This window comes from Lactuca sativa, chromosome 8, assembly GCF_002870075.4.
Source record: "Lactuca sativa cultivar Salinas chromosome 8, Lsat_Salinas_v11, whole genome shotgun sequence".
NCBI lineage: Eukaryota > Viridiplantae > Streptophyta > Magnoliopsida > Asterales > Asteraceae > Lactuca > Lactuca sativa.
In genome coordinates this window covers 113,622,736-113,694,824 of record NC_056630.2, presented here as the reverse complement: position 1 = coordinate 113,694,824, position 72,089 = coordinate 113,622,736, and the positions used below count along the sequence as shown (strand labels likewise).

At 33.7% G+C, this 72,089-nt stretch overlaps 4 protein-coding genes and 1 pseudogene across 4 annotated transcripts; 3 read left to right on the top strand and 2 right to left on the bottom strand.

Annotated features, from left to right (window-relative positions):
* Positions 1-14,292: 14,292 nt before the first annotated feature.
* LOC111903676 (protein INVOLVED IN DE NOVO 2) lies at positions 14,293-17,376 on the top strand. The gene is made up of 7 exons (XM_023899430.3): positions 14,293-14,753; positions 15,468-15,919; positions 15,995-16,068; positions 16,166-16,234; positions 16,355-16,495; positions 16,599-16,811; positions 16,917-17,376. Exons 2-7 carry the CDS (start codon positions 15,487-15,489, stop codon positions 17,148-17,150), a joined length of 1,164 nt encoding a protein of 387 aa, XP_023755198.1. The 5' UTR covers positions 14,293-14,753; positions 15,468-15,486; the 3' UTR covers positions 17,151-17,376.
* A 14,349-nt stretch (positions 17,377-31,725) lies between these two features.
* LOC111903666 (factor of DNA methylation 4) lies at positions 31,726-35,707 on the top strand. The gene is made up of 7 exons (XM_023899421.3): positions 31,726-32,024; positions 33,002-34,041; positions 34,109-34,269; positions 34,386-34,454; positions 34,535-34,819; positions 34,929-35,138; positions 35,235-35,707. Exons 2-7 carry the CDS (start codon positions 33,006-33,008, stop codon positions 35,466-35,468), a joined length of 1,995 nt encoding a protein of 664 aa, XP_023755189.1. The 5' UTR covers positions 31,726-32,024; positions 33,002-33,005; the 3' UTR covers positions 35,469-35,707.
* Positions 35,708-39,596: 3,889 nt separating this feature from the next.
* Positions 39,597-43,351, top strand: LOC111903695 (protein INVOLVED IN DE NOVO 2). Its single transcript, XM_023899443.3, has 7 exons — positions 39,597-39,868; positions 40,825-41,758; positions 41,832-41,992; positions 42,070-42,138; positions 42,203-42,487; positions 42,595-42,813; positions 42,874-43,351. Exons 2-7 carry the CDS (start codon positions 40,834-40,836, stop codon positions 43,105-43,107), a joined length of 1,893 nt encoding a protein of 630 aa, XP_023755211.2. The 5' UTR covers positions 39,597-39,868; positions 40,825-40,833; the 3' UTR covers positions 43,108-43,351.
* A 4,179-nt stretch (positions 43,352-47,530) lies between these two features.
* LOC111903657 (expansin-A4) lies at positions 47,531-50,195 on the bottom strand. The gene is made up of 3 exons (XM_023899412.3): positions 49,981-50,195; positions 49,566-49,884; positions 47,531-48,276 (listed from the first exon to the last, which is right to left on the bottom strand). The coding sequence occupies exons 1-3, from the start codon at positions 50,132-50,134 to the stop codon at positions 47,967-47,969; spliced, it is 783 nt and encodes a 260-aa protein (XP_023755180.1). The 5' UTR covers positions 50,135-50,195; the 3' UTR covers positions 47,531-47,966.
* A 9,925-nt stretch (positions 50,196-60,120) lies between these two features.
* On the bottom strand, positions 60,121-63,502 carry LOC128127817 (MLO-like protein 14; annotated as a pseudogene).
* Positions 63,503-72,089: the final 8,587 nt, after the last annotated feature.

Here is a 72,089-nt window from a genome sequence, read left to right as displayed (position 1 = left end):
TGCTTTGATTTGCGAAAAAACCTTCAGTTGTGGACTTTTGATTATCTTTTTCAATCATTTTATTAAAATCAGGATGAACTTTCTCAGCATTTCCAGTAGTGACAAAAATTTGATTTGGGGAAATTTTGTTATCAGTACATACAAAATTTGGATATACCACAGTGTTGGTTTCCAAATAATGTGCGCCTTTATCATTTAAAATTTTATCAAATTCTTTTGTATCTTCAAACACTTGATCAACAACAATCCTTTGAGGTGTTTCAGTTGAAACTTTCTTTTCTTCTTTATTTACATCTGTGTCATCAGATTTCCAACTTTCAACTTCCACATTATCAAACATACAATGTTGCGAAGTCGAAGGTTTATCAATTTCATCATCTACTATTGAATCAACTATTATTTCTTTACCTTTGATCTTAGATGTGATATTAATGATTGACAATTGAGAACAATCAATCTCTTCTTCCTCTTCTATCTCACTGATTTCACTCACATTATCAGAATTTTCATCAATATCAGCATAATTCAATTGTGAGGCAAGCTTTGAATTTTCAGTTTTCTTTATGATTTTCACTTGTTCACTCGTTGTCAAACTTTCATTGACAATGTTAACCAATTCATCAGCATTCAGAAATTCATCAATTTTGACAATACCATATGCATATCTATCATCAGGTATTTTGTCAAATTGAGCAATTGTGCTTTCGCAATCATAAGAAACAACATCAACTTTTTCACGTTCATACTCAAGAAAAGGTAAAAGTTTTCTATGTTTTTCTTTGCTAATATCAGAAGAGTGATGTAAAGCTGTTAATTTTGCATACAAGCATTTTGCAGAATTACAATAGATGTTTCTCTGTGCTAGTAATAACCTAACATCATTAGTAAGATTATTCCTATCACAGTCTATATTTTTGACTTGCAATTCTAACTTTTCAACTCTGCTCTTTTTTATTTCTAACTCTCTTCGTGTCTCACTAAGTTGCACATTTAATTTCTTAGCTTCATTACTAGCAGACACAATAACAGAATCAAAATAAGCCACAGTATCATCAAATGAAACAATTTCAGCATCATAAGCAGATAAAGGAATATTAAAAGATTCAAGAATTGTACGTACCTTGGTTGTCATGGGTGATTTGTCAGTGGATTTTGACACAAAGCATCTCCCTGAAATGTTCTCTTCGCAATCCTCAAAGCTTGTGAACATTGCTCCATGTGTGGGATGTCTCATTTCTTCATCATCAGATCCTGAAGACCAGATCTGATAAGTCCCACTCTCTTCTTCAGTCGTTTCTCCCTTCGCAACCAATGACACTCATTTTGTCTTTGCACGTAACTCTTCAATCTTCTCAGAATAGTATGCTTCATCTTTGACTTTTTCTTTCTTCTCTTCTCTCTTTTGCAACATGCAGTCAGCTGCGAAGTGATTCGCACCATTGCAATAATGACAATAGATTCCTGAATCACCTTTCAACTTTTTCTCTTCATTCGCATTTTTTGGTTTTTCCTCAATTTTCTCCATCTTCTTCTTTTCATCCCCTCTAGTCCTTGTGGTAACATTCTTCGCATCATTCATCTTTCCTTTTGGATTAAAAGGCTTTTTGAAAAACTTTTTAACTCTGTTGTTTGAATAGAATGTCACAGCTTCATCATCGGAATTCATAAAAAATCCTTCATCATCTGATCCATCTTTTTCATCATTTTCTGATACCTTTGAAACTAGAGCCAAAGGACCACCAATAACGAGTTTTGATTCTTCATACATTTCTGAGACCTCAGATTCATGTGTTTTGAGTTGATTGTAGAGATCATTCAATTTGGTTGTATCAAAACTTTGTTGATTCTTAATCATCATGCTCACACTTCGCCACTCCTTGCGAAGTCCCATAATGAAAGTTAAATTGAATTCCATGATAGATCTAGTGATACCGTACCTATTGCAGCGAAACACAAGCTCGTTCAGACGATCATAGTAACTTTCGAGAGTTTCTGCATCCTTTTGTCTGAATTCCTTCAGTTCAATCAGACATTGTTTCACAGAATTGATCTTCGTCTTTTCGCTACCTTGATACTTCTCCTTTAGAGTATTCCAGATGTCTTTTGCTGTTTTACAACTCCGAATGTAATTGTAAACCACAGGAGGAAGAGCACCTCTTAGTTCCCTCATGCATCTCTTAGTTCCACATGCTCTGATACCAATTGTTGTGAATTGTTATCGAGAATTAAGATGCGAAACAATAGATTTGAATGATGAATGATAAAGAACACACGAAGTAAATATTAATCAGATCTCGTTTTATTAAGACTGATTACAGAATAAGCTGAAGAGAGTTTTTGTGTTTCGATCTTCAACATCAGGAGATCCAGTGGATGGACCAATTTGTTGAACATTTGCAGGAGCTTGAACCGTTCCATCTATACAATTCCAAAGTTCTTCATCAATTCCATTTAAGTAATCTTCCATTCTATCAGCCCACTGATCATAGTATTCTGGAATCAACATCGGAATTTTGGTTGAAGAACCAAGCAAATGAGAGAAAGAAGTCATCGTGTTCATGTTGAAGTTCGCCATTGATGAACAAACAAAAATTTCAGAAAACTTGAAAACTTGATGAATTTCAGAAATCGATCAAACGAATTGATCAAGAATCGCTAATCGAATACTCGACTTAACAATTCAAATGCAGAATCAATTCAAATCTGAAGATCAAAAGTGATTTTCAAAACCAAAATTGCGCGGAAAATTTTGAGTAAATTTTGTAACTCAAAAAGCAAATGATTCTTATACGAAAATAGATCTAAGCAGTTTGAATCCTGCTCTGATACCAATTGTTGTGAATTGTTATCGAGAATTAAGATGCGAAACAATAGATTTGAATGATGAATGATAAAGAACACACGAAGTAAATATTAATCAGATCTCGTTTTATTAAGACTGATTACAGAATAAGTTGAAGAGAGTTTTTGTGTTTTGATCTTCATTTCTCTACTTCAAGCCTAAGTCCCTATTTATAGGGAACTTACAAAAAGTATAATAAGTCTAATACACTGAAACTTCGCATGCTACACTTCGCATTTAAAATTGACTTAGTAAAATACATACAAAATGCGAATCATTACAAGACACTATTCGACTTTTACAACTTAACACCTACAGAGGAGAGAGGTAGGAATTCGTCTCTAGATGCTCTAGGGATCAAGTACACGAATTCTAAGGCCTTAGGGGTCTTTATATAGGGTTGGGATTAGGGTTTCAGTCCTTATCCTTATCTAGTTACTTGCCCATCAAGCAACCATAAGATAAGTCTTAGAAAATCCCTATCTCTTGGACCTTGGACGATTTTAAGGATATCCTTCTTCTTGAATTCGTCCATCCTTTAACAAGGATAACCATTGCCCTATTTTGCAACTATCACATAATTACAATTCAGCCCCTCTAGTTTAATTAATTACACTTGATCACAAAATTAATTCCTAATTAATTATTGACCAATATTAATTAAACAAATATGATTTCTCCTTTAATATATTATTCTTATAACATATTAATAAATCATAATAACCTCTCTCTCTATTTATTTCTCCAATCAAGTTGCTTTGGTGAAGGCAACCCAAAAGGACCATGCACCATCGGGTCAAGTACATACCAAAATAGTTATGGACTTAGACACTAATCCAACAGTAACATCCATGTTCCAGAATAGTTCAGTTAAGGATTTAAGGGGATCAAATGTAAGGTTTTTGGGAAAAACCTTGTGTTGTGATGTGGTGAATGGAGTACCATGACGTGGCATGCCAATTTCAGGAAACACGCATCTAATGTCCGCCACGACGTAACAGTTGTTGCAGCCCAAGCCCATGATTCTTAGGGTTTCTTTCATATTTAAGCATCTAATCTCAAGGATTAGGGCATCCTCTTCAGCCTCCAAACCTTTAACATGAAACCCTAGCTTCCATGCATGTTTAAGAGCCTATTTTCTTGATTTAGAGCTTATTCTTTGGATTTTGGTGAAGCTTGAGGAAAAAGGAAGTTCACGTTGTCGCAAGGAAGCAAGAAGTTGGTTTAGATCCATCATTTTCTTATGATTTCTTAGCTATTTGAGGTATAAAGTTCATACCTTGGCATTTCATTTTCTAGATTCAAGTTTGGGATCATTTTGGGTAGTTTTGGTCCCTTCCGTGGATGCTCTTGGAGTTTGAGGAACTCCAAAGCTTGTTATGGTCCTCTTATGGTCTCTAATTTTCTGATGATTGAGAAAAGAGACATGTTTGGAGTCATGTTGTGTCCATGCACAAGTTTGGGCCACATTAAGTACTTATTGGAATTAGAATTATAGTCTTGCCTTGTGGTGGAGTCCTAATGGATAAAGTTGGAAATATTATCCATTAATTCATTAAAATGGACCAGGTCTGAAGTTTTGGGTTTAGATATTTAAGGATTACACACTTAATTAAGAGTACAACATTCTACTAGGAACCGTGATGTGGCCAAGGGATTTCTACGATGTCTCAGGGTCTTGCATGTCGATTGTTTTGTCTTGACATACCCATGACGTAAATAAGAGGTATCCACGTCGTGGAGCATTAACTTAGTGACCGTTGATTTTTGTTGACCATTGACTGTTGACTTTTGACCAGTTCAATTTTAGGTCAAACTTGAAGGAATTGGGTTATTGATTAAGGATTTATCTATATTTGGTGCTAGTCGGTTCGCATGAGTGATCAGTTCAAGGAGTGAAAGTGTTGTTTTGTTTCCTTGGGTCTTCGATTCAGGTGAATTTCCTCACTATACCATATGTTACAGTGTATATCCTTGTGTGTTAGGATATAGGAGTAGTGGTATGTTTGTTAGAGTACCAGTATGTCAGTAATCATCAAGTAGAGTTCCTAAAGGGCTATATGTAGTCACGTAGGATAGGGTGAGAACTCTTGATCTAGGCTTTGTTGCATGTTCCTTATTTAGTTGTGGTTCTAAAGTGGGATCACCTGTTCGAATGTCTATCTCATATCTGGTTACATATAGTTATGCATTCCTTGGAGATATGATGGTTGTGGTGTAGTCTATTGTATGGTACCTTATATACGGTAGGGTGCTGTTAGACATGTAGACTAGTGTAGATGGTTGTTAGTGTTTATGTGTTTGTTTGATTGCTTGTTTGATCTATATGTCGACATATTGTGTGGTGGGTTGAGCTGGTCCTGCTGTGTGCGGTAGGCCAAGAAACGCAGGTGGGCCATCGACGTGCTTGTTGGATTAAATTGTCTAAACTAGTAACTAAATTGGTATATTCTTGTAATTAGAAGCAAATTCCTTTTTGGGTTGCCCTCATAACTAGAACTTGATTATGATGGCATTTATAGTATGAGGATGATTATTAGATTATTATATGGTTAATAATCTAATTTGAAATTATAAGGAAATGATTTGTTAATATATTAACTAGAAATAAATATTTGATTTGTTAATTTATTATGTGATTAATAATTTAATACGAGATCAATAGTTAAACAACTGATTTGTTAATTTATAAGGTTGATAAATTAATAAAAATCAATTAGAATTAATTAATTATTAAATAGAATTAATCTGGAATTAATTGGAATAAATTAAAGGTGTAAGGGGTGAATTGTAATTGTTCAATAGTTTAACAAAAGAAGCAATTTTAGAACCATCCAAGGGGTGGACAGTTTTAGGAGCCTCCTTGGGGTTTCTAGAAGCCTCTTGGACGCATATAAGGAAAAGATTTGGATTGGGATTAAATCCATTCAAATCTTGTTTTGTCCTAAGTTATCTAAACTATTTTATGACCTTAATTTCATTAAGGCACTTCCTATAAGCCTTATGAACAAAATTTTCCTCTCCTCTCTCCTCAATTGTCTTCTAGCTCTATGGTTTGGGTGTGAGCCATTAGATGAATCATATTTATGGTGTTAGCTTTCTAAGCTCTTCAAATGAATGATTGAAGTGATTTGCTTACTACAACAAACCAAAGATATGTAACCCCAATTCTTGTGTTTTTTATTATACTAGGTTTTCAATTAGGGTTCATATTAGTTTTTATTGTTCACAATATGTTGCATTCAAAGTGTATGACATAGAACCTTTAGGTTGCATGTGCTATTAATTATTAAGTGAAATTCTATAAGCACATAGTTCTTGTAACCTATAAAACCTCTCAATGGTATCAAAGCCTTGGTGTGTCTAACATTGGTTGTACATGAAACGAACCGAACAAAACAAAAATTTTCAAAAAATACATCTCACGACATGAGATTAGTCTGAAACTAAAATTCAGGATTTTGCTGCCTAATCTAATTTGTATGGTAAATTTTGGTAATTATCTAGTTTTAAATCTGTCAAAATCCAATTTTTGAAATCCTTAGATAATTAAAATAAAAACCCTAAATATTAGGAGATAATCATGAAAATATAATATTTAATTATGAGATTAATTAAATGAATTATCCTTATGGATTTATGTAACACCCCAAAGTTTGGAAAGCCAAGAAAAGAAAGAAAGCCTCAAGTTTAATGGGGAGACTCGGCGAGTTCATGGAGGGACTCGGCGAGTCCGAGCGGGATCCGGGTTGAGGTGTAAGCGACCGACTCGGCGAGTCGGCCAAGGAGACTCGACGAGTTGGGTCTGAACGAGGAAAACCCTAAATCCGGGACTTGGAGCCTATTTAAGCGTCTCATTCTCTTTCCTAGGGTTGACTTGGTTGACTGTCATGGGTCAGTTATACTAAGTGTTGCATTGATATTGATAGCTCGGGAAGCTAGTAGAGCCGGAGTTCAGTGAGTGGTCAGGCAGCAGCTAGTGGGATCATCAGCAGAGTTCAGCAGTGCGAGGTGAGTCTCCTCACTGTTTGTATGGGTCTAAGGCACCAATGCCGGCCCATTTAGAATATGCATGAAAGACCAGGGGGTGGCTCCTGGCACACAATATGCTATTACGTATAATAGGAAGACCCGGGGGTTAGCCCTAGGCAATATGCATGAAAGACCAGGGAGTGGCTCCTGGCGCATTGTATGCTATTATGTATGAAAGACCAGGAGGTGGCTCCTGGCGCTTGTATGCTATTATATATGAAAGACCAGGAGGTGGCTTCTGGCACACTGTATGCTGTTTAGCTGAGTAGAGTAGTATGTAAGGTTGTCTTTGTGATACTTGCATGAAAGACCAGGGGTGGCCCTTGGCACCTGTCTGTAAGACCCAGGGAGTGGACCAGGCATGACCAGGAAGACCACGCGTGGCCCGTGGCATAATGGCAAGACTATGTTTGGCACATAGCACCTTATTTGATTATGGATAAGTCGGTTATGTATAGCTCTTGGCAATGAATGGTTTGTATGGTATGTGGTATATGGGGAACTCACTAAGCTTCGTGCTTACGGCTTTCAGTTTTGGTTTAAGGTACTTCCGGTAGCGGATGATGGAGCTCGGGATGATCGCATGGCACACACCATAGATTAGTCAGCCTGGGAATGTTTTACTCTGATAATGAACGTGTGTTTTGAAAACTAATACTCTGTTTATGTTTTGAAATGATGATTTTACTTTAAGTGATACTTTATTAAATGAAGTTTTTAGTCTGAAATTTTGGGACGTTACAATTTAATAACAAATTTAATTACAAGATTAATTAAAAGATAATTATAAATCCATGATAGGTTTGAATGATTAATTCATTAATTGATTAACATAATTAATTTTAAATGTCTAAATGGTTAATTAAATAATCGATTAATTTAGATAATTAATTTTAAACCTAGTATTTTGAAAAGTTTTAAAATACACCTATACTATATATGATTAAAAGTTTAATATATTATATGTATAAGACAAGTCAGTTAAATCGTTAGTGAGTCTCATTCACGAAGTCATACTATAAAGGGGGTATAAGGAAACAACCTTGTAACGTCCCAAAAATTTATAGTAAAATTTCCATTTTTAAAAAAATAAAGCATACAAAATAGTTGTTCCAAAATCGATTAAAGCAAGTATATTATTTAAACATTAGAGTAATGATCATAGAATTGCCAATGCGGAAAACTCTGTAAGGGACGCTGTGCAATTACGCTGAGCCGTTCCCTTTCGAACCAGAAGTAATTGAAACCGTAAACATAAAACCGTAAGCACAAAGCTTAGTGAGTTCCCCAAAATACCACATACAATACATACAATGGGTCATGCCCATCATCGAGCCCCGCCCGGTATACATACAAACACATACAAGACATGCAAGAGTCACAAAGACAACTAACATACTATAACATAATCCAGTGGGCCAACATTGGTGCCTTCGACCCGTAAGTATAAAGACAGGTAGCATACTATAACAAACTCATCAGGCCCTGCCCGATATACATACAAACACATACAATACATGCAAGAGTCACAAAGACAACTAGCATAACAAATCCTAATGGGATGGAATTGGTACCTTCAACCCATGGGTACAGTGAGGAGACTCACCTAAATCATAAAGTTGATCTCAGCTAACCGTTCTCCTGCCAAAAGATGGGTGCTCGACACCTCTTATCAATCCATACAAGACAAACCCTAAGTCAACCTTATAAAATATAATTTTGACCAAAAGTCAAACTAAGCCAATAGTCAATGGTCAAAGTCAAATTCAACATCCCTTAATGTCAACTATCCATCCTCACGTTGTGACCAGCCCTTGGTCACGTTGGAGAGCTCACTCGGTCCGATTCCAACTTATCATGACTCAATCTAGCCAACTCAGTCAAGGAATGACACATGAGCTGACCTCACGATGTAGGCTGCCTTTCCTCACGTCATGAACCCTAAGAAACTCATCAAAAATGGGATCAACCACTCCTCACATCATGAGACCTTATGTCTCACGTCGTGAGAACAATTTGTGGCCAAAAATCCAACTTTTAAGTCCTTAATCCATTGAGCCTTGCACTCCAACTTTCTAAAGGTCTTATAACTTCTTAATACACTAGAAAGTAGATGATTTTAAGACATATATTCCCAATACATGTCTAGATCTCATTTAGGTCAAAAGTTGAATAAAAGACATCCAACTTTCATGAAAGGTTCCAAAACCCAACCATTCACTAGATCTGAACTCCATAACACTCTTAAAGCCATTATTATTGAATTAGGTGTCTAAGCACATAACTATAATTGATATGTACTTATGATGTGGGCTCATGGGTAATCTAATCCGTTAAGTTGTGGAGTCATTACATGTTGTTATTATATTTGTGCTATTTGTTATGTATTGGTATTTTGGGGGAACTCACTAAGCTTTGGGCTTATAGTTTTGGATTGTGTTTCAGGTATTTCAGAGGATCGCGACAAGGCGAAGGCGTGATCGTGCACCTCCTCATGTTTTTGTTTCATGAGTTTGGGATTTCTCTGATATGAAACTTATTTTGTAAACAAATTGTAATCAATGTTGGTTTTGGGTTGTTTTAAAAAGTTTAAAATTTTCAAGAATTTTATGAATGTTACATCTACCAAACATGCCAAGTTACACTTATAGTCCATGGACTATAAGGAAGTTGTCATTTAGTTCATGACTCCACAAATCTTAACAAACAAATCATATACATACAACACATAACATTCATCCTTAAACTTATAAATTTTTGGTTCCAAGAACAACAATAGGGTATATAGCATTAAAGTTAACACAAACTCAACACGATTATTAGACTAATATACCACGAAGCTTCAATTAATTTGATGGTGGTCTTTAGAATGGAAACAAATCTAAAACGGTAACGATATAAAAAAAGTAAAAGAGAAAAAAAAACATATATCTGAAACTTGATTAAAATAAAAAAAAAGAAGATAAAAAATAAAATTTTATTACAAGATAAACTCAATTCAATACCTAACAAACTTTTAGCAAAATAAGACATATCAAGATTTTTATGTTAGGATAATCAATGTTTTGCAAGATCTAGAGAATATAAACATAAACCCAATGAAAGAGAAATTATCATAGAATATCGATAAGTGTTTTCGTATTAAAAGTAACATTGAAAATCGAGAAGAATTCATGTAGAAAGATGTAACTCTAACTATAAATTTAGTGTTTTTTTTTCTCCCCTCCTCAATAAACCACCATACTGCATATTGTAATGATGGCGTGTTAATGCAGTGGTGCGGTAAACACAGCACCGAGGTGGTCGGAGTCAGTGGCGAGTTTATGTATTTCTATGACAGGTCACTTGACCCACTTTTTTTATTTTGTATAACAAGTTATATGAAACTAAAAATTATGACCTACCTAAGAAAATTGCAAATGAACCACCTTAATATTTTTGGCAACAAAAAAGTGTATAAACAGATTTTTGAAGTCTATAATTTATATTTTAATAACCCAATATCTTTTAATATATAATACAATATTCATAGCCTAATACAATTTACAATAAAAAATAAAAAAATTGATTCACAAATCAATCATTTTACAGCACGTTAACCTTCGATTTTCAATTCTTCATAATCATCTATCCAATTTACAACTGACGGTAAATATATTCTATTATGTTAACTTTCTGAAAATTGATTAAACTATGTGAAAATTCTAATTCCAATTCCAATATTTCATGAGCATCAAAAAGTCAGACAAAGACCACTATTGTAATTGGTGAATTCAATATTCATAATTTAGTTGTAGATTTAACTGAAACAACTCTTGTTTTTTTTCCTTGCTTGTTAATATTTATTCCATACACATCAAAAGCAAAAACTATTGAATGTTTGGTAATACTTAATTATTTTTTCATTTTTTTATTGTTCCATAAGTGCACAATATGTTTTCTTTATTGTTTCAAAATTTTAGTGTGAATTGATTATTTAATTGTTGTTTGTGAATTGTTGGTTATTTTAGAAATCAAAATCAATAATGTCTTTAAAAATAATTTGATTTTTTTTGTTTATTCGATTCGACCTGAGAACCCACAAGTAGTATTTTTTTCCTATCGATTTCATTAAAATAGTGAATCATATTGTTTTACGTTATAGACTCACCACTGGTCGAAATACGGTATGCATGACACATCAGAGAGTTTTGCCGCACCATTTTTTGTTTGTGGTTTTCACTGATTTTTACGGTTTTGTCACTCACCTATTTCAATCGCTTTTCTTTCTTGACCATACTACCCTCTGTATTTCCTTTTCTTTACCCGTTGCTTAACGCATTTTTTTCTGTTTTTAATTAAGGAAAACAAATAAAGACTATTTTGTCTAGGACCTACTATTCCCAAAAGAAAAAAAATTATGATTTGAGATTCAAAGTTTACGTCAATAAAGATATGAATGGCTCGACAAAACCAAATATATTGAGCAATTTAATTGAGTTGGTTTAATATGAAGTAATCTATTGGTTTGAAATTCTTTATTAAGGTTATATGATTTAAAATATCAAACTGATTCTATGATTTATGCTTTTATTAATTTTATATAATTATATTTTACTAAATTACATTTTACTCAATTGAAAAAAGAAAAATAAAAATGTGGTAAAGTGTGGTATTATACTCATCAGTTTTGTGGAATGAAGAGAAAATGATGTGAGGGCAATAATGTGGTAAGGTTTTTTTTTTTGAAAGAGCAATAATGTGGTAAGGTTGGTATGACACCTACCGGTTTTAAGGGGGAAATGTCACGGTAGCACAATTAACTGTTGTCATTTATCCGATTTGGTCACTAAATTATTATTTTTTGCGCAACAAATCATTAAACTTACTAGTTACCTTTCGTTAATTTTTAATGGATCCCCGGTTAATGACCGACTTTAAGAGATGTTTATTTGGCTTTGTACCACTACAGACACATCACCTTCTTTTTTTACATTTTTACATTTTTTATAATTAGAGCAGGCCCTACCCTCGTAATCCTAACATTCTTCTTTTTCTCTTGAATGAGACCGTACATAGGAGTCGGGACAACACCACTTTCATATTTCCTTTCATTCATTATTCTCATCTAGCCGGTGGTACACGAACAGAGACATCTTTCTCGTTACTGACACTGACAGTATCAAAGTTGTTTCTCTCTTCACTATTCTTTAGCACCGCATTGTTACCTTTCACAAAAACCCTTGTACGCATCGATTTCAGCTCCGATTCAACAACAATATGTGTTGGACGATTTAACTCCGACATCATCTACGTCAAAAGTGTAAGCCAAAACCTGATTTCGCTCAAAGTTAGTGTTGATGACCTAATTTGAATGTAGGAGACCTATGTTAAGATTTAAAGAACTCTTTTTTTTTCAGAAATGATTTTGAACATTTTCATAGTAGAAGGTGGTTGGGTAGAGGATCATTCAGTTGGAACCTAAATCGATGTATCCCTTGATTTTAATAGATGATATATCTGGAGAAAAAAAGATTGTAAAATATATAATTTATATGTTGCATATCTTGAATTTTAAATAAAAATATTCCTAAAAAATTAGCTCTTTTGTTCTTATATTTACATACTTACTAATGAATTGTCCGTTATGTGTTCTTATACTTGCATATTTACCAATGAATTGTCCGTTATAACTTATAACAAAATAGATGAGTGAGGGTGGGGGGTATAGGTACGGGTACCGGTAGGGGTGGATTGTTTTAAAAAAAAAAGTTATATTTAATTTAAAAAAGATAAAAAAAAGGTGGATGATTGATGATGTAGCTCACTGCCATATAAGCTTCCTCGACAAGTCATATTTTCACACAGGTTCACTAACTCATAACCGTTTAAAATTAATGAAAATGACATAATTTATAGGTAACTTGTAAATTTAATGATCTGTTGCGCAAAAAAAAAGTTTATTGACCGGATAAATGACAATAGCTGATTGTGGGGAAATGACTTAAAAAGATAAGATATTTTTCGTTTTGTACACACTTAGTCACTAATTTTATTTGTCTACATTTTGCAAACTTCTTTTTTTTTTTTTTTTTTTGTCTATATCTTGCCATTATGATGGGGTTAGTGTGGTTTTAGCTAGTTTTCAATGTTCTTTACAACTCTAGTGAGACTTCAGTCATTCTCTCCGGCAAATACAAGTTTTCTTGTGAGTTCCAACAAACTCTAATCATATTCTCCAACGATTTTTAGTCATCTTCTCCAAGCCTTCACTCTGCAGAGAACTTCAACAATGTTCATGCCATATTGTTCCATCCACCTTATACCAATTCTACAACACCGTAACCACCCATACCCCCCTTTTGAATATATTCAACCACCAGAAACATCACCATCTTCGAACACCAAACACACCACTGAGACCACCTCCTGCCATCCCATCTACTCCCTGCACCACCGGTTGCCTCACCACACCACCTACAACCACCCTTATGTCGTCATCATCACCACCTGCTACAACCACCATAGAAGTTACCACTTCCAGAGGGATACCCACGAAATGGGGCAAGAATTCAAGGTTTTCAGTTGAAATTTTGCTAGGAGTTTGAAGGTCCATAAGTCATATCTCGATTTGTGGATTTGAAATTGTTGGAAAACTCATGATGGGTGGAGGCTTGTTGGAGAAAATGATCGGAGATGACAAAGTCGTCGGAAACCTTCAATGGCATGTTGCAATGGTATTTTATATAAAAAAAATCAATAACTAAGTACATATGAAACAAAAAAAATATCTTACTTTTTTAAATCATTTTCTGTTTCATTATGTTACAACGACATTTTTTACTTAATTAAAACATAATTATAAGATTTTGGATAAAAGCTAGACAAATACATATCTATCATAATAAATGAAGATCATTTTGTCAAATGTCATATTTTCATTAAATTTGCCACATATGATTTTGTAAATCTTTTGATTAAATTTAAATTCACATGTCATTTTGTGGTTTTTTTGAATTAAATCAATTAACATGCCACATAATACTAAATTTATATATATATATAATATTAAATACATTTAATGTAATAATAAATGCAAAGAATCTTAAAAGATATATAAGATATATTAAAATACATTGATATATTTTTTTTAATCAATCCGTGTAATACACAGGTTTTACACCTAGTTAAATAATATATATATGGGCGATGGGCCTAACAACTATTTGTACGCTAAAAATAAAATTCCCCGCATCGACGTTTAAATTGTCCCTGAAATTCGGGAAAAGAATATTAAGATATTTTAAAAGTTATATATTTATTGTTAGTTATATAGGTCTTATGTATATATCTATATAATTTTAATAAGTATAGTGATTTGAAAGTATTAGTAAAGGTATTTTAAGAGTTATAAATTGTGACAAACAATATTAAAATTTAATAATATATTTTAAATATATAAAAGATGATAAATGTATAAGATAAAAATTGAAGCCTTGTAGGCATACGACCATTGCCTCATTTGTACAAACGACAAAGGAAGCCACAAAACGGGAAACCACCCCATTTCTGCAAAAAAACTTAATGGAGTGCTTCTTTCTTTCTTTCTCGTTAGGAAGAATTAGAAAGCAAAATTTCCCATTACTCCTCCGTTACCAGTGATAATTATATTCATCCCCCTTTTCAAATCCCTTCAAAACCATAGAATCACGCATCAACAATCTCTGCCTACAAATCTCCTGCTCACCAAGATCTGCTTTACATTTTCTTCAAAAACTTTGCAGCTCTGTTTGATCGATAACTTCTGCATTATCACTGCACAAAAACCAAACGATCCCAACTTAGGGTTTTGGTTTATACTTTTTGAATCCTACTACTTCAAACCTCTCGAAACTCTCAGGTATACTATGATATCACTCTAGTCATCGTGTTTTGTTTTGTTTTGTTTTGTTTGTGTTAACTTGTGTGCGATACATTTCTACAATTATACTCCTGCTATTCATGGAGCTGAGTTATTAAAATTTATATGTTTGTGCTTCTTATTGCTTTTAGAGGTAGATGTTTCTATGTTTTTTAGCGTCCATTACAATGTGATCGGTTTTGTTGTAATTTTGCAAGTTGATTTGATTTTCATTAAAGCTTACTCACAACAAAACAACTTCTTGTGTTGTGTATACCTATCGGTAATATTAGTTTATTCGGTTGATCTTGTTGAGTTTTTGTGCCATATTTTTATTAAGGATTATACACTATTTCAGCTTACTCTTGTGACAGTATACCATTTTTTAAAGATATTGTAGTTTACTGCCCTCATTTATGCAGGAGAACCGACTCCAACTGTATCTGCATACTTGTTCTTCTTTCTCATAATATGACAGTTTTTTTTTCTTTTCTTTAAAGGGTTGTCTACTTGTTTTCTGTTGAAAATTATTGCTTTCTTGTTTCATAAATTTACTTAATAAGCTTTCTGCCATTGTTGTTGTTAATCTCATGTTTTGTCTATCAAATGAGTTTGAATATCTGTATAGGTGAAGCTCTTGGTAGAGGCTTTTTTCCTTTAAGAAGTGATGTTATGCGACTTAATCTGTTGTGTTTCATATTTTGTACTTTGTAGTAATACAGACAGGTGTACCATGAATCAGACAAGAGGAGAGCCGATGAATAGTAGTCCTGCATTTGATGAATATAAGTGCAGGTATTACAAGGAGTTGACCCTCGGTCTGTTCAAAGTGAAGGTTTCAGAAAAGGTGTATAAATGTCCATATTGCCCCCAGAGTAGAGAATACAGTTATGATGACCTCTGTAGGCATGCAACTCGAATAGCAAGAGAGTCAAAAAGTGCTGGTTTAAAAGAAAAGGGGAAGCATATGGGACTTTTGGAGTTTCTAGAGAGGGATATCAAGCCTTCTGAATCAACCTGTAAAAGAAGCAGAGATCCTCAATTAGGGTTGGAAACTCTCTTACAAGAATTGAGCAAAAGAAGTCAAGAACTTATAAGCAGGACAGATTCTGATATGGCTTTTGTTATTCAACAGAATGAAATCATCATTGACAACTTTAACAGAGGTATTTAATTTCTGTAGTGTCTCATGAAGTCACGATTATATGCTTGCAAATTGCTAACTTTGCTTGTATAATTAGATCTTACAAACTTGCTAGAGAATGCGAACAAGAAAGTCAAAAAGATTATCACTGAGCATGAGCAGATCAAAATGGTATTAACTATTAAGATATTGTTCATATAATCATATATGGTTACTTAATTTACGAAGTGTTCATTACTTCATCATGACAGAAGTTTCTTCTTTACAGAATGAATCGGAAACTTTGGAGCAACAGAAATCAGATGATACGATGAAGAAGTTGGTAGAAGATCAAAAGGTTGATTCCGATTCTTGTATTAAATCTTATGTGCTACAAATTACAATAGTATACACACATCTTCGGATAATGTTTATGGTTTCTTACTTTTAATATATATAAGTTATGAACACATCACAGAGAGAACTAGAAAAGCTTCACCAGCAAATCATGGAGCTTCAGAATAAATCCGAGTCCTTTGAAGAAGAAGTGAAAGAAAAAGATAAGAAAATTGAGAGCTTAGAAGACGAATTACAAAATATTCGCCAACAATTAGTTTCTGTAACCTTCTTTCTTTCCTTTCTCCGAGTGTTAATTAATAATTATGCGTCTATAAATATGTGGTGAATAATTACCTTTTTATACCCCTCTTACAACAAAATAGGGTTTGGAAGATAATCGCGTTCGTGGATTTTGTTCTACGATTAGTGTGAAAAGAATTGGTGAGCTTGATGCAAAGCCTTTGATTGCTTCTGCTAAACGACGATGTTTAAGTGAAGAGGATACAGCCAGGTTTATATCTTTATGGGAAGATCATCTCAGGGATCCAAATTGGCATCCATTCAAGGTCATCGCCATTGGAGAAGGGGAATCCAAGGTATGAATTTAAGTACTTCACTAACAAAAAAAAGGTGTAATGATATGATTGCGAAGGTGTAAAGTTTTTAAAAACAGTAACCATATTATTTATTTTGACAAATAGGAAATGATAGATGAAGAAGATGAGAAGATTGACATGTTAAAGGCTGAATGTGATGAGGATGTATATGATGCGGTTGTTACAGCCCTAAAAGAGCTGAATGAGTACAATCCAAGTGGCAGATATCCATTGGCTGAGCTTTGGAACAATAAAGAAGAAAGAAGAGCAACACTGAAAGAAGGTGTTGAGTTTATTCTCAAACGATGGAGAACATACAAACACAAGAATCGAGGTTGAAGAGGAGCACATTTCAAAACCAGTAAGCTTAATGTCTTGATATGGAAGATAAAATCATATTTCAACAAAAAAGTTTGTCATAACAATATATATGTCATATATTATCAGCTACATAACTTTTATATTATGTATTTGAATGATATTGGTAAGATTTTTGGAATGTAATGTTAATAGGACGAATTAAACCCGATATATTAAGTTAAGTTGGAAGTGATTTCTATGATAACATAGATCAAGTGTTTTATTTTCGGATAATCAAAGTTTTGCATGATCTAAAGATGGAGAGGAAAACAATGAACCCGAAGAAACGTATTATTTAATGTTCACTTCAAAGATGTTTTCATCAAAAACATAGAATATCCATAATTATTTTAATAATAAAAGTATCATTGAAAATCTAGAAGAATTCTTGTAGAAAGATATATAATTGTAACTATAAATTTGTTAGTGTTTTTTTCTTCCCTCCTCAAGAACATTTAATTAAAACATAATACATTCTTGTTATTACGTTTGGTAATTTACCATAGATTTTAAAAATTATTAAATTAAAGTCCATCCCATTTTCAACCAACACTTTATAGGATTTTGATTCCTTTAAATTCTTGTTGAATTCTAATTCCCTCCAAAAGAATATGCATAGCTCCAAAAGCTATTTTTACCAGAACCATTTCAACCATTTTATTATTATTATTATTATTAAAAGTTTTTCTCATTCATCTGTCTACACAGTCAATTCTACCAACAACTTTTTTTTTTTTTTTTTTTTTTTTTTTTTTTTTTTTTTTTTTATATTCATCAGCAATCCAACCATATTTATAATAGTAGTTTTTTTCTATTTAATTTAAGTAATAGTTTTTTTTTTCTATTTAATTTAATTACTTAAATTTCTATAGAATATGATCTCTATAAAAAAAATTATGCATAGCTGTTTTAATAATAATAAAAATGTTAAGATACTAAAAATTTCGATTTTCACAAAATTTTAAAATTGTTTCTTTAGAACAAATATACACTTCCAGAAACCTCCTGATCACTGCAATTCTTGCTCATTATACAAACTACAAAAGAATCTCAGGAAAAGAGAAACCACCCATTTATGCAAAAAAAACTCAATCGAGTACTTTCTTGTTAGGAAGAAAGCAACATATACGATTACTCCTTTACATGCATCCCTTTTCAAATCTCTTAAAAAAAACTCATAGAATCACGCATCAACAATCTCCGCTCTCTAAATCGGTTTACAATTTCTTCAAAAAGTTTGCTCTGTTTGATCGATATCTTCTGCATTACCACTCCACAATCCCAAACGATTCCATCCTAGGGTTTTGGTTTATAGTTCTGAATCCTACAACTTCAAACTTCTCGAAACTCTCAGGTATACTATAACACTACTCCAATCATCGCGTTGTGTTTTTGTTAACCTGCGTGACAATACTCCATATTGTTCGTGGAGTGGAGTTATTGAAAATTTTATGTTTGCGTTTATTACTTTTAGACGTAGATGTAAGATATTTCTATGTTTTTTTTTCTTTAAAGGGATATTAAAGCTTATTGCTTTGTAATTTCATAAATTTATTTTAAGTGCTTGATGTCATTGTTGTGGACAAAATTGCAAAAATGGTCCCGATGGTATGCATTTTTTTGGGTTTTAGTCCAAACCTCGACTTTTTTGAATTGATGGTTCTTTTGGGTTGGTTTACATGCAGTTTTGGTCCCTGTCCAAACTAAAAAGACTATTATACCCTTAATGAATTTAGTTTTTATTTTACTTTCTATTTTTAAAATTATTATTATTATTAAATATAAAAATAGGTCCACCTCTCTCTCGTTCTTGGATACCACCAACAAGGGAAGAAGAATTGTTGGCTGCCACTACCTCTGGAATTCCCTTCCTCCTTCATTTTCTTTCCCGTCGATCAAATAGCCCAAACACCCTCCGTTCACTTCGTGTGCTACTCACCTCTATAGCCGACAACAAAGGGGAAAGCAGTTGAGAGGAGCAACGGAGCAACCATATTGCCATCACCTTCGACGCTTCAATCATCTTTGAGCCTGTCACCGCCTTCAGCTCCTGCGCTTCTTCTGTCTCAGAAGGATGGTGCGAAGGTGGGGAATCAAAAAGGGGTTGCCGCCTCCGATGTTTGCTATGAGGAAACACCCACTTCGGTGGTGGGTTCAGGCCAGGGAACGAAGAAGAAATAGAGGATGAAAGGGGGAAATGCAGCAACAATCGCAACAGTCTTCAGGGGGAGTTCAGTGACTACGATCGACAAGTAAAAGGGTGAAGCAACAAGGGGTTGTTGCCTCGAACCAGTCTTTGTTTTTCGATCTCCAAGACGAGTCATACATTTCATAACAGGAAACGAAGGAGAAGACAGGCGAAGTAGAAGAGGCAACTGCCTCCTATTCTTCTTCTTGATAGCAACAACAACTGAATGAAAAAAAGGGTGTTTGGAGCTGGTTTATCTCATCAAAGCTTTGGGTGTGAAGAAGGAGAAATAGGTTCGAGATTTGGGTTGTTGATTTAGGTTCTTATTTTGGTTTATAACTTCTATTTTCATCAGAAAATAGTGGTTTCAAAGGAGAGAGAGTGAGAGAGAGACAGAGAGAGAGGGAGGGAGAGAGATGTGGGCCCCAAATTAGGTAATTATTTTATGTTTCATTTAAATTAAATAGAAAAAGCATAAAAAAAATATATCATAAGGGCATAATAGTCTTTTCAGTTTACTGAGAGACCAAAAACGCAAAGAAACCAGCCCAAAAAGACCACCAATCCAAAAAAGTCGAAGTTTAGACTAAAACCTCCAAAAAATGCATACCACAGGGACCATTTTTGCAATTTTGACTTGTTAATCTCATATTTTGTCTATCAAATGAGTTTGAATATTTGTTTAGGTGAAGCTCTTAGTAGTGGCTTTTCCTTTAAGAAGTGATGTCATGCAGCTTAATTTGTTGTTTTTGATATTTTGTAATACAGACAGGTGTAGCATGAGTTAGACAAGAGGAGAGCTGATGAATAATAGTCCTGTATTTGATGAATATAAGTGCAGGTATTACAAGGAGTTGACCCTCGGTCTGGTCAAAGTGAAGGTTTCAGAAAAGGTGTGTAAATGTCCATATTGCCCCCAGAGTAGAGAATACAATTATGATGACCTCTGTAGGCACGCAACTCGAATAGCAAGAGAATCAAGAAGTGCTGGTTTAAAAGAAAAGGGGAAGCATATGGGACTTTTGGAGTGTCTAGAGAGGGATATAAGGCCTTCTGAATCAACCTGTTAAAGAATCAGAGATCTTCATATGGACTTGGAAACTCTCTTAGAAGAAATGAGCAAAAGAAATCAAGAACTTATAAGCAGGACAAATTCTGATATAGCTTTTGTTATTCAACATAATGAAATGATCATTGACAACTTTAACAGAGGTATTTAATTTCTTAAGTGTCACATGAAGTCATGATTGAATCATTGGTCCTTTATTTTTCATATGGACTGCTTCAGACAATATCTTTTTTTTTTGAATGGCAAACTAACTAATCTACTCCTAAATAATCACCTATGTCTCCACCGAGACTTGAACCGTTGACCTCTCAAATGAGATGATCACTCCATACCGCTAGGCCATTGGCCCTTTGGTTCAGACAATATCTAGTTTGATATACATATGCTTGCAAATTGCTAACTTTGCTTCTTTAATTATATCTTAGAATCTTGCAAGAGAAGGCAAACAAGAAAATCAAAAAGATTATGACTGAGCATGAACATAACAAAATGGTACTAAGATCAAGATATTGTTCATATGATTTATTTGTTAAGTGTTGAGCATGACAAGATTTCAATGTTGAAGGGTGAATGTAATGAGGAAGTGTATGATGCAGTTGTGTCAGCTTTAAAAGAGATGAATGAGTACAATCCAAGTGGCAGATATTCATTGGTTGAGCTTTTGAACAAAAAGGACAACAGAACGACGACAATGAAAGAAGGAGTGGAATTTATGTTGAGGCAATGGAGAGTATACAAACAGAAGAATCGAGGTTGAAGGTTAATCATATTTCAACAAAAAGTGTGTCGTAAATGATCTATATATATGTCATATATCATCAATAGAGCTTTAGAGATGTTAACATGTATCGTCCAATTGGTCATTCATGTTAATCTAACTGAGATTGATCAAAAAATGATATAACCAATAGACTCATATGTAGTTTTTACCTAAAACGTATTCAATTGACTTTAGGTTATTTCTTTTTAAGAATATATCAAATGTTCCATTGGTTTTAAGGTTAAATGAGATATATATAACAAATTATTTCATTTATCAGTCTATTTAATAATAATGATGATAATAATTATTATAATAATAATAATAATAATTTTTTGAATAATAATTAATTTTTATTTATTTGTCTATTATATAAATATGTTTTTTTAACTAATGGTTATAATTGATTTTTCAAATTACGATGTCTGAATAATAACTTGTTTTTTTGGTTTCATAATATTTAATAAGAATAAATAAAAATAAATCAGATGTGATTTATTATTCATTTCATTTTAAAGGAAGTTAAGGATGGTATATTTCTATTTTAAAAGAAATACATATGTGAATATAATAATACACAATGTGTAAGATAAATTTAATATGCTAAAATAATTTAAACTATATTTATTTCCTTGGAGAGAATTACAAGAATGGTCATGTATATGCCAGATGCTCTAAGTTCAACTTCTCCTTATGTTGGTGTTTGTTTTTGGAAACAATCCATTCTACTAACATTATTGGTAAAAGGCTATTAAATCAGTGTAAATTAATGTAAACTAACCAAAGGATTACACTTATAATGGGATGTGGTGGAGGTGGGGATGGGGGGCTAGATAGGGGTGGGGTGAATTGGGTGTGGGTGTTAGGGTAGGGATGTGGATGGAGTAGGGTTGAAGGTGTGGGGATGGGGTGCGGTGAGATGAGTGGATGGATATATTATCGATTGATGTATGAGAGATAATCATGATATGTTTTGATAATCATCACTAAGATAAAGAGGAAGTAAGTGGATATTTTTATTTTTATAATAAAACATAATAAATGAAATATAAAATCATTCCCTTTAGGCAAAGAATGACAAATTCCCTGACATAAAATTTGATAAATCTAGATCATTCAAATTCTTTTAATTTTGTCGGTTAAATACAATTTTTACTAGAATTTACATTACAATTCCTCAAATTCCTTTGAAATCCGTGAACCAAACACGTTTAAAGTTTCTAAAATCATTTGTGACATCTTAATTTTTTTATTTGCTTTGATCTCTTTCGTCTTCAGGGGCGGATCCAAGGGGATCCTGGGGTAAAAACTACCCCTAATTTTTTTTTCGGTAGTGTAATTTTTGTTTACGTATCCCTAAAAAAAATCAGTATATTATATATACACATCCCTCTACTTATAAACACAAACAACTAGTTGGTTTGCTGGCTAAAACGTTGACTTATTGAAGCAAAGGTCTCAAGATCAATTCTCACTTCTTACATATCCTTTGTTTGTTTTTGTTTTATTTGCCCAGCTATTTTATCCCACATTGCTAAACACATGTAAATTCAGCTATTTTTTTCTATTATATAAACCTGTTATGCTCATGTTTTATTTGACATCTACTTCGAGCCCCACATCGATTCAAATATCAAAATATATTTCAACTTCATGTTTATATAACAAGACTTGAGGTTTGCTAAGGATTCGATTAAGATTTGGGTTTAAAACCGAAACCTAACTGGGGAAACCCAAGTACCCCGGAAAAAAATTAGGTTACCCTAAAAAATTTGTGATACTCCTTTACTTTAATTTGTCTTATCGGATATAATTTAAAAATTCCATATTTTAATTTGTCTTATCAGATATAAAAATATATGATTCGAGTATTAAAACATACGAAAAAACAACAATATAAATATTCCCCACTTCAATAAATATTGAATTTTGTTAACAATTTTGTTGCTTACTGTTATATTTGCCAGGAAAAGGATATTCTTCTAAATTAAAGTTGTTGATGGTTTATTTAAACTCTACAATGTCACACCCCGGCCGTCGGCGGAAACACCGGGCAGTGTAACGTCATTTCTCATATCATAGTTATCAACCTCCCGAAAACACATGCATTTAAAATACGTCAACATAAAGTTGGTGATTCCACAAGTTTTGACTCCATATAAAAATAATACATTTTCCAAGTTCAAAAAATATAGTTTTGAAAGTATCCATTTAACTCTCCGATGTTTAATATATATATCCTAGGTATAAAAGTTTACTTACCAAATAAGTATATACCTATAAGTCTCGTATACTATGACTATAAGTGTTTGTAATTCCATACAAACAAAAGTTGCTATGTATAAATCTTATTTCATTTCTATACGAGTAAAACCACTATGTATAAATCTATTTCAATTATATACGAGTAAAACCCGCTACGTATAAATCTATTTCAATTCTATATGAGGAAAACCGCTATGTATAAATCTATTTTAATTCTATACGAGTATGTGTGTTAGGTATAATTATCTACTTAATATACAAGTAGTATACCTACCGGTTTCTTGTACCTATAGTATAAGTGTTTGGGAAACTTATACTTAACATTAATACTTATATAACGACAAAGTATAATGTTTCTAACAATTTGCTACCATGAGTCCGTAACTGCGACTATATGACTAGTTTCAAACCTCTGCTTGATGCTACAAGTTTTTCATCTTAAGATAAGTTCCACATGCTTCATCAACGTCGAAACAATAAACAACTAAAAGGACAGTTCGTCACTCGCTCAAGTTTGGTTGTAGCTAGCAACCACGAGTGGGGTTGTCAACTCGTATCTTATTCATACACGACTTCCTTGCTCACAAGAGATTAGAGGTTACAGGTCAGAGGATTTTCCCTAAGATTTCCAATCTTAGTTGATGAATACAATAACTCATGTAGACTTTTCGAGTTCCGTTAGTTCTAGTAGTAAAATCATATTTGTGTCTAAAACCCTAAGTTATTAGACTATGCATTAAACATTACTCCTAATATTCATAATACTTAGGCAGTATAATAACTATAACGAGAATTAAAAACCAGGTTTTATCTTGACATAAAACCCACAATAGCAACATACTAAACAAGTATATATAGAACACCTGAATATACCTTCAGGGTTATATTAATAACATAATAGGTTTTATCTTGACATAAAACCAACAATAGCAACATACTTAGTAATTAGTATATAGAACTTCCGAGTATAACTCTAGAACTATATCGCACACAACATATATATAGATCCCAAGTATAACTCAAGATCTACATTAGTATACTTCTATAACAATACCATGCTAACAAGTTTACGATACTTGTATATTTTAGAAATATTATATACAAAACAACTATATCCCGGTTAATATAACTATCTATGTCGATACGAGTATACTATCATATAGACATAATATTAACATATATATAATATTTAGCATGCGTTTTCACCCGAAAATATTGAAAAGTGGGTTCGTGAAACTCACTTTACTAGCGTGCTTTGACAGTATCTAACTGAAAACGTTTAGCGGTTCGCGATCACCGGGCTCAGGATGCAAGATGGCTTCAGCAAAGGACAAAGGAGAGAAAAGAAATGGTGTAAGGAGAGAGGAGGCCGAACTTGCTATTTATAGGCTGTCCAAGACAAGTTCACGTCGTGAACTTGAGGTTCACATCGTGAATTTGAGCTGAGTCATGTCGTAGACTTGCCATTTGTGTCCTAGCTTCGGAAGGTGTCACGATTCTAGTTTCACGTCGTGTCTTTGATGTTCACGTCGTGAGGACTGAACACCTCATTCCCGTAGACTTCGCACGTTTTTTCTAGCTCCGAAATGTGTCATGGACTACTTTCACGTCGTGAATTTAAGGTTCACGTCGTGAATCCAGACAGCTAGGGTTTTCTGCCACGTGTCATGCTCTAAGACAGTTGCGTCTTCGGAAGGTCATAACTTTTGCATACGAACTCCGTTTTTTACGTTCTTTATATGCACGCGTAGGTAATTCTGAGTACTACAACTTTCTTTTAGACTCCAATGGCTACTTCTAAGTCTATTTTAAATTCATCTTATTATAGAGATTTATAGTGTTCGGTTTATCATAACTTCTTCATGCGCAGTCAGATTTAGACGTTTTCTATATTTTTGGAATAGTATGGACGTATACTTTGAGTTGTATCATAAATTATGTATGAAAGTTCATACTTTAACATGAATTACATAGTAAGTTTATCACATTACTAGTTTAACAAAATCACATTACATGATTGATATAATCACATGTGATTATTTTTGACCTATTTTGATTGGTGTTACATACAATGACAGAAGAACAGCTTAATGAATTAGTTATGATAATAATTGAGATCAACCATCTGGTTAAAATTCCTTGTTAAGACGTAATTAAATTTTTTTGACTCACCGATTGTTAGAAGAATAATAATTCTTAAGTAAATATAAGATTTTTTGATACTTATTTTGAGTGAAACGTTTCTTATTGTTATCTTATAAAATAAAATAAAAGGTATGCCAATATAATTTATTAATTTTAGAGCCTAAATTTAATGAATTGCATATCACCAATAAATGCTAATGGATTATACCTAATATTTAAATCAAAACATAGAAGCTTCATTGTAATATACGCATGGAATGCCAATAGTTTTTTTTGTAGATGGCTTGTTGGCTGCTTGTGTCTATATATATATATATATATATATATATATATATATATATATATATATATATATATATATATATATATATATATATATATATATATATATATATATATATATATATATATATATATATATATATATATATATATTTTTCACAATGTTTACACGAGTAATTTTTTATATATAATTAGATTATGACCCGTGTAAAACGCAGAGGAACATATAAAAGTATAAAAAGTTGACATAAGTGTTAAAAAAGGTAATATAAATAGAATTAGCTTTATTGGTAAGATTGAAAAAAACAATAAAATGTCCGAATATCTATAATCGATGAAGGACCTCTTTGTAAACAACATTTTTTATTTTATTAGTTGGACGACCTTGTCACATATGAGTACATTCAATACTATATCTTTTTAATTTATACTATTCGTAGGTTAAGGAATCAATGTCAGCTGACTTTTTTCTTTCTTGTTGATGTATCAATTAATTCAATACAAATTGGTGCTACATTTGGAACTTTTAGTGCTATTAGTCGATTTGTTAATGATCTTCTAGTAAGTTCATGTTTTTTTTTTTTTTTTTTTTTTTTTTTTTTTTTTTTAATTACAACTTTTTATATTTTCTTCGAGTTAACGTTTTATTGATTTGTAATAATAATAATAGTATGATTAGTTTAGGAGGGTCCTCAAACACTTGTGGGAATTACATTTGACTCATTGCAACAAGTTATTATTATTATTATTATTATTATTATTATTATTATTATTATTATTATTATTATTATTTTAAAAATTAACCTTTCAAAAAGAATTATTCCTTCAAGCTCTTTTGCATTTTTTACTGCAACCGTTGATTTTCTTAGTTTCAGACATATATGATGTTTACACTCCTCTCCCCTCTGATATTATTGTTCAACTTTTTAAGGTGATGAAGTTACCAAAGACTGGTGTTGACGATCATTGAACATTAGCAAATAATATAAATGATTTTTCAAGAATCCTGTAAGTAAATCTATTTCTAACTCAAGTTACCACAACACCCTTGAGTTTGTCTGTCCTGTGTTTATCATAACATTTATTAAGGGTATTAGTATCAGTTTATATATATCTTCAAATATAAGTCAATTTTGATGAAGGGGCAAAATACTCATTTTTCTTGAGTTGGCAAAAAACTTTAACCTAGAGAACACAAGTGCGACCTATATGAAAATTGTCAAATGACCTCTAGAATCTGAAATGTTATAAGTTGGCTTTGTAGTTGAATTATCTGCCATTTTTCATTTTCATTTAAGTTCTTTTTGGGATTAAATAAAAGGAAAAACAACATAATTTTGTTGTATGAAAAAAATTCGGAGTACAAGGCTACAATTGGTATAAAACCCTAAAATGATAGCTCATGACATTGGCCTAACTCATCTAATTTTGTATCATACACTAAAAGAACAAATAAAAGAATAAAAAGTTGTTGCAATGAAAACTTTGTTTTGTGTACTAATAAGTTGGCATAAAACTCAACAGTTCTTAAATATAGGATGAATCTACTCTTCAAAAATGAAATTGGAAACTATAATAAGTAACCAGTAATGTAGATGTGCAACCCGTAATCAAATACAACCGTCCGAGTATACTTGAATGACTAATTTTCTTATGGAGAGCATGATAAAATCACTGATGAGATATTCCTTTAGTGACAAGTTAAAAATCTTTTTGAATGTCGAATTCCAATGAGGTGACTTCAGATTGAGATGTCAAGAAGTTAGAATAATTCGTATATATGTGCAGTCCATAATCAATACTCCTATAATGCAAAAGTTAAAAGATTTTACAAAAAAATGAAAATAAAACGCCATAAAAAAGAAGTGTAAAAGGGTCATTTACCAAACTTTAGATGGCTACAAAAAAAGAAACGCTCTTTGTTCATACTTACTTCACACAGACATCATTTTAATTATACAAATGTCAATTTACCTATAAGGAAATTAAAAATAAATAAATAAGCCAAACCTGAGATCCTTTTTGACAACATATGCATTCGAATTAACTATATTGGATCTTGGAAAGCAAATGTATTGGTTAATGCAAATGAAGGATATGAAATTGATTTTCCAACATCCATTTCTGGATAACATCCACTTTCATATCCCTTTTACACATACCTCAGCTCTCATCATGTGCGATTCTTGCTTCAATTAAAAAATACAAAGTTATACAACCATATAAATCAGATAAGAATTGCATTTTTAGAAAGCATGCATATTATGGAATAAGGTTAGAACACGTTTGGTCTTCAAATGTAAGAATCTTAAGAATGACATAACTACAAAGATTCCCAAGTATAGGTCCCAAAATTGGTTTTTTATTCCAGTGAAGGGGATTGTATCCCATTACCTCGATGATATATTATCTAAGAAAGTAAGACAGAAGGCTAAATGGAACTTGGTGGGAAAATGCCATTCTTTCGTTGGTTGTACTGAAAAATATATAAATTTTATAAATTCTTGGAAGTGGATATATTCTGTTTTGATAATCAACCTTTTATACATAAAAATCCCACATCTTCCCGATGATAAATTTTGATAGTGCACGGTCATTACAATTTTTTTTGTCTCAATAGCTTAAGCATCTAATAACAACTTAAGGATATGAATATAAAATAAAGAACTGCATACAATACATACCTAATAACCTCAAATGCTCCAGAGCTTCAAATATTCTTCTCACACTTCTTCTCTTAACTTTTACATATTGACGACATGTCTCCAATGGGTTGAAGCGCTTCAAAACTTATGAAATTGTTCATAATCTGTAATGATAACAGAATACTTTTCAATCTTAATCCAAATATAAATTCTATTCGAGTACCTAAAAAACTACGTTATGGTGTTCCTGTTTTACAGTATTAGGAAAATAAATAAGAAAACTCATACATTTTTTGCAACTTTTTCATAAATTGCATGAAAAGATCTATCAACATTTTTCTGGTCAATGATTTAATCTCCCTCATCATACCAAAATCATAGTATATTAATGATTCATGATTCATCCAACCCAATTGCAAGGTTTCTAGGATGAGGATCATCATGAAAGAAACCGGTTGGTATCTACATAAAATAAGAAAAGTATATTAAAAATTCAATAAAAAATAAAAATATTTTTTAATTTTTTTTAATGAGCGTGTTCATTTGAGTGTTGGGCGTCTTATTTTGGGAGTTTTTCTATTTTGTAAGCCCCAAAATACTCTTTTTTATTCCAAAAGAAAAGTTCCATTTTATTTTACAGGCAAAATTATAAAATTATTTGACCACGTCTATTTTTTATGATCATACAGATAAATGTTGACCACTTTTTTATATTATTTTACCAACTACTCAATCAATCTGAACTCTGGAACTAATAACTCACCTGATATCTTTTGACGACAACTTCTTTGTCTATTCTATCGTTTTCTACAATTAAAAGCAAATACAAAAAAAAAGATATATTTAACTATCATATTACTTGTTCCATCACTAACAAAAAAAATCTAGCAAAAAACATATTTGAAGATTAAATTGCTACCTGATGCAAATCGGCTTCTTTTTTTATTCCCCTTTTTGTTTATCTTTATCCGCCGATACCATAAAAATGGTATTCGCAAGATGGTGTTAGATGTTCTTGAGGTACTGAGTGAATGCAAAGCAAGAGGTTAGAGTGGTGTAGAAAACAAACCTATGAATAATTCAAAAAGTCGAACGCATTAACTGTGTGTGTATGTTGTCTTTCTAGTTTCTGCAACAGATAGAAAGAGGGAGGCGGAGAAGGAGCGACGATTCCCTTAATTCCTGAAAGCAAGTGTAGAAATTAGGTTTTTTTCATCAAAATTGAGAAATAAACACCAGAAATCGAAACATAAAAAATCAATTATAAGTCATTGTGCGGAGAAACAAATAACTGACTGGAAGAAGGAGAACCCTAAGGTGAAACGCAAGAAATATGAAGAAAGGGAAAGAGACGAAATAGATGAGTGCTTGCGGTTGTGATCATAAGATGAAAGGGATTTGAGGTTACATAAGGAGGAATCAAAGAGATAAGATTATGAATTGTTTGCGCATAGAGACATAGGAAGATAAATTGTATCTGGATTCGAGGTTGTAGAAGGGAGAATCGATTGAATCGTTGTGAAAGAAGACGAACGTATCATTGAAATTAGTGGGAGAATCTTTCTTATGTATCTTCCAGCATCATTGATCTTCATATTTTCTTCCATGCAATAAATTAAAAAGAAAATAATGCTTGTGTTAGTGATTTTCAAACCAGAACGACAGAAACGACTAATGAGGGGTGGGGTTGACCAAATAATGATGTCATTAATAAATTTTCTAATTTTAAAAATAATTTTATTTTTGGTGAGATTTAATTGTCATTAATAGATTTCCTAATTTTAAAAGTAATTTTATTTAGAAAATAATGCTTGTAGATGGCTTGTTGTCTCCTTGTGTCTATATATATATATATATATATATATATATATATATATATATATATATATATATATATATATATATATATATATATATATATATTCACAATGTTTATACGAGTAATCTTATATATATATGGGAAAATGACTTAAAAAGGTAATGAAGTTTCAAAAATGTACAAAAAAGACCTTTGTTTCTTTTTTAGTACACAAAATACCATTAAAATATATTTTTTATACACAAAATACCAATAAAGTATACATGTGTTCAAATAAAGTTTTGTGGGTAACCTGTTACTGCAGGTAACAGAAAAATGTCTTTAAAAGGTAACAAAGTTTCAAATTTGTTCAAAAAATACTATTATTTTTTTAGTATAAAAAATACCATTGAAATTTCCAAAATGTTAAAAAAAAAACCATTGTTGTTTTTTCAGAGCACCTTTTTGGTAACTTCGTTGTTTCCGAATTATATAGAACATAGTCATCGGAGATTAGCCACCGTCGTACCAGTTCACACTAGTTGTGTACTATCTTTCATCCTATCACTCAATCAGTTTGTATCTAAATCCATATTTAGGAATTCTCATGACATAACGTCACACTCGTTTCTCCTTTGTTTCTCTCTTGTGCCGCAACACTAATGAACAGCTAACATTGATGTATAATATGTGCATCTATATAACGTATATATCTTTTAGGTTTGAGTCATATAATGCGATCGGGAAGGAAGAATGTTTAACTAATGTTATTACCCACTTACTTCTCTTGTTACCACAGGAATGAAAAAGATTTGCACAATTGTTGCGAACTGATATGACGGTTCATAATCCCCGGTAATTGTGTTCTATATAATCCGACAACAATACAGTTAACAAAAAGTGTGATATTTTTTAAACATTTTGCAACTTCGTTACACTTTTAAGTCATTTTCTCATTTACCTGAAGTACCTAGTTACCACAATGTTTTAGTTGAACATATGTGTACTTCGTTGGTATTCTGTGTACAAATAGTAACATTAATGATATTTTTTGTACTAAAAAAACAACAATGATATTTTTTGAACACTTGGAAACTGGGTAACCTACAATAGCCGATAAAATGGTATTTTGTGTACTAAAAAAAACAATGGTCTTTTTTGTATATTTTTGAGACTTCGTTACCTTTTTAAATCATTTTCCTGTATATATAATATGTGCACATCATTAACCATTTACACAAAAGTTACATATACAAATTATATATGTAACATATAAATTATTTAGAAATAACAAATTTTGTATCTTATTCCATTAACGTACTTTTTGGGGGCGCATAAAACAAAAAGTGTAAGTCGTACTCGTTTCTTTTTCTAGTTATGGGAAAAACGCAACAGAAAGACAGAAACCAATCCCACTTCCCATTTCCCAGTGATGCTTCTTTGAAATCCATATGTATACTACTATACTCCCTCGTTCTCTTTCAAATTCCTTCAAAATTCCGCAATCACGTATGCCTATAAAAAACTCTGCCTATTTTGATCTCCTCTCACGAAAACCTGCTTTTGCCATTTCTTCAACAGGTTTGCTCGGTTGATCGTTAACTTCCGCATTCTTACTATAAAAAACCCAAACGATTCTAACTTAGGGTTTTGGTTTGCTTTTCTGAATCCTTCTACTTCAAACTTTGTCGAATATCTCAGGTATACTACTCCAATCATCGTGTTGTGTTTGTGTTAATTTCTCTGCTATACAGTATCGTATACTTTATGTCGTTCATGGAGCCGAGTTGATTATAATTTATACGTTTATGCTTCCGATTACTTTTATAGGTGGATATTGTCGATGATTTGTAGTCTCAGATTAAAATGTGATCAGTTTTTAATAATCTTTGTACTTCTTTTTTATTTTTTTATAAAGCTTAATCGCAGCAAAGCAGCGTGTGGGGTAGATTAATAGATGAAATTAATTCCTTTTATGATATGTTCGTTTTAAGGATCATACACTGTTTCACCTCACTATCATAATGAAGTCATTTATATGCCAACCTCTGTTTTTCTCTTTATGCTTATTCTTCCCTCCCTGCAAATTGAGGGTAAGTGATTGTAAACTTACATTGGTAATTTGTTGGCTATTTCCCCTTGTTATTTTGCTAAAACAACTGATTTTTTTAAAGATAATGTAGCTAATGCCTTTATATCCTTGTTGGTTCTTGTTTTGTTTGTGTTGACTTGTATATCACACATTACCCTGCTAAATAGGTTGATTAACTTCTTATATCGAGATCCTACAAGTAGATGAGTGTATCATTGTTAGTAGAACTAACTGTATTTGCATACATTTTGTCATTGATTTGAACTTCTTTTGACCTTAAAGGGTTACCTACTTGTTTTCTATTGAGTTTTATTGCTTTAGAATTGATCCATTCATTTATAGCAAAGGCAATTAATTTATGGTCAGTTACATATTGTCATTGTCTCTGTTAATCTCTTGCTGTTTTTGTAAAGCATTAGCTTGCTATCTTATACATGATGTTTTTCTGGTGATGTTTATAATTTTATATAATGTCAGTCAAAAATGAATTTGAATATCTATTGAGGATTTGAGGTTCACATCTTGGCAGAGGATTTCCTTTTAGAATAGTGTTTATAATTGTTTTGTTTGGTATTTTTCCATATAGGTGTATGATGACTCAACGAAGAGGAAAGTTAAGCCATAATGATCCTGCATTCCGTGAATACATATACACCTCTTACAAGGACCTCAAAGAAGGAAAAGTCAAAGTCAAATTTTCAGAAAAGATTTTTAAATGTCCTTATTGTCGTGAGAGTAGAGAATACACTTACAGTGAGGACCTCTGTAGGCATGCATCACGGATCGCAAGTGAATCAAGAAGTGCTACTTATAAAGAAAAGGCCAAGCATATGGGATTGATGGAGTTTCTAGAGAGAGATTTTGATACTAAAATCAAGACTCCAGAATCAACTAGTGCAAATTTGAAAGAAAAGGGGAATCATAAGGGACTGGATGAGTTTCTAGAGAAAGACTTTGATGCTAAAGCCAATGATTCAAAATCAATGAGTAAAAGGAAAAATTTTGATTTAGAGGAGAAGAATGACATGTCAAGGGAAGAGGCAATTGTTTGGCCATGGATGTGTGTGGTTGCTAACATCCCTGTTCAGTATAAAAATGGTAGATATACAGGTGATAGTGGTAAAAAGCTAAAAGATGAGTGGATAAATCAAGGATACAAACCTACAAAAGTTCATCCTCTATGGAACAGGAGGGGTCACTCTGGATTTGCTGTGGTTGAATTTGCAAAAGAAATGGATGGATTTGGTTATGCTACATTGTTTGTGAAGGATTTTGAGGTGGAGAAACATGGAAGGAAAGATTGGTATGATAACAACAAGTGCAAAGATGATAAGCTCTATGCTTGGATTGCAAGAGATGAAGATTATAACTCCAATGGTCTTGTTGGTGATTATCTGAGAAAGCATGGTGACCTAAAGGCTGCTGTTTCTCAAGTTGAAAAAGAAGATGAAGTAAAAGATTGTAAGCTTCGTATGGGATTGAATAAAAGGTTGGAAGAGACAGAGAAACAAAGTGAAGAAATCAAGAGTGAAATAAGTAGGACAGATGATTATATGGCTTCTGTTAGGAAGCAGAATGAAATGTTGATGAAGGACTTAAATATGATGGCTGAAGAATACAATAAAGGTATAGTGTTTGTATAAAAAAGCTATGATGAATCTTTTTCTTGATTCCTGATTGTGTTCTTGATTAGCACATGAGATGATGGGAAAGAAGGCGAATGAGCTGCTTAAAAAGATTTCCATTGAGCATGAAGAGAGCAAATTACAGCTTGAAGAACATGAAAAGGAACTGAGAGCACGTGAAGCTAGAAACGAAAGTGAGCAAAAGAAGCTTGATAATGAGAAGAAAATGGTACTCACTACATATCATATGTTTTTTTTTTTTTTTTTTTTTTTTTTTTTTTTTTTTTTTTCTGTTAATCTTTTCTATTTCTTTTACATGATCTGTCTCGTGTTTACATTTTGCAGAATGAATTGGCGATTTTGGAGCAGAAGAAAGCAGATGAGAGAATGTTGAAATTGGGGGATGATCATAAGGTTTATTAGAAAGTAATTTTAATCTTAAAATCGATAAGTGTTTGAGGATGATCATATGTTTTTGTGGTTTGTTTATGTAGAGAGAAAAAGAGAAACTTCACCAGAAGATTATTGATCTTCAAAAGAAGCTTGATGATAAGCAACGGTTGGAGCTGGAGATCAAACAGTTGAAAGGAGCCATGGAAGTAATGAAGCACATGAGTGATGAGGATGCTGAAGCAAAGAAGAAATTGGAGTCCACTGAAAAAGATCTGAAAGAAAAAGAAGAGGAATATGAGGGTTTGGAAGAGCTTAATCAAGCTCTGATAATCAAAGAAAGACTAAGCAATGATGAATTACAGGATGCTCGCAAAGAGTTGATTTCTGTCAGCTTCTTTTCTTCCAACTTTATAATCAATCATGTTTATTGATTTATAATTATGTAATTTACCTTTATTTTTTTATTATCCCTGATGTTTTGTTTGTGTGAAATAGGATTTGAATGAAATATGTGGTGGTTCTGGTAGAGCCCATATTGGTGTGAAGAGAATGGGGGATCTTGATGCAAAGCCTTTCATAGTTGATGCTAAGAAACGCTGTTTGAGTCGAGAGGATACAGTCAAGTTTTTGTCAATGTGGGAGGATCATCTCAGGGATCCAAGCTGGCACCCATTTAAGGTCATCACCATTGGAGATGATTGCAAGGTCTGATTATCAACTTAATCAACATGTAAATAAAACATCATTTCATTGAATCTTTTTGAACTTATTATTATTATTATTATTATATTGGTGTGACAGGAAATACTGGATGAAGAAGATGATAAGATTATGAGGCTGAAGGCTGAATGTGATGAAGGCGTATATAATGCGGTTGTGACAGCTCTAAAAGAGCTTAATCAATACAATCCAAGTGGCAGATATCCGTTGCCTGAGCTTTGGAACAACAAAGAGAAAAGAAAGGCGATATTGAAAGAAGGTGTAGAGTTTCTGCTGAAACAATGGAAATTATACAAACAGAAGAAACGAGGTTGAAGAGCATGTGAGTTTAAAAAACCTAAAATGATTGATGATTGATGATGGATGGATGGTGGTTGTTTATTATTCATATTTTGTAGCTTCATTTTGAGTGACTGTTAGTGTTAATATGGAATTAGTGTATAAACAAACGCAGGAGATGTCATCTGATTTTTGATGGTTTCACTATCATTATTTAAACATGGGGAATATTCATATTTGAGCAAAAAAGTTTATCATGCAAACTTGTTACCCTAGTAATTATATCAGATACACAACTTTTATCTACATTTAGTCAAATAGTAGGGGTGAGCATGGTGCGGTTTGGTGTGGTTTTCAGACCAGACCAAACCAAACCGCATGGTGCGGTTTTTGCATTCTTAAAACCGTTGGGTGAGGTTTTGCAATGGTTCGGTTTTTCGGTTTTTAAATGCGGTTTCGGTTTGTATCGGTGCGGTTTCGGTTTTTAAACCGTGTTAAGAATTTGATGCAGTTTTTTTATGTTTTTTTGTGCGGTTTTTTAAAACTGTAAGAACTGAAAAACATGTGCATATAAGCTTATATTGTGCTGTTTTTTTTAATACATTTATTTTCAGCTCAAAACAAAATTACATAATCAAAAACTGTAAGTCGCTTAAAATACAACTTGTGACCACTCTCACAAACTAATTAATAATTGAAGGTTGGTTGATTTTGACTTAATTTGTTACAAGCTTATTACATGTAATCAATTAGTACGTTTGGCTAACATTAGAACATTTCTTTTGCACCTCATATAGTCTTATACAAACACAAAATAAACATATAATAAATATATTATCGTTTATAACTATTTTAAATAGCATGTATATAATATACATTAATTGATTTATTATTATACACGCTTGCGGTGCGGTTCGATTTTGGTGGACCGGTTTTTAGGATAGAAACTGCACCGCAGCGTTAACCTTCGGTTTTTGCAAAAATTAAATCCGCACCATTGGTTTTTGCATCGGTTTCGGTTTTTCGGTTACGGTTTATTACGGTTTTGTCGGTTTTTCTTTAGTCAGTTCGGTTTTTGCTCACCCCTATCAAATAGTTAAAGGGTGGTGTTAACATTGGTTTGTCTCCAAAGTTGGCAATTCATTTAGTTGATTTTTGATGGTATCACACAAATAGGCTTGGCAATTACTACGTAAGTAATATTGTATTATGTTATGTAAATTATGTATACAATAAGAGTATATATATGAGATATATTTACACTCATAACCCTCTAATACAATTAAACACATATCACACTTAATTGTCTCATATTCCCCCGCAAGCTAAGGCCGGAGAGCGATCTTTAGCTTGGACTGTAATTTGAGAAGCCGTTGTGAGGGCAACGGCTTGGTGAACACATAGCAATCTGATCATAAGTAGATATAAACTACTAAACTAAATGCTTCCGTTGGGCCATCGTTTTTTGGACAAAGTGAAAATCAACTTCAACATATTTTGTATGTGCATGAAAGACATGATTACTAAAGTTACGTAGCACCAAGATTATCAAACCATAATGTAGGAACCGACGTAATAGGGACTTGAAGTTCACGTAGTAGAGTTTGGAGCCTTGTGAGTTCAACAACGGTATCGGCTAGAGCCTTATATTCAGACTTTGTTGACAACCGAGAGATGTTCTTTTGTTTTTGAGCAGACCATGATACTAGGTTGGACTTAGGTAGATAGCATATATCCCCTAGTGGATCAACGGTCGTCTGGGCAACCAGCCTAGTCAGCATCAGAGAAGTCTCTGTTAGTGAGTTGTAAGCTGAATCAGTATAGGCATGAAGAATTGTGTCCGAATCATGCTCAAGGTTGTAGAACTCGCTACTCGGTACCTGCTCGGCCGACTGAGGAGCAGCGAGTACTTGGGGAGTACTCGGATTCGGTAATTCATGTAGAAATATTTTTAGGAAAATTATATATGTCAAAATCATAATTTGATTGAAATATATAACAAAATTAGATACATGTGAACACATAAAAACTAGAATACATACAATTGTCTCACTTCGTGAATAATTACTGAAAATTTAAGATATATATGTAGTAATAATCACATGTGTGTGCTAAATAATAAATCATTAAGTGTATTATACATATTAATCTTGAAATTCTTGATTTTTTTTCTCTTTTTATGACAATTTTGACCATTTGACCGAGTTTGCCGAGTTTGACCGAGTAGGCCCGAGTTAGAGAGATGTAGACCAATTTTTAACCGAGTTTGACCGATTTTTTACCGAGTTTGGCTTAATCCGAGTTTTTTTGCCGAGTTCACATTACTCGCCTCGGTGGAGGCTGATTCCGAGTAATCGGCCGAGTAGGCCGAGTTTTGCAACACTGATCATGCTTAAGTCGTAAACCATAGTCAGCGGTGCCCTGTAAATAACGAAGAATTCTTTTGACTGTTGACCAATGATTCTCAGGGGGGGGGGGGGATAAACTTACTGTTGAAGACATTGTCTTGACTGCCTCATCCATAGGTCTTCTCTAACAGATTATAACAAATCTTCGTTCAAAATTCTCTATGACAGATTTGGGGTCATTAAACTATTTCATGGGTATTTCAGTTACTCGTGATAATCAAGGCATGTTTCTTTCTCAACATAAGTATGCCCATGAGATTTTGGAACGAGCTAACATGCTTAAATACAAACCTGCTCGCACACCGGTAGATACTTCTGCCAATTTTGATGGAACAGTCCTCCTATACAGAAAAAGAAAATTGTCTAAATGTGAACAATTATTATTTATTTTTTTATTTTTTTTTATTACAAATTTCTTAAATTTTTTTATAATTTCTTACAATATTTTTATAATATTTTTTCTATAGGTTTCTAATACAATGTTTTAAACTTTGCTTATAATTTTTTTCATACTTTCATATAATTTTAATACAAATGCTTTTAAACCAAATATTTTATAAACGTTTTAAATTTTTCTTACAAGTTTTTAACTTGTTTTTTTTTTACATTTTCATACAATTTTTTTGTAACTTTCATACATTTATTTCTAAACTTTCTTTTACAACATTTTTAAAGTGTTTCACAGATTTTATATGACAATTCAATATTTCTTTATAAGATTTTAAAATACTTTTGTTAAATACAAGCTTAAAACATTGTATTAAAAAAATTAAAAGTTTATTAACTTCTAATTAAAAAGTGGTAAGAATTTAGAATAATTTTGAAACATTTACATTATATAGATTTTGTTTTTTGTTTTTTATTTGTTAAATAATATTTTCTTTTTATTTTTTTAAAAGGTCCTCCATACTTTGTTACATATTTAATTTTATCGTTAGATACTATTTACTTTAAAAATATTGTATATGCATAAAAACAAATATATATATATATATATATATATATATATATATATATATATATATATATATATATATATATATATATATATATATAAAAGAGGCTTATGAAATATTTCACAAAACAAAAACATATTTATTAATTAAAAAGTAAAGTTTAAAATTGATCAAAATTTAATTAATATTTAGGAATTATGGATATTTTAAAATAATGTTTGAAAAAAAAAACAAATACGAAAAATAAAATCGCTATTAAAAGAGGGGAAAGTATCTTATCAATCAGGATAATTAACCTTTTGTTTTGTTCACATTTAGACAATTTTCTTATTTATATACACATTTAAACATTTAACTTGTTAATTTGTTTACATATTATCATTGTCACCTGCTATAGTTGGTAACAATAACAACATATGAACACATATAACAAGTTTAATGTTTAAATTTGTACAAAATAAATAAATTATCTAAATTTATTATCGGAAACGAGTAATACGGGGTTACTTAATTTCTTATCAGTCCTTCATGTGTTATTTAACTTCACATGCTACCCCTCTAACTTTTCAATTTGCTACATTTAGTTTTTCCTTTTCTAACTTTAGTCAGCTTCCAGCTACTTATCAATGTTCTCTTACATTTTTTACCCTACAAAATAAGACAAAAAAATAATTAGATATTTCCAAGAGTGTTGGTGGGCGCATAAAATAAGAATGCCACGTCAGCTCCTGATATACTCGTTCTTTGTTATTATGGGAAGAACACACAACAGATACAATGCCATTACCATTACCATTTACAGAGACAGTTCCATCAAATCATCATATACCTCTCAGCTTTTCGTACAAATCCTTTCGAAATTCACAGAATCACGCATCGACAACCTCTGCCTACATTCTATAAGCCTACGCTCACTCAAATCTGCTTTACCATTTCTTCAAAAAGTTTGCTCAAGTTTGATCGATAGCTTCCTCATCACCAGTGAAAAAGTAAAAACCCAAACGATCCTAACTTAGGTTTTTTGTTTTTGCTTTTCGAATCCTTCTACTTCAAAACTTCTCCAAACTCTAAGGTATACTACTCCAAATCCAATCTTCGTTTTGTGTTTGTGTGAGCTTCTGTGCTAGACAGTATACTCTCTGTTTTTCATGGAATCGAGTTAACTAAAGTTTCTACGTTTGTTCTTCGTAGATCTTTTATAGGTAGATTTTGTTTATGATTTTTAGTTGATCGTAGATCATTTCATGATTTCATCGCAGCAAAATAGAGTTTGCGGTAAATTAATGGCTAACTTTTGTTTATCCTATTAACCTTGTTGGTTGTTATTGTGATATATTTTGCTTAACGATAATACACATTTCAGCTTACTATAATGTTTGTAGTCGTATACTCGTATGCGAAGCTCTTTTTTCTCCACATGCTTATCGTTCCCTCCAGATTGAGGGTTGTAATGGTGATTTGTTGGCTATTTCCCCCCGAAATTTTGCAAAAAATAAGTGGTTTACTTATGTTAATCTAGCGTAATGGCTTTATTTCTTCCGGTGAGCAATCTAATTTAGTTGATTTAGATGTTATCCTTGTTGATTCTTGTCTTCTTTGTGTTGACTTGCGTATCACGCATTGCCCTGTTAAACTGGAAACTGAAACTCCATTTTGTTTAACTAGTTATATCGAGATCCTACAAGTAGACGCATGTATGAATGTTTGGAGAACTGATTGTATCTGGCTATTTGCATACATGTTTTTCTTTTCCTTTAGGTAAAGGGTTTACCTAGTTTCATATGTAATTTCATTAATTCATTGAGCATACCCAACTAATTTAGGGTTAAATGCTAGTTGTTGTTAGTTGTTACTGTTAACCTCTTGTTGTTTCTGTAAAACATTATCTTTTTTAGTTTATAGTTGTTGATTTCATTTGTAACATGAGTGAAATGAGTTTCAATATCTTTTAAAATTCAAGCACTAACTAGGATTTTCCTTTTATGAGTGATGTGATGTAGCTCATTTCTTGCGTTTGATATTTTGCAGATTAGGTGCATGATGACTGAACGAAGAGAAGAGACAATCTTTACTGATCCTGAATTTGAGGAATATAAATACACTTCTTACAAGGAACTCCAAGAGGGACGTGTCAATGTCAAGTTTTCAGAAAAGATTCTCAAATGTCCTTATTGTCCTGAGAGTAGAGAATACACTTACATGGAGGACCTCTGTAAGCATGCATCTAGGATTGCAAAAGAATCAAGAAGCAGTGGTTTGAAAGAAAAATCCAAGCATATGGGACTGGAGGAGTTTCTAGAAAGAGAATTTGATACTAAAATCAAGGATTTAGAATCAACAAGTAAAAGTGACATGTCAAGGCACACGAATAGGGAAGAGCCAGTTGTTTGGCCATGGATGTGTGTGGTTGCTAACATCCCTGTTCAGTATAAAAATGGTAGATATACAGGTGATAGTGGAAAAAGGCTAAAAGATGAGTGGATAAATCAAGGTTACAACCCTAAAAAAGTTCATCCTCTATGGAGCTGGAAGGGTCACTCAGGTTTTGCTGTGGTTGAATTTGGAAAAGAATGGAGTGGATTTGGTTATGCAATGATGTTTGTCAAGGCTTTTGAGGTAAACAAACATGGGAGGAAAGATTGGTATAATGGGACAAGTCGCAATGACACTAATCTTTATGCTTGGATTGCAAGAGATGAAGATTATAACTCCAATGGTCTTGTTGGTGATTATCTGAGAAAACATGGTGACCTAAAGACTGTTTCTGAAGTTGAAAAAGAAGATGAAGTGAAGAATTCTAAACTCCTCATGGGATTGAAAACAATGTTGGAAGAAAAGAACAAAAGAAGTGAAGAGATCCAGACTGAAATAAGCAAGACAGATTCCCATATGTATTTTGTTATGAAACAGAAAGAAGTGATGATTGAGAACTTCAATGTGATGATTGAGAACTACAATAGAGGTATTAATTTTTACAATTGTTTTTCATGAAAGGTTACACTGAAATCTGGATCTTTTCTTTTGTTCTTGATTAGAACATAAAACGATGCAAGAGAAGGTGAATGAGCAGCTTAAAAAGATTTCCATTGAGCATGAACAGAGTAAATTACAGCTTGAAGAACATGAAAAGGAACTGAGAGCACGTGAAGCTAGAAACGAAAGTGAGCAAAAAAAGCTTGACAATGAGAAGAAAATGGTATTGTGTTTCACTTTCATCATATGTTCAAAACTTTTTATTTGTTTAACATTATCTTGTGTTTACATTTTTTGCAGAATGAAATGGCAATTTTGGAGCAGAAGAAAGCAGATGAGAGGATGTTGAAACTGGCTGATGATCAGAAGGTTTGTTTTGTATAATATGTGTTCTTGATGTTCCTTTTTATATATATTATCAATACTTTTACAGAGAGAAAAAGAGAAACTTCACCAAAAGATCATTGATCTTCAAAAGAAGCTTGATGATAAGCAACGATTGGAGCTAGAGATCAAACAAATGGAAGGAGCCATGGAAGTAATGAGGCACATGACTCATGAAGATGTTGAAGCAAAGAAGAAATTTGAGTCCATTAAAGAAGATCTAAAAGAAAAAGAAGAGGAATATGAGGGTTTGGAAGAGCTTAATCAAGCATTGATAATCAAAGAAAGACTAAGCAATGATGAATTACAGGATGCTCGCAAAGAGTTGATTTCTGTCAGCTTCTTTTCTTTAATCAATCAGGATTTATTGATTTATAATTTTAGTAATTTACCTTTTTTTTATTATTATCCCTGATGTTTTGTTTGTGTGAAACCAAACAGGGTATGAATGAAATATGTGGTGGTTCTGGTAGAGCTCATATTGGTATAAAAAGAATGGGTGAGCTGGATGCAAAGCCATTCATCATTGCTGCTAAGAAACGTTCTTTAAGTGAAAAGGAAGCAGAGGATGCAGTGAAGTTTGCGGCAATGTGGGAGGATCATCTCAGGGATCCAAACTGGCATCCATTCAAGGTCATCACCATTGGAGACGAATGCAAGGTATGATTACGAATTTATCATCTTAATTAACTTTTTCTTAACTTATTATTGGTGTGACAGGAAATAGTGAATGAAGAAGATGACAAGATTTCAATGTTAAAAAGTGAATGCGATGAGGATGTATACAATGCGGTTGTGTCGTCTCTAAAAGAGCTTAATCAATACAATCCAAGTGGAAGATATCCTTTACCAGAGCTTTGGAACAAAAAGGACAACAGAAAGGCAACATTGAAAGAAGGAGTGGAATTTCTGCTCAAACAATGGAAAATCCACAAACAGAAGAAACGAGGTTGAAGGTGATACAAAGGTATTATTAACTGTTAATTCCTAAAATGATTGATGATTATGATGATTGGTCATGGGTGGTTGTTTATTATTCATATTTTGTGGATTCATTTTGACTGACTGACTGTTAGTGTTAATATGGAATTAGTGTATAAACAAACACAGATGATGTCATCTGATTTTTGATGGTTTTATTTTATCGTTTAACAATGGGAGATTATAGGCTTATAGCACCCTACTTTGATTCTTTTTTCTACTCAATGTTAGCATTATATGTTCATTTTCTTTTTCTTCCATTTAGTCTTTAGTTGATCTAACTGAGATTGATCAATTCAAAAATGGTATATAATCCAAATAAGTTGGATAGCTGTCATTATATCCAATAAAAGGTAGGTTTATTTTATAACATTTAACATGAGTTTGTTTTGAAATTTTGACAAAATTATGTGCATTAAACTTTGTTTAAAACAACATTTTAAACAAGTCTTCCAAAAAAGAGTCTTTTGCTTTTAAAGGGAAGGTCTTGGGTTTGACTCTCTTTAAAATAACATTATCCACATATTTTGTGAAGATTGAAAAAAAAAAATAAAGTCTTCTAAAAAAGAGTCGATAATGGAACCTCATGAGAGCCAAATGTTTTGACCAATTTTGTTCTCATTTGAAAGAAAATAATTATGTTTCCCAATTGACAAACCCACAAAAATTGTACGAAAAAAGTACTAAAAATGAATGCATTTTCGCAAAAAAAAAAAAAAAAAAAAATGGTAAAATATCAATAAGAAAACTGAAAAAGTAACTTCACGGATATATTTTTTGCAAAATAATTTTTTATACTTTATTTTGATTGATTTGAAAAATTAGTACTTTATAATTGGACAAATGATATAAAGGCCTAAAAATTTGGTAGAAATATACGAATTTTATATTTTTACGTATTTTAGGTTCGTTAAAACTGAAAATTTATAATTTTTTTTATTTTATCTTTTTGTATATTTCAACAAGTCTCAAATAAACCTTTGTTTAAGAAGCATTCAATTGCTTTCCTTTTACTTTATAAAAGTTTTCACATTTAGTCTCCATTCAACTACACACTAGATTTTTGTGTTTATGATCTTAAATTTTATTGGATCTAACGCCTCTAGATTGCTATGAGCATGGTCAAGAAGATCTTGATGTTTCGGTTTGCAAAAATAAAAATAAAAGTGTGAAGATATTTCTTTTAATAGTATTGACTTATTTTTTCAAAAATATTTTGCTATTAATATAAGTATTAGTAGAAAGTGTTATTATATATCATAAAAATAAATTATATGTAAATAACATTAAGACTAGAATAGGTAGAGATATTTTTTATTATTATCAATTTTCGCATATAGAGAACTTATAAAATAATAAAAACGAACTAATACAAATATTTTTTAAAAATGTATTTTGATACTAGATAAGTTTGTAAATATTATAAAATAAATTTTTTTTAGATAAACAATCCCAAACACCAAACACCACCTAGATGTTATATATCAAAATAACTTTGACTCAGATTTTATTTCTCTTAAACTTAGCAATGATATTATCATTGATGATTGTGAAAATCGCTTCTCCCAAGAGAATTCAACATATGCACAGTGCTACTTCTAGTCCTTTAATGTTTGTGAAAAGCACATCTCAATGCATTTTGGGTATATGACAAATGTACATGTTGAAAGGGTATCCCAAGCTCTTGTTTGATTTTTAAATTGTTCTTTTTTGGGTTTGTGGAGAATTCCAAGTGTTATTGTCTCTTACAAAAATTTTGTTACATGTTATAACATTTTCCATACATAACTAATTTATGAGAATTCCAAGTGTTATTGTCTCTTACAAAATTTTTGTTACATGTTATAACATTTTCCATACATAACTAATTTATGAGAATTCCAAGTGTTATTGTCTCTTACAAAATTTTTGTTACATGTTATAACATTTTCCATAGATAACTAATTTATGATAATGTCAAATAAAATCTGATTAGATGATTTGAGATGTAGCACGTTGCAATCTTGGACGCTTTTAAATACTTTTAGCTTTTCCTCCATACCCATGATTTTGCTCCCCACATGGTGACAACTTCCCTTAATAATACCCTTAGTGCTTTTTTATCTTCTATAATACGTCCAATCGATTTTGATATATTTTTTTTGAATCGGATTTTTCACGAGGTGTTGAAATCAGGACTTTCTGTATCTAAGATCATTAAAGCTTAAAATATTCAATAATTAAACGTGACTAGTATTAAAAAACCATCATCAAAACTTAAACTCGAATTTTTCAAGCATCTAAAACATTAAATACCATATTAGACTCTTCTTTGTTACCTTGGATTGAGATAAAGCAATGAAGCATTATTCCTACATGATCACTAAAACTAAAGATAAACTGTATAATCAAATACAAGACTCGATTATTAAAGAAACGGTATGATTATCATAATTTATCTTTATGTTTTATTCAATATTCTTATCTTCTTATACTGATAAAAAAATAATTATTAATATCATTTATTATTTTCTCGTAACTTACGTTTTCTTTTCAAATGTTCTATAAAAATGATATTTTTATTTTCTCATCATTTTTTATTTTTTAAAAAGTATTGACTTTGATAATAAGTTAGACAATTATTTATTTGATCTCTAATATTTAGGAGAAATTTAAATTCGTTTAGAATAAATTTCGGTTATTATTGTCCATAATTAATTATAATTCTATATTGAAAATCCTACAAAATCATATTTAAGTAATAATAATAATTTTTTGAAAATAATTGATTAATAATTATAAATTTTTATTATAAAAAATTAATTATTTTTATATCCGTAATTTCAACAAGCTATAAGATAGTTTAAATATAAAAATATAAGTAATGCACGTACACAATAATTTTGAAAACATATCTATTAATATACAAATTGTTTATAAGAAAACGCGTTCTTATTCATGAAAGTCCCACTTCTTAGAAAAGTAAAGAGAATTGGACGTCTTGTCAATTGGAAAAATGTGGGAAGACTTATATATATTTTCCTAAAAGTTATTTTAGGTAATATATAATATTTATTTTTTAATAAAATAATATTTCTTCTTTTCTAGTGTTCTTGGGCAACAATATAATAGATTGAGCTTTTGGTGAAAAAGATTCGTTTGCTTTAAAGATATTATACGTAATCAATAAGGCCTCTTTTTTTTTTTTTTTTTTTTTTTTTTTTTTTTTTTTGTGTGTGTGTTAAGCATATCTCTCTCTATAACTATTTAGTGTTGTATTTGTTTTAATAATTAAAAGAGTAATAATCTCAGGGTATATGTTTGTAAAATCAGTTTTTAGTTGATAAAATAGCTGTGATAACTGATTTTGTTACATGTTATAACATTTTCCATAGATAACTAGTTTTTTTTTTCATACTAAATGATCACCGTTGATGATGGTTATTATTATTATTATTATTATTATTATTATTATTATTATTATTATTCACAAATAAACACTTCATGTAACAACGATGAGCAGGATTGATGACCCCACCTTTAAACAACAATGATATCGTACACCATAATTCCGTTGATGTTGTCCTCGTCGGTGCCATCCTCTCTCCAATTGAAATCCTATCATTTGTGAATCTTTTAACCTCCATCTCCATCGATAGTGTTAAATGTTAAATAAACCAAAAACTAAAAATGCTATTCTATTAAATCATTCATAATATAAAACCCACAAGCCAATCGACACTTAAAAAGTGATACCTATGTACTGTTTTTGTTCTTCAAGTACATGCCTAATGCCTAATGCCTAATGCTTGCCTTGATGTTTTCGTTTTTGAGATACAAACAGGGATTGAGAAAGGCTATTCCGTGGGGATTGGCCTATGTGTTTTGGATTTTCCTTTTGTTGGGTACAAAAATATTTCAAAATTCCCTAAATAAATGTACTATATATCGATTGTAAAAGTTATTTAATGATTTTAAACACTTGCCAAATGTATAAAAAGAACAAAAAAAATATATTGTATGTGAAAAAACTTACTTTTAATTAATTGTTTTTATGAAAAGAACAAAGTAAACTTTATATATATATATATATATATATATATATATATATATATATATATATATATATATATATATATATATATATATATATATATATATATATATATATATATATATATATATATATATATATATATATAGTAAAGTAAATTACGGAATAGTCTCTTTAATTAATGGTGTTTCAGTCTCTACTTTGTGATTTTTGAATCTAGGTTTTCAAGATCATGTTTTCGAGCAATTCTGTCATTTACTCTAAAGTTTATATCCAAAAAGTAAACTTATTACATAAATAAAAATTAAATAATAAAATCTTTCGGTTTTACATATAATTTGGTTTATACAACAAATAAGAATATTGAAACTGAAATATAATTTTACATATATACCTTTTCATAATTATAAATGGGGCCAAGTACAATATTTTCAAACTAACCCATTCTTCACAAATTTTACCACTACAGGGCTTGCATATATTTGATGCCTCAACCTAACAATTACACAAACCCTACATTTTGAGGAGTTTTGCATTAACACCCCCTTCTTAAAAACAATACCCCAATAGTCAGAGCATTTTACCTCCCTAACTATCATAGTTGTTTTTTCGTGGTACACTAATCAATTATTTCATAAAAATACAAAGAACACTATAAATCATCATACTTTGCACTTCTTTTGTTCCTGAACAATTTTTTTTTCTTTTTGCGAAAAACCACATATGATGGTTTAAAAAGTCAATCGATTGTAGAAATTGAATCAGCATGAGAAAAGATGCCGCAAGTTGTGTTCATTTCCTAGATTCGGAAATTTTTCCCGGTGAAGGTTTGACCGAACTGCCAATTGGCAGGAACAATGTTCCATGAGGTGGAGGTACGTCGGTCACTGCCTGTAACCCTGAAAGAGAGGGATTGACCGGTAAGAACAGCGTTAGATTGCCAGTTTTGACCCCAGTTACGGCTCATGCTCATCCAATTAGTCTTTGTTCCTTTCACCCACGCCTTTTGAATATCACCCGCACCCGCAACATTGCTGATCAAAACCAAGTTGAAGTAACGGAAACCGTTAATTGTGAACCTAATCCCGCCTGCCTTCCTACAAGGGACTCTGTGGAAATAAATAACAAATACAAGGGTCAGTTTTGTCAATTCCAAAAGCTAGGGAAGCAGTACGCCAAACTTACTTACAATAACACCAAATAAAAAGTACTTCACAATAATACCAAATATTTTTTTAATATTTATTTTTTAAATAGACCTCTTAGAAAATAAAAGTACTTCACAATAATACCAAATAAAAACAATATATTACAATGTGTAAACCAAAACAGTGCATTAAAATATTGAGTGTAAATAAAATTATATGATCAGTTACAAATTCAATTTAATATTAGAAATAAAAATGGTATAAAAATAATTAGTCAAAAATAATAAAACTTTAGAATGTTAAATATTAGTATAAAGAAGCAGGTTGAAACATTGTTAAATAAACTGCGGCAAACAAAAAACACAAAATAAAACATTTAATAAAATCTAACGATTGTTTATTATTGACCTAAAAAATAATTAACTAACCTAAAAAAAAACTCTCCTTGAATCAAACAAACTCATTTTTTAAAATAATTAATATATTCGAAAATATAAAATAATAATTGTGGTTTTAGTACATTCTCTTGCGCAACCAACGGCATTGATTTTGTATAAGAAGGATGAAATCATGAAAGCGTATAGGGTGTTGCAGGGTATACCAAAAGTACCGTGGAACCTACAGAATTTACTCTAATCACGTGACCAAAATCGATTGGTCGTAGTACAAACCCTCTCTCAATAACGCTATCAAGTTTTTTAGTTATATTCGCACATGATCAAATAAATAAAGCTTTAAATAAAAAGTGCCTTTATTTATTTTTTTAAAAAGGGAAAGACAATCATAATGATATAAAAGTCAAATTAAAGTTCCACTTTAAATATTTTAAAATGCGAATGAAAAGCATGGAATAACAATTAACAAATCTAAAAAGCCGATCATTTGGAAATCAAGAAACTTTTATATTTGATTGAGTGATTTAATTATTTAAAGGGTGCTAGGTTAATAAATGCTATAGTTCAGGGTAGTAAAATGAAAATTCTACAACTAGAAAGGACAATAGAGGCGATTAGTCGTCTACAGGTACGGCAAACCACTAAACCAGTAACATGCTCGCAATCAATATGTTCCAGGGGCATTTTAGTCAAATCATAGAAAACAGATATAGATAATAGATGTATATTCTCGCCTCGGGGTATTTATGTCAAATCGGTCGAATCATTGGTAACTTGTACCTCATGCATAAAATGTTGTATGTTTCACTGGAATTATGTTATTGAAAAGAAACGGCGGAGGAGAGAAAGGCATACCGGCGGTAAGAGACGGGGACGATTCCGGCACGATACTCTGCAATTTTAAGAAACATGGGCATGGCGAGGTCAAAGTGAGTGCGAGGAGGGTTGCACCAACCACCATTGTCGTTTGGTAAGGCGAAATTCGGTGGGCAGAAGTTGGTGGCGGTGATGAAGATAGAGGGGCTTCCGGGGTGGCACCACCGTGGGTCGTTGGCACATTTGATTTCAAAGCAAGAACCGCAACTAAGTCCGTTATTGAACAGAGCTGTGCTCAACGCCGCCGTGTTAACGCCGTAGCCTTGGCTGTATAGGTTGCCGTATCCACAAGCACCTCCTGTGAAACAAATGTAAAGTCAACATTTTGCATTGGAAATTTCGAATTTGTAGTGAAGTTATAAACCAAGGAATATTCCGGTGACTGTTAACATACCCATAGTACCGGAAGCGTCACTGCCGCCGTAGAAGGTAGCATGAGCACCTTGCCATGCCCCGCCGGCGTAGTTTCCGGGGATTCTAGCTTCGGTTACCGACAATAGAGTGACAATGAGGAAGACAATGCCGCCGGTGATTACCATTTTAGTCATGGTTCACTGTACTTTGCTGGAGGAACGGTGGCTGGTGGCGGTGGGTATGAAGAGGAATGGCAGTGGGTGTAGGGTACTTATGGAGGGGAGTCATGGGGATGGATGTACGTAAGGGCAACTATGTAAATTCATATGTTTGAAATGTCACTGTTTGCGTGTATTAAATAATAAAATATAAATTACGCTCGTAAGACGTAAATTAAGTTTAAAGTGGAGAGATTGTGTGGGGCCTCTAAAAAAGTTACTTAATTACAACTTTGCATTGTTGGATTGTTGTGCACCCGAGTAACCCGACTCATATTTTAGATAACCAGATCCGACGGATATTATATCATGTTCATAGCATTTTTTCGCATTTAACTTGATTAGATGCAATCGTAAATATTGTTTTTCAGAAATTGGGTAATAGTTTCCATGTTCTTCGTATACAAAGTTCCTTTTTTTTTTTTGGTTTATGTATTTCGTTTTGATATAAAATATGAAATACAACCATTATAGTATGCATTTATGTATATAAAAAAAGCAAGAATTAATTACATTTTTGCAATGATCATGGCTAGTTATTTTAGTAATGCATAAATATAACTTTGAAGTCGGACTATTATTTTTATGTTAAATTACATGTCAAGTATTATTAATCGGTGCTGAAAAATGTATATTATGATCACACATCGTTAAGGATTATGTTTGACATATACGTTTTTAACTTTGTATTGGTAAAATGAAAAGTAAATATGGAAATAAAGTTGGATTATTCCATTTTAGGGCACACGAAATAGCTTTTACATTATGAAAGTAAATCGATTAATCATAAGAGTGCCCTGAATTACCAAACAAATGTACAAAATATGGTTGTCTGTTCAAAAGTAGGGGTATTAATTGGGGGTGTTGAGTTAGGAGAAATGTACCTTTTATTTATATTTTAAGGGTACCCTTTTTAATTTTTGGGTTGTACATTTGTTCATATACTATTGCAAATTTGATTGTTATAAAGTAATTCTTACTATTTTAGTTAAATAATAGGATTACGACATAGGTGTCGAGCGTTTGAACTCATAATAATGAATTATGTTAAAATAATCCTACTTTATTTTACTTGCGAGGATGAGCTTTTAGAAACGAGAATGGTTATTAAGTAATATGATCAAATTGAGGTCAACGTATGAGTAGGTATTTTGCTTTTTATATTTCACAGAAATAAATTCTGTTAGGTATTTTGAGATTAGTTTGTAAAAGTACGGCAATTTTGAAAATACATCCCACAATTTGGCCAAACTCATTGTAAATCTTACAAATTGAGTCCTCTATGTCATTTCTTCTCTTTTAACTTATGTAATATATGTACTATAAAAATAACGTTGAAACTTGAAAGACGCTACGTCATGGTTTTATGTGTTAGAAAAAAAGTTACGATAGTTGTCAAAACTCAAAACAAATGTTAGCAAGTAATGCGGATAACATACGAAATCAAAAACACACAAATACATAATATTTACATGTTTCAGTTAAGATGACTTACGTCCACGGTCAGGGCAGGGGCAGAGGATTGTTAGGACCAAGAGGGAATGTGCCCCCCCCCCCCCCCCCCCCCTATTTTTTTTTTATTAGAAATAGTCCCTATACTTTGATTTTATACATATTAGGCCCAAAAACACAAAATTTTGGTTCCCCCCCCCCCCCCCCCCCCCCCCCCCCCCCGTTCACCAATTTTTATACACATTATATCTTCGGTCCCCCCAAAATATACGTTGAAGCTCCGCCACTGGGGCTGGGGGTGGTATTCTTTATTCACAGAGTTCTCAAACATAGATTATAAGTACAACCATTAAAGATTCGACCTACTCACTAGGGATACAAAAAGACTATGATATTCAGATCCTTGGAGGTATTTAATTTTAATGTATTTTGAATTTTTGGGAGTGACCATGTCATGGTGAAGGCATCCCACGACGTGGCGATGCTGGAAGTTTTGCGGACCATTTAATGATCCCCATGACGTGGCATCTATTAGCCATGATGTGGAGACCCTCTGTCATGAAAACCTTAATTTTTCGAGTATTTAAAGGAAAGTGGGGACACTAGGGTTGCCCATCTTCAGTCTCCATCATTCTCCAGCCCCATAAACATAACCTTAACCAACCTTGAAGCTTTTGAGCTCATTTTCAAGCCTTTTTGGTGATTTTGAAGGAAGTAGAAGAAGATTAAGTGCAAGAAGCAAGCAAACAACACTCTCCAATCTTTGTAATCATTTTGTTATATCATTTGTAAGGAACTTTAATCTAGCTTTTCATCTTTTCTCTATAGATATAGAATTATCTTGCATGATTGAACTCTTTGATGAATTTTGAGTGAAACAAAATGATAATGTTTGCAACTTTATGACTCTTATGAGTCCCAAGGATACTATACTTAGTAGATCTGATAAATGTTGTGGTTTGGGATCCTTGCATAAGTTTAGGTCCCTTTTCTACTCTTCTTGACCTAGATTTGATAGAGGACATGCATGTCCATAAAGTTTATATTTTTAGAGATCAATAGGACCCCAAGATGCTTTCTGGAAAGTTTGGGCAAAAGGCTTTACGAATTAATGACATTGGAAAGAATTATGCCTTCAAACGTTTTCCCATGACGTGGGAGTAGGGTGCCACGACGTGATGATGGGGGTTTCCGCGATTGTTTTGAGACAGTCTCTGCCATAACGTGGTGCTTTGGGGCCACGACACGACTGCCTATTTTGGTACGAATCTGGATTTATCCAAGACCGGGTTGAACCCATTAGCCACGACATGGAGGTCGACTGAGGTTGAGTTTGACTTTGACTCTTGATTGTTGACCGTTGACTTTGACCAAGTTTGACTTATGGGCATTTAAGGTATTTTGGGTGGTAGATTGAGTTTAGGTCACTATTTATTGTATAGGTGACTGATAGACTCAGCAGTTGGAGCTGTGATTTGTTTAGCTGCATCTCAGACTGTGAGGTGAGTTTTCCTCATTGTACTTGTGGGTTAAAGGCACCCATGTCGGGCCACTGGATTATGTATCATGTTATATTTGTTGGATTGATAGATGTATATGATTACATGTGTTCACTGAGTATGTGTTAGACTGGTAGATCTGTAAGATTACTTGTACTTTCTGGTTATTGATTGTTATTCTATATGTCGACATGTTATGGTTGGTTGGGTTGAGGCGGTCCTGCTTTGTGCTGAAGGCCAAGATACCCGGGGCGGTCGCGATAGACTGAAGGCCCAAAAGGCAGACTAGTCAAGCCGAAGGGCCAGAGAGCGGTCCAGATAGGTTGTAGGCCCTATAAGGCTATTCGGTTAGGCTGAAGGCTCATATATGCATGTTGTTATCTGTATGGTTGTGTGTGGTACTTTGGGGGAACTCACTAAGCTACGGCTTACAGTTTGATTGTTATGGTTTCAGGTACTTCAGAGGACAAGGGCAAGGCGAAGGCCTGATCATCCACATCCTTTGGATTTTATGAGACTTGATCTTGGGATACTCTGATTTATGATTTGACCTTTTTGGGAACCATGTTTTGTAAACAATTATGGCTTTTGGATTGATTTTGAAATTGAAAATTTTTACCTTGATGTTTTAGATGTTACAAGTTGGTATCAGAGCCCTGGTTTGAATGAATTGGATAAGCATCCATGTGAATCCAGACTCAAACTAAGGATTTATAAAGCTTTCAAAAAAAAATTGATTACAAATTGTTTTCAAAGTCATTTTCAAAATTAGTTTCAAAAGTAACTAAGGAAGGATGAGATGTGTACGATCAGCCGGAGCAAGAAAGTATACCCCAAGTTACTCACACTATTATTATGATAAAATTGCATGCTAGAAGTAGGCTAGGGATCTTCAGGAATTTCATGATAGAATTGCCTGATGTATGATGCCTGGTAGCCTAGAAGAACTTTTTGTGTGATAAATGAAATTTAGATCATTATTATATTTTCTTAGTGTATGCATCATAGTTATACCTAACTAAGATTTTATAGCCTAAGAATGTTTGATTTAGCCTTATTTCTAGTTCGTTTTCTGGTTGTAGGCATAGGGTAGAATCAAGTATTCGATTGTCTATAGAATCCATCTTTTGTATGATTAGCATGCATGAGCGGCTTCAGGGTTGGTGGAAGTTTCATGAGTGAGTGTGGGTGTAATAGGCCAGTTAAGGGATGATTATCCACTCTCAAGATAGTGAGAATAGGATGTATACGTATCCTAGTTGTTGGGTTTGTTTTTGGGTAGTTTGTAATGATTCGGGCCCGTACTACTGAAAGCATAGGACTCGTATGCATAGCAAGGAAGTCACAAACCCCGAGGGTTTAGCCTCTTTGTGATGGTTGTAATAGCATTAATTGTTGCATTTCAGGTATGTTTTGGTTCATTTTTAGTATGGTATTCTCTAGAGGATCTAGTTTTGGAGCTGGTGACCAGGATAGGCCAGGATTGATAGATGATGACATTCGTGAGTTTACCACTACTGAGGTGGTTGTTGTTGTCCAGGGTGCCATCCCTGAGGTCTTTGGGTCTATCAAGATTATGATGATGGAGTTATTCGATGAGCGGTATTTCGGTGTGTCTAAGGTTGTTGTTGTTGCAGCTACCATAGTTGTTGTTGTTGCTGTAGGGGTTCAGGGGAGATGATCATTCTAGTATCAGGACTTCAACAACATGAAGACCTTGGAGTTCAATGAGATCAAGGATATGATCATTTCCGTGAGGTGTTTATCAGATTTAGAGGACTGTTTCTTCACCTGTTCCAGCCTAAAGGATTGGTGGAACCTGGTGAGCAGTTCTTATACCCCTGAGCAAAGGACTACTGTTACATGGGGGCAGTTCTCATATATGTTTTGCATGATGTATGTTCCCCTGGTGGAGAGAGAGAGAGAGAGAGAGATTAGCTCATGAATATATGACATTGAGGCAGACGATGGGTCGGTGACAAAGACACCAAGATGTTTAGTGAGACGGCTCTTTTATGTCCTAAGTGTGCTGCTACGGGGCAGGCCCAGACGACGCGATACTTGAGCATTCTCAAGACTGATATTCAACAATTTTTGTCCACCCATCATTACAGTACCCTCTTCATGCTTCAGGATGGCACACAGAGGTGAGAGATTAAGATTGAGACCCAAAAGAGGAAGGAGAGGTAGGCTTTGGTATAGCCATAACCTGCATCAAAGCGGTTCAAGCCCTTTCTTTCGCTTCAAAATACCCTTAGAGGATGTCGTGTTACGACAGAAGATGACAAATGGCTTTCTAGTCTTGATGAGGCTAGTATTTACCATGTTCATGATTTGAGACGTCTCAATGACTCTAAGCTCTCCTTTGGCGTTATAAACCCGATTGTTTGGGTGAAGGCGGTGCCCATTAAAGTTACCTTTTTTTGTCATGCAAGTATAGAGCGGATTCCAACAACTTTGGTTCTTTTTCATCATGGCATCATTGTTCCAACTGATTGTCACCTTTGTTCTTCGGGCATCGACACCCATGATCATACCTTGTAGAAGTCCTTTTGCTTCTGAAGTATTATCTTGGATCATCAAATAACGCGACATCCCACCCTGTTCCTTCGGCTCTGTAATGGAGATTGTTTTGCGGCTAACTAGGGTAGGTGTGACTTCCTCATTTTCTCAACTAGAAAAGACCGATCTAATTATGCTTATTTCATTTAAGAATATCCTTTTTAAAGAATTATAACGTGGGATTTTTCCCAATAATGTGATAATATTATTACCAAGAATTTCCAAAGAAATGTGTTTCATTATTAACTTCGGGATGTCATCGTCAATACAGAAACATAAGAATAACGGAAATTTTACAGGCCTTTCAATCGTTTAGTACACTATGACCTACAATTATCCATAAATCACTCAACATCCTTGGGCCTTCGTGTTGTTACCTATAATACAAAGAAACTAAGCGGGTCAGGCTTGGGAGTTTGGTGAGCACATAGGGTTTTTAAGCCCCAATAATTAAGTTCTTTAATTATGTATACGTTTCACATTAAATAATTTACCTGATTATCCATTCCCGTTATTCTCACCTAATGATCCTAAATACTAATCTCAAGGGACCTATCATAAGGATCATCATCATTAACGGGTAAACAATACTGCTTGGGGGATTCCTTTAGCAATAAATTCAAATAAGGCAACCATGGGGGATAGAGTACATCAATGAACTTATAGTTCACTAACACCTACAAGTTACAAGCCTAATAGCGTTTCCATTAGACTATCTAGAATAGTTTGTGGTCGTCATCTATACTCTGCTAGAGAATTGGTTCATCAAAATTCAAGTCCTCTCATTATCGTCTCATCATTTTCATCACCCATTACTATCCAATATAATTATTTAAATATATGAAAATACGTATGTGACTAAATCATGTAAAATTGTATAATTCATTTGATAAATGATAACCAGATAAGATCATATCGGATGTAGGGTCTGTTTGTTATACAAAGTATACTGTTTGGATTTACTGACAAAATCCGGTCTAGACATCATCCCCGTAAGTAGATAAATCAGTAAGATGATGTTAGATTTACTGACAAATCTTATTTATAAATTCATAACAACGACTATGAATTTATATAATTACACAAAAACAATATATAGTGTAATTTAACTTACAAAGATTCCCTAGACAAAAGTCCAGAAATTAAACTAACAAAGCTTCTACTTGAAGGCTACTACTTGTCGGGCACTCAGGGGTCGTAGGGCTTCGCCGATATACTAGAAACTAAGGAAATTTGGATCTAATGCAGAGAGAACATGAGTGAATGAGCTATATGGGTGAGATATGAGAAGCATATACAGAGACGAGTATTTATAGCCAAAAAAAGATATGTGCGCCACACACTTTGTCAGGGAGCGCCGCACAAATGGTCAGGGTGCTGACGTGTCGTTCGTTGAGTGGTGCCATGTGTCGAGATTTGGGTGGATCTCAGATGTGCTGTAACATCCGGGATTTTGGGTGTATCTGTTAAACCCTTCTTCTTCTCCAAGTTGTCAAGTTTAGTCCATAAAAGAAGAGTGCGGCAAGCGAGTACGCTGGGCGTACTGAGGAGTACGTTGTGCGTACTCGTGGGATGGTTTTGGACGCGGACGCTGCTAGGTACACTGTGCGTAGTCGGCCCAGATGCAAAAACCTAAATGAGACTTGTGCACTATATAAGGAATGTTATGGCCTTATCCTCAACTACCATTCTTCAGAGGGAAACCCTATAAGAGCATCATCATCTTTCTAAGTTGTGTGTGAGTGTTTTGAGCTATAAAGAGCCTTTGTGTGATGGATAAGCAGAAGAGGAGGTCTTTGTGGAGGCTAGAGTTGGAGTTCAAGTTTGGATCTGAGTTCTTCAGAGGGTGGAGCTTCTTCTAGAGGTATAAAGCTCATAGCTTTCCTTATCATGTTTGTGTTGTGCTTGTTGGACCAACTTTTAGGGTTTTTGATCCCAAGATGGAGGCTTTATGAGCAAATGGACTCCATAAGCTAGAGTCTGCCTTATTTCGGTGTATTATGAGTTGTAAGTTCGTAAAAATCCAGTCTTGTTCGTTAATATTAAGACAAGCTTGAGTTAAGGACTTAATGAGGAAAGAGGTTAAGAGTTTGGAGAGGTTGGTGGTCTTTATAGCCATGCAAAGGCTTAAAGGTTCCGACTTTATGGCTTAAGAGGTAGTAGAGAGCCTAGATCTGTGATATGAGCCCATGTCTTAACCTATTCAGACCAAAAATAGAGAAAGGATAAGTCTAGGACTTATGCTGGGCGTAAGTCTCAGAACGCGCAGCGTAGTAGGTTGAGGTCCCCGATAAGTTTCAGGCGCTTGAGTACACTGACTCTTTGACTCCCACTGACTCTTTGACATATAAGATTCTCTTGTCAAAACATTTCTTGACAAAAAATATTCAAGAGTTAGTGTAGCTTTTATCAAAACTCTTCATAAATTGGTCCTAGTTGGTCTTTGTCTTATCTAAGACATCACAACTTACCACATTTAATGAATGTTTTAAACCTTCTTAATACTTTTCACTCATTGTCACAATCTTAAATCTAAGACTTGTTTTGGAACGAAGTATGATTGACTTCTTGATTTGACCATTTCTTCAATCTTTGATTCCTCTTCTTGGACATACAATTGTACCAAGACTCACTTAGAGGATCAATTGAGATATGGTTCTTAATCATTAAGACCTATCATAGAGCATAAAAGGTACTCTCCCTTCTTCTTAGAATGGAGAAACTTTTATCTCTCTGCCTACTTGATTCTTGTTATTCGTTCTACTATTGATTTAAACCTTTTCAATCAATTCAGAATTACACTTAATCTTATAAGTATAATCATATTTACTAAACCTTTAGTAAATCATGACGAATATCTCGTTACTCTTATGGTGGACTTTGATCAACACACAACTTTGTGTACTCGATCTCCTAGTCCTTCACTTGACACTTTGTCAATGAATTAGTCTAATTTTCAAATACAAAATTTCTCATTCATCGTGCATTCACGTTGCATGATTCCAAGTTTCTGTCCAATTGAAACTTGGGCGATGAGAAACTCTCCTTATTTGGTAAATTCTCGACTTTCCATAACATAATAAGAACCAAATCCATTATTGCTAATAATAGAAACATTTTAACATCAATTTTTTCATACACGCCATTGTAAGGATAAATAAATAAAATCAAAAATCAAAAATTTATTTTATTGCGAAAATTTTTGTCCTTGCAACTCATTGAAAAACTTATGCTAATACATCTTTCTTAGCAGTCTAATTCTAACTCTAAGTAGTAGCTCAAGAATCTAATCTTCGAGAAACGCGATCGAAATCCATTCCTTCACGGTTAGATTCTGCTCACTTCTTCCCTTAAGCTTCCTTTCTTTTCTTCGATCCTACAAAACATCAATTGTAATCTTATCACATTTTGTATTCAGAATCTAGAATGAAGCTTAAAAGAGTTAGTCAATGGATTTTACCTAAATTAGAGCCATACGTTTTGACTCTCCCATCTCTTAGATCTCTTAGGTAAATAGGGCAACTTTGTCTCCAATGCCCCTTCTTTTGGCAATAAAAGCAAATTGACTCTTTTGGAACATGACAAGGAACTACTTCAGACATTTCCATTCACTTACGATCATATCATGTATTTTGTTGCCATTGTCTATATCCATAGAGGTCTTGAAGGCAGATTCACCAATCAACTTTCACTACTAGAAAAACAGCCTTTTACAACGCTCATTGCGCGTCGTAAACGGCTCAGACGACGCGCAAATGCGTGTCAAGGAAGGCCCTGTCATAAAGAGAGACGACGCGCATTTACGATGCTCATTTACGACGCACAATTACGACGCGCGTTTACGACACGCAATGCGTATCAAGAAAGGCCCTGTCATAAAGGAAGACGACACGCATTCGCGTGTCGTAACCTTATGACGCGCATGTTAATGACACGCAATGCGTATCACAAAAGCCCCTGTCAAGAAAGGCCATGTCATAAATGAAGATGACACACATTTTTGTGTATCGTAATTTTAAATTTAAAAAAAAAATTATTTATGGATTTACGTATTTTCATATTAAATTTGCATTTCATGTCACATAATGGAAAATAAAATACCATATACAAATAATACAATGCATTGCACAAAAGTTAATGTTATACAAATAATCATTCCAATAGTAGACAAAATAATTAGATACAAGAAATATGAAAAACTTGAAATCCCTGAGATTAATAGTTCTAACAGAAACTTCATGTGAGATACATACAGTTGGACCAGTAAGCAAGGATGTTCCTGAATCCACAATAGTAGCACAAGAACACGTATACATCTTCTGCTACTGTTGAACGTTGTCATGATAGCTGTTATGATTTAAGCATATATAACAAAAAACCAATAAGTGACTATGAGAAGTTAGATAGCGACAAATCCAATTTAAATGGACGAATGAGAAACAATGGACTTTAAAAACTAACATGTAACAGAATGATCAAAGGCTTCATGGTATGAAAAGGATACATATACACACATGTTGGTACCGACTCACGGAGCTCTAATTCCTCAACAGATATGACTGTGCTTGTATCCGTGTGAACCATTGAATCATCTCCATATATGCCTAACCACCTTCTTCTTCTCCTTGCATCCTTTCCCCATCCATGGATTGTATCTCTTATACTTTGTGGAATTAATGTTGCCTTGTAATTCGTACCCATCTGTGTACAATAATACACTGTTCATGTTACTGTATCCCATATCATTGCGACACTGTCATATAAGTGTCTGTATATGTCGGAGTCTCCCACATCTTTTTGGATATTTTCATGAAAAAATCATACCTGGGTAACTAGGGCATAGAGTGGTGGGGTGATATAGCTGCATAAGAATTGGCCCACAAACCTGGATAATGGAAACAAGAGATAAGAATACTGAGAGGTTTAATTTTATATGAAATTCATGTCAAAATTGAAAGGAACTTCATTCAAACCCTAAAAACAGGTGTATGTACACGAGCATGTGGTTCTTGATGAAAAAATCATTATAATTGAATTTCCACTAGAATAACAAAAGTGCATAGTTGATGTATAAATATATAATGCCAACTTTTGAGATGAAAATATGTTAGGGGATTAAGTAGAAGAAATTACCCAAAACCAAAAGAAAGAAGCTAGCTCAAACGCTTTCTACATACGAATTGATCATGAGTTATGAAGTTGTTTTACTAGCCCTAAAAACAAACACTTGATGGAAATGAAGAATAAAATGGAAGGAAACTACACAAACCTGGAAAAGATTAAAATGGATTAAGTTGAGCAAAAGTTCTTGCTTTTTAAACCAAAAGAGTTCATCTCGAGGCTTTAACCTTCTTTCAGCAAAGAAGCCTCCTGTATTTGCAACCCTTTCAAGTGCCAAAGTAGCATTAACATGTTGCAGTTTGGTCCCCACAAGCTAGCAATGATAAAAGTGACTTCTTACAGTAATAGGAATGATAGCAATCCAAAAATAAAGATTCGATCCTGCAAGCAAGGTACAATTATTTAGTCACACTATGCAAAAGACGTGAACGCCCTCACCATTGAAAATTACCCTAGAAAGCCTGTTCAGTATAAAATTAATACCTTTTATGTTAAAGAGCATAAAGGCCACCACAAATCCCCATAGTGGACCACTGCAAGGAATCAACAAAGCATCTTTATATTAATGAAAAAGAGTAAGAAATAAAAAAAATTACTACAGATGTGAAAGTTCCTTACCTTACTTCAACTCTTCTTTGAAATTCTTCTTCCATGGATCGAATCATATAACTGTGAAAATCATATTTTGATGTGAGGTTGTGGTTCTGCCAATAACAAGAAAAACAAACAACCGTGAACAATAATTTCAAGGTAACAGATTCAACAATAAGGTTTATATATGGCATAATTTGAACACCTATATTGCAATTTAATTAAGGGGACTCAACTTAATATATTACAAAGTTAAAGGTGTACTACAAAAATATACAATTTAAACAACGCAGAGTAAGGTAATCTGCACGAACAACATAAAGCCCAAATTGTATAAAAATACATATCTGTAAACCAATTTAAACAAAAAATATATGGATAATAGTCAATGTAACTAATTTCTTGTAAGTTATAATGATTGTTAATGGGAAAATAGGGATATAAAAATGTAATGTACTTACCATCCAAGTAACTAGAGCATTTGTAAGCAAAGAGTTGGATGAGTGGAATTTGACCATAGTTGACTGCCTCCGCATTGTCTCATCTCTTGATGTTTCTGCACAAGTAAACAAGTTGTTACTAAATAACATCATCTAATATGATTAAAAACAAAAGCAATTATTATATTCAAGAATGATGATTAATTAGATATATAAGTACAAGTGTATGACAAGGGTAGTTCTCTGTTTTATATGCCTTATGTATTTGTCTAGTAATGTGTGTTCTAATGAACTTATGTACAGGAGGGACGACATACCTGTTAATTTTGATAGTTTTACAATAGCTACTGCATGCTGTTAATTTCCACGCCCATTATGTTTTCCACGTTTCCCAAAGATACAAATTTTTTAAAAAATGGGTAAATTAGAATTTTCATATCACTTTTGTAACAAAATGTATCACGAGAACCAAATATGCAAGAAACTAAAACCAGAAGGAAAGATAAATAAAGATTTCCATAGTTGTGCTCCCATACCATTTACTGCAACACGTCCAGCACGTAGTTTAAAGATGGTCCAACACGGTTTTCTGTTGAGCCATGTGGAAAGGAACACAACATATCTTAATCATCATAAAGCAGTCAAGTTGACAGCATGCAATTGCAGAGATACATAAATCACATGCTTAATGATTTACTTGTAAAAACACATAACTCAACAGGTACTCAGTAAAAGTTACTACTGATGTCACTTTAGTTTGGACTCAAACAAGAGTCCTCTTCAGCTAAAACAATCTATAAGTCCTGAATGTTACTACGCATGATAACACATAACTATAATCCTGAGAACGTAAGAGTACTTCGTAATATGAATATCCACATTTTCAAAATGGAATCATAGTTTTTTAAGCTTGACTAATTTAGCTCAATTTCAGAAGGCAAATTGAAGCTTTCAAACTATGATCTGCATCAGGCAGAAAAATATAAAATAAAATAAACCACAAAGCTAAAACAATCAAGAATTGAAGTACCTCTGATTTAGCACCAGTGTATTTCTAAGCAGCATCTGAAGCTTCTGGCACCTCAACGGCTGCATCTGAAGATTTGGAGTATATCATTTGTAAAGGTGTCGCTCGCTAGGGTAAAAAACTCGAACAACCAATGTTAATTGCTTTGACCCATTTCTCGATTTCAACATCGTTGTCGGCGTCTTCTAGAGGTTTACTCGAATTCTGTAACCCTAAAAAACCTAATCTCGAGAGGCTTTCTTCCAAAAACTCCCTCCGGCAGGTGCTGTAAGCAAGCGAGCATTCTTTTCCGTAGCCGGCAGCGACCATCCTTTTTGCGATTTCATGCAGATCGTTGATTGAACTAGTTGGGAGCGCGTCGATCGTGATGTTATAGTCTGACACCAGATGAGCCACCGGAATCTCCACATCATCGAATCCGTCATTTTCATCATCGTTAGAATCTAAGTAACCACCAAAACCACCTCCGACAGCATTATCGGAAGATTCAGCGCCGCCACGTCCGATTAAGTCGCAAAGCCCTTAATCTCCTTGTAAGTTTGACATAGGTATAATGTAACGAGCCCTAAATCATATTCTTGTGAGCTTGAGGAGTCGGAGGTAAGAGGTTTCACCTCGGTGAGGTGAGGTGAGATGAACTCGAGGTCGCCATTGGGAAGAGTTGAGCGGAGGTCTCCGGAGGTAAGAGGTGAGCGGAAGTGAGCAGATGTAGCGATCCTTTTGAAAAAACCCTAAATCCCTTATGATTTTGTTATAAGATGAACAGTACGCGCAGTATGAGGCTAGAGGAGGCAACGAGGATTAGAGGCAGTGGATGTGGGTGAGGGTTGGGGTCGGGGTGGAGTCGAGGGAAAAGAAGGCGAGGGTTTAAAAAATTTTGGGATTTCATTTTCCCTCTAAAGGGAGGCGCGCTTCTTAAAAAAAATATAAAGCGACATTCATAAAGGATGCACGTATTACATAAAGTGCCCTCCGTGTTTTTTTACAATAGACACTAATTTAAGGGCACGCAATAATGCGTGACCTAAATCCTTAATTTTTTTGAAGAGATGACACTTTTTTAATGTTACTCTCTTATGCGTAACGTAAATCAATGAGTGTCGTGGTTTGCGCGTCGTAAAAGGCTATTTTTCTTTTAGTGTTTGCTTTTCTATTGCGCCAAACCATTGCTGATTCAGCAGCAATAAGCATATAGGTGAGATCTATAAGGGTCACGTCGCGGTTCATCATATAGTACTCTCTTACGAACTTACTATATGAGTTAGGAAGTGACTGAAGAACCCAATCAACAGCCATTTCCTCACAGACAACAGATCCCAACATTCTTAACCTATTAATGTGTGACTTCATCCCTAGGACATGTGCACACACCGACTTTCCTTCTTTATGTTTACTTGCCAAAAGGGCTTGAGTGATCTTGAACTTTTCAAGCCTTTGAACTTGTGGGTTAGGGAGAATAATTTGAGGAGGAGGAGGAAGTGAAGCATGATCTCTTGTTCCTCGATCCAATCGTGGAATATCATCTTCATGTGGAATGCTTGTTCCACGGGATTTGAGAAGACCATAGTTGTCAAACTTTGACATCTACAAAACAGGAGAAAACGAATTCAAGTTAGTTGATTGATTGAGTCCTCAGTAAATCACCCAAATGAGATACTAAGGCTAGGACCCAACACAATATTCTACAACTCGGGAGAGGGATGTCGTAACCCAAATTGCAGAACATTTGAAGGTAAGTGAATGACGATTCACTAATTTCCACCATGAAAAACAAAAAAGAAATTTAAGTTTTAAATCTATGAAAACTCCTAGATCCTTTGAGATTCATTGAACTTTCAATGGCATGTTTAAATCTCGATATGCCCCTCTTGTTTGTGACTGGGATGCCGAGGATCACAAAGCGGGTGTGAATAACCATGCAAACTTACATGGTGCCCTCACATGTTACAGTCACCTATTCGATGTGCCGGTAAACCACACACGCTCCACCGAACTATGACAAAAATTGAGTCACCCTTTGCTACCTTTGCTTAGAACCATTTAGTGTGCCGGTAAACCACACACGCTCCACTAACGTCTTCACAAGGGCACAAAGTGTAATTTCATGGAATTGCATCAATTCACTTTTGCCTAAGTAACTAAGATTGGGAATTTTATGAAAAGTATTAAGAAGGTTTAAAACATTCATTAAATGTGGTAAGTTGTGATGTCTTAGATAAGACAAAGACCAACTAGGACCAATTTATGAAGAGTTTTGATAAAAGCTACACTAACTCTTGAATATTTGTTTGTCAAGAAATGTTTTGACAAGAGAATCTTATATGTCAAAGAGTCAGTGGGAGTCTTAATGGTCTTGAAAGGTTTTGAGAACAAATCAAATAAACCTTATCAATCATCACTAGGACACGAGTTGAGGTTTACAACCTATCGTGTTGACATTATTTTGTTTCTGTGCTATTTCAATTGAGTTAATTATGCATGTGAGTTCTATGAGTTCTCATTTTGAACGCATAAATGGCAAAGCACCTTAATCGATGAAAGGTACATTGATAGGAAAGGGTGAGCTGCTTAACTACTTGGAAGACATGGTGGGCAGCTGTGCTACCAAAAGGCAAGAAATCAAGATTAAGAAAGTTCGGTCCATATGAGTTTGAATTTGTCGTAAACTTTGGTTTTAACAAATTCACATGGATAGGAACACATACACCGTTTAAATCTAAGTGTCATAAGATTTCCTCCTTCATGAAAATGATTGTGAGGAAATGCTTTCACTAAGAGAGATTTTAAGAAGATAGTGATTGTAAAATTGCATTCTCGAATTCGATTATGGTTACGGTATCCCTTTCCATAAATTGAATTGTGAGGTTTGGCAATTAGTCTTAATTGTTTAGACACACATATGAACTATCGAAGGCAAAAGTGTATAAGTCCAAGAAGCATTGATAAAGGATTATCAAAGAACTAAGTATTAGAAACATGAACTTAAGAAATTCAATAAGTATTGTTTTCTTATAGTTAAGATGTTTATGAATACATGTCGAAGCTAGTGGGAGCATAAGTGTTATGTTTTATAATAATCATCATAGTGGGAACATAAAAGATATGATTGTATGATTATTAAGGAAAGTATTGCAAGGTTAGCAATATTAATTATAGAAAACAAGAGTCATACTTTGCAAAGTTGTAAGAGTTGAAAGGTTGTTTTGCTATAATTAAGGGAGAGAATATTATGCTTCATTTCAAATCTAAAGGATTAGGTTGAGAAATGTTAATAAACTTAGTCAAAGGTACATAGTGTGTTCTTAAAATTTCGATTATGATTACGGCATTCCTCTTCACAATTCGAATTTTGAGAACACAGCAAATAAAACATTATGCGTCGTGTCCCATACACTTCGGGTATAGGATCGATTGCAAATGCTTTAATGTTTGACCATTCTAAAATTTTCCAAATGTCTAGCGCATTTAGAGGGAAAAAGGACTAGAATTGGTTTTGACTAAAATAATTAAACAACTATCAAAGGACAATCCAAAGTTCGACGAGGATTGGTCGCTTGTGAGTAGTTGGAAGCATGGTATTGGATGGACCATATCGACATTATTATGAATAGAAAAGATTCTATTAAGAATGAGTTGTCATATGGAAATTATGGAAATGTTTCCATACCGGATGGACCATATTGACATAATTACGAATAGATAAGATTCTATTAAGAATGAGTTGTCATATGGAAAATATGGAAGCGTGTCCATATTGGGAATTGAATATTGAAAATCTATGTCTAGATTAGAAACTTTTATGCAAAAGGATGTTCAAAGGAATGTACTTTGAGTAAGAGACATCGTATCTAAGGAATTGTCTTGTAACAATCTCCGATAGGGGACTTTGTAATATCATTGGCAATAGTCTTTGTGACTTTGGTGCAGTGACATTACGAAAGGATAGTTGCATAGAATGTTAGAATCTAGCATATTCTATAAGTAACAAGAATTTGATATTGTTTAACTTATGAAAAACGGATTTGGAGTTGAGAAATGAGAATGATTGGAAATGTGTCCAATGTGATCTATTTCACAAAGTAAGAACCATAGGTAAACATTGTGTGCATGCTAGGAGCATGGGACAAGTGTTGGAATTCAAGTAAGAAGTTGATTACCCGAAACGACAAATAATGAGTAATCGATATGGTGATAAATAAAAGGTGTTTTATTTATACTCAAAGGTTTGAGGCCATGTGGGATTAGTATTATTCTTGTGTTTCACTTTGCATGTTTTGACTTCCAGAATAATTGAGTTTATTAAGAATAATCGAATTATTCGAATGGGCCACAGTCGTTCATATGTTGGAAGTAGATATGAAAGAAGACTGTCGTGAATTGGTGTGTGGATTGTCTAAAGGGCATTAGACATAAGCAAATGTTTGCTGCAACGTTCATGAGTGCTTATGAATATGATTTGAGCATTGGATTAAACCCACACTCACTTGGATCACTCCATGAATTGTATCACGAGTGATTGGTGAGACGATAACATCTTATATTCTTGAAACCGAGATGTGTAAGTTGTATCTTGCGAATCGGTTGCACATTGATAATATGTAAACGCACTAGTAACTTGGTGTTATAAAACATATTGTTGTGTGTGATTCGGTGCGTGAGTGCAAGCGAGCATTGTATCAAAGTTTATCCGTTCCTTTTATCCAAAGAAGGATAAAAGCGATATCTTTAGGCCCCTCGATGATTTAGTGATGACAAACGTAAATGCTCGGCCGGGCTAGGGCTAATTTGATTTGTTCAATTAGTCAGTCATCATAAATCGGGAATCGAGATATAGTACAAAGAGAATGATTTGAAATCATATCTCATATGATATCTAGAATGGAGGAATATATGATCCCTTATCTAAGGACACGCGTATCTGATATGATCAGAGTTGACAGCGGCTTTGGAAAGCTACGATTGCAGATCAGGATCTGAAGTCATACGCAAAATAGTTGTTAGACTTATCCAAGTGGGAGACTGTTGGATTAGTGTCTAAGTCCATAACTATTTTGGTATGTACTTGACCCGATGGTGCATGGTCCTTTTGGGTTGCCTTCACCAAAGCAACTTGATAGGATGAATTATGGAGAGAAAGGATTAAATATGATTTATTAATATATTATGAGAATAATATATTAAAGGAGAAATCATATTGTTTAATTAATATTAGTCAATAACTAATTGGTAATTAGTTTTGTGACTAAAAGAGATTAATTAAACTTAAGGGACTGAAATTATAATTATAAGATAATTGCAATTTGGGCCATGGATTGCCTTGAATCAAGAGGTGGACGAATTCTATGGGGAAACCCATAAGGAAATCGTCCAAGGGATTGATTAAAGGAGTCTATGGGTTGCTTAGGGCTTAAGCAACCAAATTAGGGTTTCCTTGTTAGATAACCCTAATCGCCTCACTATATATAGAACCCTTAAGGCTCAAAAACGTGGACAAGCAACCTTCTAGGGTTTTCACACGGTTTTGGCAGCCTCCATCCTCTCTCCTCTTCATCCTCTTGCTTATGGTGTTTGTGAACCATTAGAGGAGTGACACTTGTGACTCTAAGCCTTCCAAAGTCAATTCAAGGAGGAATTGGGATTGTTATTGCCACATAACAATCAAGGTAATATCATAAACCTAAATATATGTTAATATTGATTTCCATATGCTAGAATTAGGGTTTATAGTCTTGGATTCAAAGCATGTACAATAGAGAAACCTAGATCCAAGCATTAGGGTTTGTATGAGCACATAGGATGTCTTATGACCAAAACCCTTCAGTAACTCCTTCTGGGGGTTTTTGGGCTAAGCATTATATTGGGCCTTGAGTGTTGGGCCTGGAGTTGGACCTCATTCAATAGAGTCTTGGACTAGAGAAGTGTATATATATGTGCTTTGGGCCCTTGGTTTGGGCTTGCCTTTTTGTTTGGGAAATTAGGCCGTGTGGGGACCCATTTATTATTGGCCCTTGGTGGGCCCAATGGGTTTAGGGCATTGATGGGCTGGTAGGTGGTCTATCTTTAGACCTAATAAGTAAGGGATTTGATCTAGTTCCTAATTGAGATAATTGTGGGTTTGGCATAGAGATAGAGGCTGGTGCGTATCAACAACATCTATAGGAGATGTTCATCATCCGAGGTGAGTCTTCTCACTATACTTTACCTAGAGTGGTAATTAGAGTTATGTGACAAAGTATTTTGTATGCTATTTATATGATGTGATACACTGCATTATTTCTATGTGATTTATGCTATGTATGTTACAGAGTTTACAGAGTTAGGACCGGAAGGTCCACAGAGTTAGGACCAGAGGGTCCATAGAGTTATGGGACTGGAGGGTCCCACTGAGACACATTGACCAAAGGGTCAGACAGAGTTATAGCCTCGAGTGGCTAATATGTTTTGTATGTGGTATTTTTGGGAACTCACTAAGCTTCGTGCTTACCGTGTTATGTGTTATGTGTTTCAGGTTTTCTTCTCAAGATCACGGGACGACACCGGCTTGATTGTACACACCAGAGAAAGAGTTAGGAGGATCCTGGATTAATAATGGAGTTGTGCTTTGTAATTGAATAAAAGAGATTTTTATATGATATGTTATGAAGAGTATGCATTTTAAAAATGAAAAATTGTTTTGAATTTTCACGTCGTTACAAGTTGGTATCAGAGCCTTGGTTTGAGGGATTCGGATGTACCTTCGGGTATATATTGACTCAAACTGAGGAAATGAGGAAAATTTTGAAAATAAATGATTTTTCTAAAACGAGTAAGAGTTTCTAAGAGAAAGCGGGAAGGAGCAGTGTGTACAATCAGCCAGAGCCTGAACAGTGATTTCCCAAAATACCATTACTTTTGTGTTATGAAATATGTTATGAGATATTATTCATGCTAGAGATAGGCTAGGTATTTCATATTTTAGGACTAGAGTGACCTGATTTGTGATGCCTTAGCCTAGGAGTTGCTGTTAGCTGTGATGCACTTTCGAATATGTGTTGAGTAAGAGTATCCAGCATGAATCCTATGTAGAGAGGGAGTTGGGTAGAGGAGTAATCTAGGAGAGATACCTAGATGAGCATTTGTGAAGCCTACCGAGAGAGTAGCTAGACACCCGCGGGGGTAGAGTTTCAGAGTTCGGTGATATCTTTTGAGTATATGTAGAGCTATTGGAGTTATCACCTAGAGCGGGTTATATGTGTTTATTCGACGCCCGAATGCTGCTTGCTTCGTGCTTTGTGGAACTCCCGATGATGGGAGTCATCTACCAAGTGAATGTGACGATATTCAGGAGGTAGATGACTGGCATCATAAGGAGTTTCTCACCAGCTGATGGCAGAGAAGTGTAAGAACCTAGGAAGAGCCTAGGAAGTGGCCTTAGTCAGATAAGTATGCTAACAGAGTAGAGCATTTTGCTGGGGAGCGAGCATGCGTGTTGAGATTGGCGATGTGAAGGTTGAGCAGCTACTTAGGGAATCTGGGATGGGCTGTGTAGAGAGTATAGGTAGATGTGGCAGGTAGTATGGGCCCGTACTATTGAAAGCAGAGGACCCATACTCGATTTAGGGAGTATCCAGAGGTTCTAAGTAGCAGATCGAGAGGTGATGTCATGGTTCGAGTACCCTGATTAGTAGCAGATCGAGAGGTGATGTCACGGTAAAAGTACCATGATTAGTAGCAGATCGAGACGTGATGTCATGGTTCGAGTACCATGACTGGTAGCAGATCGAGAGGTGATGTCATGGTTCGAGTACCATGATTGGTAGCAGATCGAGAGGTGATGTCATGGTTCGAGTACCCTGATTAGTAGCAGATCGAGAGGTGATGTCATGGTAAAAGTACCATGATTAGTAGCAGATTGAGACGTGATGTCATGGTTCGAGTACCATGATTGGTAGCAGATCGAGAGGTGATGTCATGGTTCGAGTACCATGATTGGTAGCAGATCGAGAGGTGATGTCATGGTTCGAGTACCATGATTGGTAGTAGATCGAGAGGTGATGTCATGGTTCGAGTACCATGATTGGTAGCAGATCGAGAGGTGATGTCATGGTTCGAGTACCATGATTGGTAGCAGATCGAGAGGTGATGTCATGGTTCGAGTACCATGATTGGTAGCAGATCGAGAGGTGATGTCATGGTTTGAGTACCATGATTAGTAGCAGATCGAGAGGTGGTGTCATGGTTCGAGTACCATGATATGTGGCAGGTTGAGAAGAGAGGACATGGTTCGAGCACCATGATATGTAGCAGTTAATGATTCTAGTTTTGCTGGTTATTCCGCAGTGATTATCCAGACCAAGGTCGGATGTGAAAGAGTATGGGTCCAGAAGGCCAGGATGAACGGGTTTTAGTGGAGCATCCCTAGATAGGGAAATCGAGTTAGCTCCGAGGGATTGTTGGTGATATGCTAGTAGAGACGCAAGACTCAAAGTTGAGTAGGGACGGTGCGTTATGGAAGAATACGGTCTGAGCTGGGCAACGGGCCGATAGTGGAGATGTCACTTTATGTGGCCGAGTGGTGTAAATTCTGTTTCCTGTGGGAGACGTAAGAGGTGTTGAGATTTCGGTTTCTGAGTTGGGGGTGAGCCCTGTGGGATCGTACTGATGGTGATCTTCAATCAGAGTATCTGGCAGTAAGTCTGTCATGAGGGAATGATATAGCTTGAGTAGGTTGTCAGTGGGGACTGAGATGGTCATGGACCAGGATACACCTTATTTGAGCATAGTAGGGAATGTGTTAGCTGCAGCGTTGGACGATCAAGAGGAGTATATCAGGGCAGTGACTCTTATTGTCTTTGATGGGGATAGAGAGTGTAGATGTGGTTTCTGCTCTTATGATAATGTGACATCCCCAAAATCACGGCCAAAAAAGACCGTTTTCATTTATGCTTTTAAAATAATTCAGAGTAAATCCTTTTGATTTAAAAGAGTTGCGGAATTTGTTCCCAAAAACAAAGTACGATAAAATAATATTTACCAAAGCATTTCATAAAGAAATATATTTTCATTTCATAATCAAAAATCGGGATGTCATGTTCCGATACAGACCATAAAGCATAAACGATAACATTACAAGTCGTTCAACAAATATATACATATACATACTTGTAAACAAATCAAATTGATGATTCATCCATCTTATGCCCTTGCGCCACTTCCTATAATACAAATAAACTGAGTGGGTCAGGCTTGGGAGCCTGGTG

Bases quoted from the DNA above. Each gene is read 5' to 3' on its own strand.
- LOC111903676 (XM_023899430.3), top strand. From the start codon at position 15,487: ATGAATCAGACAAGAGGAGAGCCGATGAATAGTAGTCCTGCATTTGAT. The intron at 15,920-15,994 runs GTATTTAATTTC...TTGTATAATTAG, and splicing joins CATTGACAACTTTAACAGAG to ATCTTACAAACTTGCTAGAG. The intron at 16,235-16,354 runs GTTGATTCCGAT...AACACATCACAG, and splicing joins AGTTGGTAGAAGATCAAAAG to AGAGAACTAGAAAAGCTTCA.
- LOC111903666 (XM_023899421.3), top strand. From the start codon at position 33,006: ATGATGACTCAACGAAGAGGAAAGTTAAGCCATAATGATCCTGCATTC. The intron at 34,042-34,108 runs GTATAGTGTTTG...GTTCTTGATTAG, and splicing joins GGCTGAAGAATACAATAAAG to CACATGAGATGATGGGAAAG. The intron at 34,820-34,928 runs GTCAGCTTCTTT...TGTGTGAAATAG, and splicing joins CTCGCAAAGAGTTGATTTCT to GATTTGAATGAAATATGTGG.
- LOC111903695 (XM_023899443.3), top strand. From the start codon at position 40,834: ATGATGACTGAACGAAGAGAAGAGACAATCTTTACTGATCCTGAATTT. The intron at 42,139-42,202 runs GTTTGTTTTGTA...ATACTTTTACAG, and splicing joins AACTGGCTGATGATCAGAAG to AGAGAAAAAGAGAAACTTCA. The intron at 42,814-42,873 runs GTATGATTACGA...TTGGTGTGACAG, and splicing joins CCATTGGAGACGAATGCAAG to GAAATAGTGAATGAAGAAGA.
- LOC111903657 (XM_023899412.3), bottom strand. From the start codon at position 50,134: ATGACTAAAATGGTAATCACCGGCGGCATTGTCTTCCTCATTGTCACT. The intron at 49,885-49,980 runs GTATGTTAACAG...TTTGTTTCACAG, and splicing joins TGACGCTTCCGGTACTATGG to GAGGTGCTTGTGGATACGGC. The intron at 48,277-49,565 runs GTATGCCTTTCT...TTATTTCCACAG, and splicing joins GTCCCCGTCTCTTACCGCCG to AGTCCCTTGTAGGAAGGCAG.